This window comes from Myxocyprinus asiaticus, chromosome 9 (genome assembly GCF_019703515.2).
Source record: "Myxocyprinus asiaticus isolate MX2 ecotype Aquarium Trade chromosome 9, UBuf_Myxa_2, whole genome shotgun sequence".
In the NCBI taxonomy this organism is placed as follows: Eukaryota; Metazoa; Chordata; class Actinopteri; order Cypriniformes; family Catostomidae; genus Myxocyprinus; species Myxocyprinus asiaticus.
Window position 1 is genome coordinate 31,045,525 of NC_059352.1, and position 72,089 is coordinate 31,117,613.

The following is a 72,089-nucleotide window of genomic DNA, read 5'->3' on the forward strand; positions in this document are numbered from 1 at the left end:
AATACAGATTGAAAACATAACAGGCAACTGTGATTCTTTCTTAATGGGAAATACATCTCCCATCTTAGAATAGATCATTTTCTATTATATGAACAATTTTCACTGTCAGTGGAAATATAGTGCTGTAAAAAAGCAGGATGGGATTTGCAAGAAGAGTTTGACATGCACATCGGTATAGAGTATCATTGTTGTCATATACAATCTTAAGCCAGACAAACTGAAAGCTCAACCCAATATTCATTATCATATTGATTGAAATAATTCATCATAGTGTGGTTTTAGGTTTAGTGGTTGAAAAAGAGAGAGAGAGAAGGAGAGAAAGAGAGAGGCAGTGAAGAATTATCTAACAAAAGAACAGCATTGTACCGCAGGGACGTTTCTCTGTTCCAGTTCACTGATGGAGTTGATGAAGTTTAAATGAAGCAGACACAGGATAAAAGTGAGGGTATTGACCAGTGGGCGCTTGAAAAACCTGATACATGCGCAACAGCAAGATTTGCTAAATGCTCTAATCTTCAATCAAATCTAACATCAATACAGACAAAGTTTGGTAATGAGAGATTCAATGAAGCATGAAGGAGAGAGAATTAATTCTCCTCGCCTAAACTGGGTTCAACTTTGAAGCTTTGCTCCTTGGGACAGACAGTTATCTAAATGCTAAATAAGAAACGTATTGTACTTTTCACAGTATGCTAATCATTTGTTCATTTCATCTCCATTATTTGTTCTCCCGTAGATTGAGTTGTTGATCTAGTGATTAGAACAACCTTGGGCAGCGTCTGGGAGTGGGCAGAATACTTAACAGTCGATTCAACAAGGCTCATGAGCAAGTATAACAGCAGCTTCTAATTTAAAATCTCAGTATTGTTGTGGCAGACTGACTCCAATTATAAATGTGACAAATTACAGTTTTTATGTCCATCAACCCCCATAATATAGTTCAATGTGAAAGGAAATATTCCAGTGCAACAAACAAATTACATTTTTATTTTTATTATTATTATTCAATCATATTTGAGAATGAAAAAGTATATGTGCTACTAAATAATTTGTGTTAACACTTTAGATTATTGTTCCCTTTGTAAAGGGTTTATAAAGCAGTTCATTAATGATTAATAAGTAATTTACAAATGCATACTGTAAACCATTGATATGCAGTTATAACAACATGCATAAAAAGGGCCACTTTCATGCAATACCTGGCAAATAGTGAGCGATTTTACACGTTATAAATGCTTAATTACACTTATTCAACATTAATAACCAAAAATTATTACCCTAATCTAAAGTGGAGGCCTGATATAACACCCCCTAATGAGTCAATAAAACAGCATCACAACAATTTATTGTGATAATGAGTGTAACAGCAAAACATGAATTGTCCAAATACTGTAAGTGACATACATACTGTATACTCACAATAAAACCTACATGCATATTCCATATCGTTTGTTTGTTTGTTTGTTTGTTTGTTTGTTTGTTTGTTTGTTTGTTTGTTTGTTTTTGTGGGCAGGGGAATGGAGATGGGCTGCAAAAAGGAGAGAGAGAGGGAAAAGAACAGAAGAAAGCTAGACCTAATGGTGACTAACAAGGTTCCCTTTGTTAAGGGTTTATAAAGCAGTTCAGTAATGACTAATAAGTATTTTAAAAACGCATTATACTCTAATCCATTGCTATGCCATTATAACAACATGTATAAGGCAAATTTCATGCAATACCTGGCAAAAAGTTTGCTATTTTGCACATGTCATAAATACTTAATAACACATATTCAACATTAATAACCAATAAAAATGCACCTTAATGTAAAGTAGACCTGTGAATAATTTTTTAAGGAGTTGTAGCCAACATTATGTTTAATGGTCATCAGGCTTTATTGGTCTATGCATTTATAACATGGAAGTTAAATTGCTCACTATTTGCAAAGTACTGCATGAATGCCCCCCCATTTTATTCATGTTGTAATAACAGCATATCAATGGTGCATTATATTATAATGCATTTGTAAATGACTTATAAGTAATTAATGTATAAATCTGTAACAAAGGGAACATTAATGTAAAGTGTTACCATGTTTTTTGAAAACACTTGACAATAATGATGTGTAATAAAAAGTATAGCATTTAAAATATACGATGTTCATTAGTATTGCTAAGTACATACATTTTTTATTACACTGTAACAAGAACAATGTGATGAAAATTATTTTATAATGCAGATTAGGGTTTTGATCTCACACAATAACATATTTTACATATAATTTTATTAAAGATTGGAACCGTATGACATTATTGGATGATATAGTCTATTATTCATGTGTGTTTTGAATACAAGAAATGTTGCTGAACTTCGGCAGGACTGAGCAATGATCACAGCTCAGGTTGTGGAAGCATTTGAGCCTGGAGGTGACAGACACATAACAGGTGACAACTCCCTGGACAAGCTGTGATATCTACACACACAGTGTCAGCTACATGACCTTTTTATGGCACCGAAGGACCATGGAGAGAGGGCAAATCATTAAACACAACAATGTCATCTCTCTTTCATCATGTCACATTAGAGAAGTTTAATGTGTTTTCTAGTGATTGCCTACCACCTGCATGCTACCCTCTACACCAGCAGGTGAAATAGGGCAACACTTTCCAGGCACACATACACAGATATGCACCACCATATTTTCAGTTGAATAAGCATTGCCATGACATATGTCTGCCCAATGTAGCCTAGAAGCATTTTTGCCCCGACTCCAACTATAATCGAATAATAATTAACCTAATAGTTGCCTATTTCTTTCAAATTAAAGTTTTTTCAAAGGTGTCTGTGCACATATCATAAATTGGCCTGCTATAATAATTTACATTTTAAAAAGCAATAATATAAACATTGTAATTAGTAGCTGTTCAAAAAAAAAAAAAAAAAAAAAGAAATAGACTATGAAGTGTAGGCCTACATGTTGATTCGTATTACTCGGTACTTATGTGAGTACACTGTAATATAAACGCTAATGTAAAATCTGACCATGTTTAGTATTTATTTTGCATTTATTTCTAAAAGGCAATGATGCATTTTGTCAAACTGGTTTTGCTGCTCTGTTTGCGTTGGTAAGTGCGATGGGACCTGGAATCTGCAAGTAAAGAGTGTCTGTCAAACCCCCATCTAATCTGCATGTTTGTTTCTTAAACAGGGCGTGTTAGTTTCTTTCTTCAGCCCGGGAGATGTGCGCTAAAACAAACTGCTCTCTCAAAGCTCTGCGCGCCTTTGTACTGCTGCGTTTGTCTTTCTACTGTCACTTATTCCCTCTCTGTTTCTGTCATTTGCTCTATATATTCACGTGTCGTCTGACACATTTCTCAACAGTGGTATACGGTTGGGTCGCAATTAGATATATATCAACAAAGCAAAAGGCAAAAGAATGCATTGCTTACGGTGAAGATATTCCACGTTTAAATGGTAAAGGAATAAACATGCGGCAGAATGACGCGCGCATGAACAAGTTTGTGTTTGTTTGTTTGTTTGTTTGTTTGTTTGTTTTTGCTTGTGTTTTATGCACTGAAAGAACAGACATGTCAGTGCCGTAAATACAACATTATTTCGGTTTCTGTCTGAAGCGAGGCTTGCTCAAATTAGACAGCACCATTCCAAGGTTAGAGGGAATTACATAAATGTAAAAGTCAGGACTCAATGCGTGCGTTTAGGCTACACACACCACAGTATTATTCCCTCTAGCTATATTGTATGACTTTGTATCGGCTAATAATTTATAAAATATGATCTCGCAATAACATTGTGTTTAACCCTGTAGTAAATGTAGGCTAGACCAAGCCTACAGTATTTTTTACATGTAGGCCACAGTAGGCCTTCTTATTAGGGACAGCTGCACAGCATGTGAGCTTTCTAGCATAAAAATACACATGATATTTAACTGCTTAATTATTGATTGTTATAGGACCCCCATAGGCCTAAAATCTATAAAGTAGAAACATATTTAAACGTTCTTAGTCTCGATAAATGAGTTCAAATGATGCTGCTCAGAAACTTGACAAAAAATAAATAAAAATAAATAAATAAAATAAAAATCAATTACTAAAATCTTAAAATGTGAATATTGTCAAATGTCGTTTGAATATTGCCTCTGTTGTTACAGTGTCGACTGATTTATGCAACAAAAACCGTAACCGATTAATAGTTTTGTTAGCATTCAGGTTTATTTATGGACATCACAACCATTGATTACAGTATCTTTATTGTATATATATATTGTGATCAGTGGTTGTGATGTCCATAAATAAACCTGAATGCTGACAAAACAATTAACTGTTGTAATTAATTGTTCATTGTTACGGTTTTTGTTGCATAAATCAGCCGTCACTGTAAGTAAATAATAAACAGGCCTAGCCTAAGTAAATCTATATTATTAAAGGGTTTTTTTTTTTTTTTTTTACAACAGCTTATGAGTGGTCAGACAGGTTAAAAAGGCAGTTAGATGATGACTCTGAAACGTTTAATGTTGGTTCAACAAAGCATCTGTGGCACTTAATTGCCGTGCAGCGTCTCCTTGTGGTCAATATCTGAACTGCATGGCCATTGCAGTATATGTACATTTGAAGAAAAAAAAAATAAGTATTGCAAACAGAGGCTTCAAGCCAAATACAGCACGCAATATGATTTGATTGGCCCAATTCCCTCTACATTCTCATTGGTCTGAAACGATCAATTAACACTCGAAAACGGAGCTGGGAAGACCAAATTGGCGCCGCATTTTATTACAGAAGAGAGAGAAATCTTGCATTTTGATTCGGCTGTTATTTCCCCCAATGTGTGAGAAAAGCATAACATGTTTTCTCATCATGAGATTAGAGACATTACAACCAATACATACCGAGAAATCTGTAATGAGACTCAGCAGCCCATGAATTAAGTAGTCTAGAGTTTAATTAATTTATTGTAACATAGTAAGATAAGCAACATAGCCTACTCATTAATCTGAGATAAATGACACACGCATGTTCTATGTTGCTCTACATAACGCAGGGGGAATATGTATTTATTTAATTTTTAAAAGGTTACTGTATGTGCTGTCAGACCATATTATAAAACATCGGACTAAACGGATAGCCTAATAAAAAAAAGCCGCCGTATGTTTCCCGCCTGAAGTTTAATGCCCGGGATACCCGCCTGACTCGTCACTTTTGGCTCATATTCTTAATTTCTTCCCGAATCCAACTAAAATGTCTTTCATTTTGTGGCTTGTCAAGCATCCAATTTAGTGTGGTAAGAAAAGCAGGTCATGGTGAGCCTGGAGGTATAAGAGCCAGCTGCTCAGTGACCATTCATACCTACAGCTCTGCTATCTCTGGCATTCATTCATTCTACAGAGAGTCCATCAGCACTTTCAAACACAACTATTGTTTATATTATTATTATTATTATTATTATTATTATTATTATTATTATTTAGCATGACACCAACGAACTGACACATGCGGCTGAAATTGCACCAAATTGCTCCAAGAGACCAATAATAATAGCTACTACTACAACTAGCCTACTGGCCTAATATTACTACTACTACTACTACTACTACTACTAATAATAATAATAATAATAATAATAATAATAATAATAATAATATGGTGCCTCATCTAATTGATCGTTATTTTGTATGGACGTTTGTAAACTCATAAGTAATAGGCCCTAAACTTTTCATCGCAAGCCTGTGTTTATGATTCATATTTAGTCTAATGTGACATTTAGACTGAATTATAACAGTCCGTTTTAATTAAATTAGCCATAAAATTGGCTATAATTGAAATGATAAACAATGTAAAAATGTATTTTTGACACCTAATTTTTAATCATAATTATTTACAAAAATAACACTCCAGACCGCCCATTCATAAGAAACCATTCTAAAACAGCCAGCTGTAATTATGTCGTCATAATTGTGTGTAATGACGTGTCTTTAGGGCAGTTGATTTTTAGGACCTGCTGTCAGCTGCTGAACTGAACCGAACCAGCCGAGCGTGCACAGCGACATGACTCGCTATTGTTCGGGGCTTGTCAACATATTAACCTGAATTCCCTGCAGTCATCCACTATACCGAATTAGTGCACTAGACAAGGAAAGGGAATTCAGGGAAAAGGGATGGCGGACTAATTGAAAAACAATTGGCGGGAAAGCGCATTAATTAATAGGCTCTGTACCGCATGTCAGATGATGCCCCGAGAGCTTGAAGCCTTTGGAAAAACCGTCCATTAGAAATAATTTAGAGCGAATGGGCGAGCTAATTTCTCATTAACCTTTGTTATAAGACCTAGTTCCACATACAGTAATTGGAAACGAGTAGCAATTTCACCTCCATTTTACAAGAATAAATGGTGTTTAAAATCATGGTAGTCCTACATGAAATACACATATAAACACGGAGACAGTGTGGAACAGATTTGCTGCTCAACAAAAGCTGACTGTGATGAACCTCAGACAAGCCATACAGATCTAACTGAATGTGACAAGGGCTAAAGCATATTTTTGGAGCACGAAAATGGTGCATCCCAAACAGGTTTCATCCTTGTCAAAATGTATTGATTTTTTTCTGGTGTTGTGGAGTGGTTGATGTCTCTCTTACTCTGTAGGAGTAAAGAGGTTTGGTTTAATGTAAAGAGGTTTGGTTGGTCAGCAGGATAGGTTTGATTAAAGTTGGTTCAAATGGAGGCCTGATACTAACACCCTTAATGAGTCTGTAAAACATCATCACCACACTTTAGTGTAATAGTGAGTATAACAGCAAAACATGAATTATCAAAATGTTTAAATAGTACACATTAAGTGACAAACATACTGTATACCCACAATAAAACCTACATGCATATTCCATTTTGGTTTTTTATTTATTTATTCATTTATTTTAATTTTTTTGGAGGGAATTGGAGATGGGCAGCAAAAAGGAGAGAGAGGGAACAGAACAGAACATAGCTAGAGCTAGTGGTGACTACCAAGGTGATGAATTTCTCTTGGCCACAATCAGAGCACCTGGGTTTTCCTTTGGTGTATCCAGAGGTAAATAATTGATGTAAGGATAAAAGCGTTAGTGAGGAGAAGTGAGACATTCAGACAAGGGGGTGAAAACCCGGCCAGAGCCCCCTCTCCCATACCCCCCTCCACCCAAGCCTGGCCCCTCGCCGTTTGGTGGCCCCTCACACCGCCCTCTCGGACGAGCGCTTGAAGTGCAAATCTGTGTTCTGACTTGTTCCTGGTTGCTGTCAGCATGTTTTCCTCTTGTCAGTGGCGATTGACTGGGGGCTCGTCTCACCCTTGTGCCGGGACTGTAACGGGATCATTGACAGGCCAGTGACACTGCCCAACCAGATAATGGAAAGCTATTGATTTTTTTGTTCACACACTCCCTCTCTCTCTTTTTCACAGAGGAAGTGTGGGCTCTTTCACTTTAGGAATGACCGAAAGCAAAAGCAAGGCCACAGTCGACAACAGCAAGGCTCGGTCACTGGTCCCGATCTCTGGGTCGCTCCTGCCACTTCAGAGGAGGGAAAAAATCAAGACAAGTGCCAGTCTTTGGAGAAAAGGATGAGGAAAAAAGTTTCCATCAGTCAATCAGTCAACAGTTTTCTTGGTGTTTGTGTCAGGTGCACCTGAGACTGATCAGGAGATAAATGTTACGTGAGATAAACCCTCCCTATCCTTCCTGCAGTCCCTAGTTTGCCTTTGTTACAACTGCTCCTATGAAATATTAAGAATGTGCTTTTCCGCCAGAGGGCATTTTTAATCACCACCTAAGTTTACACCATTAATATGAAATAGCATAGCAAGCTATCTTTTCCTTATACATCCTGGAAGTTCGATTTAACAAATAAAATTTGGTGATTAATGGAAAGCTTTCTTTCTTGTTTTCCAAAGCCAACTCATTATCCCTCTTGATTCAGATAAAATGTGTGCTCTCTTGCACACAGAGAGGGGATGACACTTGTATACTGTTTTAATGGAGGAATCTCCAGAGAGCAGGCCTCTTTGATTCACTGCCTAATGATACGCGTGCTCTGGTCTGTCAGCAGCACAGCATTTTGGCAGATGGCTTGTGTGGATCTTACACATTTCTTTATGTTCCCGCCTCCCCCCTCATCCATCCCATTCATAAAGCTGCCAATGGTATAATGGAAAAACTCAATTCTGGTCATGGTTAGCTCAATCTCATTATAATCCCTCGTTTTTTATTCATTCAGCCCTTTGGGACACTGTCTGCCCACCATGCAGCTTCCAGCCACAGTGAAGTGTATTTTGATTCGGCCACGGGAGCCTAATGAAGTCACAGAGAGATACAATTATTTCCCAAAGCAGGGGCATTAATGTACTCCAAATTCCCACTGGAGAAACGTGATGACAATTGGTTAGTACAGCTTTGATCACCAGTCTAAGTCCTGCCCGGGACAAACTGTGAGGTTGACCTGCCCCCCCCCCCCCAGACACTTACTGATGGACATGAAAACAGGTCTCGGTCAAGCCGCCTTCTCTGATATTATTAGAGTTGTTCCAGTCTACACAAAGAAGCAGTTGACATTGTGGACAGTGTGGCTTGTCCAAAGCACAGAGCCTTTGTCAACAAAGTTGCAGTGCAGGAAAAATCAGAAAGTAAGTAAAAAAAAAATGAAAAAAGTATTACAACAGAAGATACCAAGGTTTAAATCACAATTACATTTTAATTGGCTATTAATTACTTAACAGAGGCATAAATACAACGTGTTAACGCATGCTCTGCTCATTAACATGTCGTACACCTTAATTGATCGGTATGTGCTCGCACATTGTCATCACCAACTAATGGTATATAGTTAGATGGTGACTACAGAAAGCCTGTCCAGGGCACGGATGACTGTTTCTCCATTGGTCTGTACCTATAGCCTTATTTACAATCAAATGCTAATCTTAAAGACTGTATATTGCATATTAGAAAGAAATCATTGCCATAGAAAGAATTGTAAAGATGCCCTTAGGTATCCTAAAGCATGCCAATTTGTTAATATAACAGTATTGTTATTATACCTTTTTGTTATATACCTTACATTTTAGCATCATAAATTCTAATCTTCAGTAACCAAACATTTAGACTGAGTGTGATTTGCACACATGAGCAAAAATAGGGTTTAGCATTTTACAGCATTAAAGAACAATGACCTTTGTTTGATATTCTATAGATACAAATAATTTAGGACATTAGTATTTCATCCCGACAGTATTGCCCATTATATTTCTAAACAACTAGAAAGCTTTGAAAAATATTCACTGGTATATTCATAAATTTCACAGTTCGTTTGTTTAATGATGGCATAAAAAATATACTTCGCATGTAACACATTTTGGGATCTTATACCCATATACCCAAATATAAATTTTTTCTCAATGTGTTAAAGGATGCATACGTGTTGATAAGGACTCTTAACCAGAAATTAAGCACTACTTATAGATATAATGTAGATATAATATATTGATATAATCTCTTAAAAATAGGTTATACATGTTTTTGTCAGTGTAAATAAATACTGCAATACAAAATTACAGTAGCTGTCCTACTGTAGTTGATCATTCTTAATTAGTTGAATTGTCTGACTACTACAATTTGGATTGTTTTTAAATTCTAGTTGCTGGATTTAAGAGTTGCAAATTACAGCAGCTGAAAACTGCAGTTTACAGTGATAGACTGCCTAATGCGCACATCCAAGATATAAATATAGCCAAACTATAAATCGATGTTGCAAACAGCATGCCCTTATAGATAACAAAAGATTGATACAATAAATTGGGAAAGAAATAAAGGAGCAAAATTAATAATATGCAATATAAGAAAACCTTTCATTTATATATATGTAATTCTATTCAGTTCTCATATAGATGTTCATACAGCAGAATATATATGTATTAGTTTATAGGTGTACAGTGAGCGTAGATGGTATACGTGGCTTAGGAGACCCCCTCAGGCAGACTGAGAGGCAGGTGAGTATCCAGGAGCAGGAGCTCGGGGGAAGATGGGGTACACAGCTCTTTACATAGAGCTGATACCTCCACCATACTTGCACCCATGCCAGGGATACTCGTGTGCATAAGATGCCTCTGTAAGTGCTTGATCCAGTCTTCCTGAACTGACTGAGGACCCTGGAAGGTCAGATCACAGAACCTAGAGAAGGGTAGAAAGAAAGAAAGAAATGAAAAAAGGAAAAAGAAACAAAGAAATGAGTGCTCATGGCAGTGTTAGGAGTGAGTGTGGTAATGAAGTTCTGGAGTGGTGTAAAGTACCTGCAGGTCATTCTGTAGATCACTTCAGAGGCAGGGTGTGAAAATGAAAACACCTTGCTTTTTGGCCCTGGTCTTGATCTAGGCCTCTTCTGTTTACAGTCATATGCTGTAAAACAAACAATGTAATTACAGTTAATGATAAGCTAAGTGGGAAGATGATTAGATGTGAAGAGTGAGCAGGGATGAGACCCTACTTGTTCCTTCTAATAAGGCAATCCTCTTCCGTCGTGCATACGCTCGAAGATGATTGGACAGGCTGACAGCACTCTGGAACGTTGTGTTGCAGTGACTGCAGATCTTCTTATTAAGAACAAATTTCTCTGGATCACACACACACACAAAATAGTTTTGAGGTAATGAATTTAAATAACAGTTAGGTGACCTCTGTTTGCTTGGAGCATTTTTTCTTTCATTACTGCACTCCACTCATGACCACTCTAAGAATAGCAAATGCATCATTACTGTTGTGTGTGTGTGTGTGTGTGTGTGTGTGTGTAATTTAGAAAAGGAACACAGCAGCTTGAAGAATAAAACTGTGATTCCCTAAGTGTCATCACCACCCACTCCATCTGTTTTCATATCATAAAGACTGGCTGTGCACTCTGTTTTTGAGGACAAGTAGTTATATGTGCTCTGTAAAAGAGTGCAGAGCACAAGGTTTGGTGGTTGGTTGGTTTGTTTGTTTTCTAATTTGAAACTCTTCATCTGCTCCCACTGTAATTCCAGAAGAAATGTGTCCAGTTTATGCTAATTTACAGCTGTTGTATAAATCTTGACAATGAAGAGCTCTGGAGATAATCACACATGTTTTGTGATATAAAAAATGTCATTCATAATCAGGGTTTTCCTTATGCAATAAATACAAAAAGAATGCAATAAATACAAACAAGTTGTATTCCAGTCAATCTGGGTAAAAGAAAAATATAGGACATAGAATACAGAAACTAAATCTCTTGTTCAAAATGCCTACAAATTGCTCCATAAACAATGCCTTGTAAAAAAAAAAAAAAAAAAAAAAAAGTATTCAGTCCATTATTCAACCATTTAAAATGTGAATGTCCCCGAACCCCTTTACAGTTGCTCTGCTCTAAAAAAGCACATATCCTTTCTTTTCTTAGTGGCCGCATTGCAAACTTCCCGCTATAGTTGCAGATGCCTCACCTCAGCAGTACTTAAAACCAGTCCTGATTAAATTAATCCGGTTGAACAATCAAATCAAATTACACATCATTCTACATGCAGTTAAAATGGACAACCTGTAAAATAAAAGTGATTTCAAACCTTCATTAATGTTTTGTATTAATGCAATGAGAGTTTTTATTTGGGCAGACATGAAACAAAGGTGTGCAAATACAGCTGATGTGTTTTCAGTGGTACATAAAAGAATGTTATGCTTTTTACATTTGAATTTCAAAGCCACTTCTGATGACATTCATTCTTTTTGTACCTGGTACAATATTTCAATGAGTGGCAAACTTTTCCCCTGCACTCTCTAAATCTAGCGTTCCCTCTCTCTTTCAATGGCATCAACTGGCAACTTCAAGGTTACAGGAAGAGAACTTTGTCTTAAGCATGAGACGTCTGTCATACATATTTAATATGGCGTGTATGACTGAAATTGGGTGTTTTAAAGTGCACTGTAAATAATGAAGGTGGTAGAAACAAGGTGGAAACATATGAGAGCGTCTGTGAAACAAGGCTGTGCAGTCATGCTACAATGTATTGATCATCTCTTCCCATGCTTACTGTAAATATCTCAAATCAATGCTATGGCACTTAACAAACTACTTCATTATTTGCACTTCAAAGGGCTATAACTATTTTAAAAGACTAATAAAAAAACACCATGATACAAGAAATAAGAACGTTCAATGCTGGATTGTGACCCAGATATCTGAAACCTCACCTGTCTGTCACTCATATATTCTTTGATTCAACATCACCCGAAACAAGACAGATCACACACTTAGCTGTCAGTGAACAAGCAAAAGCTTCTTTTCATGGAGGGTTTGTGTTTTCATAAAAATTGTTCAACATCACAATGGTGCTTCCAAGGACTCTGTGTCCATTCACAATAGATGAGAATACAAAAATGAAAGGCCAATTAAGAACCTTATTATTCTACAACCACAAAACTTGCTTCTGTAATCAAACAAATAAGGCATTATTATCTTAAAAGTTAATGGGAATTTCTGGGTCATTAGTGGCACCAAAAAGAATTGCCAAAAATACGCTTCGATACACGTTACCCAAACACTTTGCCCATCTGGCATTTTTCGAAAAAATAAATAAATAAATAAACAGTTGATCACACTCCAAACTCCTGACAATGGCTGAGCCAAAAGTTGATGTAACGGACTGCTCAAACAAACAGAGCTATGTTGAAAGTGGCACAGAGCTACATTACACTTTCCCGAGAAATCAACCAATGACTGGTTTACGTATAGTTGTCTCCACAGATTAAACTGGGATAAGAAAGCTATTTTAACATTTACAACAAATTACACACTTCGCCTTTAAGAAAAATACAGTTATATAATTTATGTAATACCTGTTTCATTAGAAAGGCATTCATCAAATGATTCATCAAACCCAGCTCCCTTGGGAGAAACACTGTACTGTAAAATTAAAAACTAATTATTCAGTCATAAGTCAAACCATTCTACAACCCTTAAGGGACTCCAGGTAAATCCTGTCACTGAACTTGGTCTTGTTCAGCTTGAATGAGTTTGACAACTGGGGGTCTAATTATTAACCTGAATACCTCCACGTCTAAGCGATGCTCACACAAATTGAAGTTGTTGGTGAGATAACGTAATTATGCATGAAATGTTTCATCATTAATGGTTGAGGGCCATTTCTTCTTGGAGAGGTTCAATGAGTCTCATGTCTTCAAATATGAATTGAAATTATCTGATATCATAAAATATCTGAAATCTGAATTGAGTTTCACAGGCTGACATAAAACAAACTTACCTGTACATATTCATATTCATTTATTTTTGCTGGGTAATAGCACATGACTCATGAATGGGTGACAGTGTGTGGCTCCTGACCTTGGCTCCAGGTAGGATCCAGCTTCACAGATGGTGTCCTGGGTATACTGCCACTAGTGGAAGAGATGGCCGAAGGTTTCATGGCTTCCTCTGAGTGACCACAGACCTCCATTTCCTGCTCCAGTTTCCTATTTTCCAACAGGTCCTCTAAAGTGCTAGATGGGACTGTCTCAGTCTTCTGCCTCTCCTTGTCAAGTGATGGTCTAATCACAGTCCATTGCCCTGCGTCTTGTGTGCCGGTGGTATGATGGATCTTCATGGGAATCCCGGTGGACATAAGGAACAGCCCATCACTGTTTGCAAATTTTTGAGAGACAAAAGGTTTGGAGAAGTGTCGTCTGGCACCAAGCACCCTCATAATGTTTCTGTATTCTGTCTCATCCTGAAGAAGTTCTGTCAAAATGCAGAGAGGTGACTTGCTAGCGCCCGAAATAGGCTTTCCAATCCGCTTCAGATGACCCCGCACATGATTGGAGAGGCCAGTCTTAGTGTCAAACCAGCCCAGACACAGCGGACAGGTGTGTTCGGTTTTAGACTCTGGCTTATCTGCCATGATGAAAGCAAATAATTACCATACTTAAATCAATGTGTTACAGGTAGAAATGTTTTTGCACATCCATAAATATAGGTTATGCATGTGAGATATTATCTAAAATCACAATGAATTACTATTTCACAATGCAAAGGTGAACAATAATCACCTTTTCTGATTCTGCGATTCACTGAAGGGATTTTCCTCCGTATGCGAGGTCGACAATCCTGAGATGCCACCTGCTCAGGTGACACCATGTGACGAGCATCATAACTTAGCCCCACTCTATGTAGGTGTCCTCTGATGTGGTTGGACAAGCCTACCCCAGACTCAAACACAGCTGGGCAGTAGGGACAGCACTTACTGCCCACAAAAGACAAAGGGGAGGCCACATACTCTGCATAGGGATCACTTTGGTGATAAACACCAGGATCAGTGATATCCTCACTGATTGTATTCTCGATACATTCCTCCTTCACTATAAATGTACATATTTCATCACTGTCCACCTCTATGTTGTTGTCCAGATTGGACTGATTGGTGTAGTCGGGAATGTTGTTCTTGAAAGGGGATGTCCGTCCACAGTAGAAATAATCATGGTGGGTATTGCTATGTGACCAACCCGGGGACTCTTTGGCATAGTCGTTGAAATCCTGAGCACCATCATTGTCATTTCCTTCCTGTGGTTTAGTAAATTCCCATTGTGGAGACTTAGGTTTACATTTTGGAAAACTCACATGAGGAATATTAACATGGGTGTTGCGATATGGGATTGACATTTTTCGTTTCGAGGGTATTTTATGCCTCAAAGTTTGCAGTGCTAAAGTACCGCTGTTTGAAGGATCTTTGGGACAGCTCTCAGTGCCAGGGTTCAGACAGGCTGTTTTACTGACGATCTCTGTTTTTGTTGTAAGATGCACGTCAAAGCTGGAAAGATATTTTGTACTCTTTTCTGAGACAGCGCTTTCATATCCTTGATTGTCTTCTTCGACATACGGGAGACCTGTTGTCACGTCTATTTTCTCTGTAGGCAGAGGGGATAATTTGCTTGGCTTGTCACTTCTCCGTGAGAATGGTGACAGCTTGTTTGCTGTGCTGCCAGGGCTCCATTTGATCAGCGAGGAGCTGAAACCGTCACAGTTTTTTTGTGATTCTTTGCTTCTCACATTAAGGTCAGCTGAGCCATTGGGCCTAAAGGGCAGCTCACTTCTCTCCCTAACAGACCATTTCTCTGTGCTTTGAATCTTTGGCATCAATGAGTCCATGATTTTGGGTTGGTCTGCTACTCTGTCAAACTCATAATTTGGTTGCCCATGGATGAGCTCCATATGTTTTCTGAAATCATTGTTGTTCTTACTTCTAAATGTGCAAATTTGACATACAAAAGAGTCACCAGTTTTGACATATGTTTCGTGGTGAGCTGTGCACTCACTTGCCTTTAGCTCTATTTCATTCATAGTCATGTGATCACATTCTTCCCAGCTATAAGAGTGCTTCTCTTTCTCATTAGTTTCACAATGATGGACAAAAGTTTTAGGGCATTTCGTTCCAAAAATGCACTGGGGACACTGAAGACAGTCTCTTCTTCCCTTGACATCTATCTTACTGAAACCTTTAATCTCTTCCATCAGCTTCTCCCTCCGCACCTGGTGGATTATCATGTGCTTTTGCAGAGAGGTTAGGTCTCGGAATGAACGCCCACACTCCCTACATATAAAGGGTCGGGGAACGTGTTCTTGTCTCAACTTATTATTCCTATCTAAATGATACATCATATGCCTATGCAAATTCATCTTCTCCTTGAAATTAAAATTGCACTTTGAGCATGAGTAGAAGGACAGCTCACTGCCTGTTTTTGTCTCTGTCTTTAACCGTGCCAATTTTTCACCCATGTAGGTGTTTGTTTCTATGTCGCTGCTGCCTTCATCACATTTCTCTTCCTTCTCTCTTCGAATTAGCTCCTTCATGGCAGCTGCCTTATTGCAGAATTTCTCCAGGCGCAAGCCAGCATATGCTTTCAAACTTTCCAGCTCTTTCCTGAAGACATGTTCTTTGTTAATGGACGAATCAAAATCCGAGTCCTCATCAGTTAGAGAATTCTGTGATGCGTAATCAAAGCCATCATAAACTGGTCCTCCAGTGGCAGCTCTCTTCACGGTATGAGTTTTCCGCATCCTTCGTCTTTGGTCGGCAGGTGGAGTTCCCTCAATCTCCACCTTTGTTCTTACCCCACCACCTGCTACACTGCTTTTCAACAGTAACTGCATGAACTTCTCCTGCAGGCCCCAGTTCAGACCATCACAGTCATCAGAGGAACTTTCTGACAACTCCGAATCAAAATCCCATAAGCACCCTGCTTTGGTTCCCTTTCTAGCCAACATTCGGCTGATTGGCTTGTTATCCAAGCCTTCCCTCACCAGCACATCTAAGGGGGCCTCACCATCGCTGTTGTTTGATTCAGATGAGACCCGTGTGGGCCGCACTTTTAGGGCGCATCCTTCTGCTTTCTGCCGGGTGTCTGATTGAAGCTCACTGGGAGGTGGTAACACCTCCGGGCTGGTGTCTGTCCCAGGCAGAGGGGACATGTCTTTGTTGTGGACACAGGACTCCTCTGAGGTACAGTGTGAAGCAGCTCCATTAACAAGTGCTCCTGAAGGCAATGAGTCGTTTGTGCTGGAGGCAGCAGGAACACTACCACAGACAAATGGGTTCGGCTGGACTCCATTTAAAGGGTTTTGGTGAATGTCCAAGGGCAGGGGCTCTGGTGGATCCAAACTGTTATTGTTGTTGCTGTTGTTGGGAGATGTGGCTGTCAGCTCTTGAGAGTCATTAGAAGAATATTCTACCTCTTTGTCTTCCTCTGCACTCTCTTTTACTGCCGCCATAACAGGGACAACACAGTCTGTAAAAGAGATACAAGAGATATCAGTTTCACTTCAGCATACTAGTTATATAAAACCAAAAAATTCAAACCGCTAACATATGATATGATGGGGTCATAATCTAACGTTCAGTTTTAGATTCTTAGAGGGATAGTTCATGCTGTCATTGTTTACTCATCCCCACTTTTTCCATGGAACACAGAAGGAGAGGTTAAGCAGAATGATAGCCTTAGTCACCATTCATTTTAATTGGATGGAAAAAAGATGCAATGAAAGTGAACAGTGACTGAGACTCATAACTCCTCCACAAAATCTCCTTTTGTATTCCATGGAAGAAAGAAATTCATTTATCAACATGAGGGTGAGTAAATGATGTTCTTTCTTTTTTCTTTTTTTTTTTTTTGGTGAATCACTTTAATTCCCCAGCCAACGAATTAGGCTTAAAACATATTTACTAATGGTGGCCTAAAGGAGATGGCCATGATTTTTTAGCCACATTATGAGTCTGAAACACCCACTGTCACCACTTCTTTTCACAACACACCCCACCGTTAGCCCTCGAAGTCCTGGTGAGGAAGCTTAATTAGGTGAAAGCACCTCTGGGATATAACCTTCCTGTTTCTCCCACTAAAGTTCTCAGCCACCTGCTAAAATTGACCAATTTCCATGGGAACAAAGCATGCCACCAATAAGATCAAAGCATTCTATCTTATCACTCTCTGATGGTGCCAAAGCACATCCCAGCACGAGACTGTTGTTGCCTCAAACCTGACAAATTGGCACACTGCACACACACACATACACAAATAGACAGACACACAGAGAGACAGACTCACACACACAGGTAGAATTACAGAACGCTCATGTTCACAAATAACCGGTGAAATATACCTCAGATGTCATCAACTGATCTAATTATATTTGATGGTTTTCACAGCCCAGGACTAGAAAACCTGTGGGACAACAGGAGTGTGTTTAAAGGGTATGTTAAAGGGGCCCAGGCTTGCTGTTGTCCTGCTAGGCCACAGTGTATGCTCTTAGAATTTGACATTCAGCACTAGCTGCTCTCAACAGGAAGCTGCGTTGCTAACGAAGTGTTAAATTCAGTGTTAATGAGTGGCTTCACTGTTACCACCTCCTAGGTAAACCTTCCGAGCTCCATATTCTCTCCATCTGTTGGGGTGTGAGGGGCTTTCAGAGGAAGAACAGACGCTCTGCATTTAAAAACGAACTTCGCTGCAAACCCCTAAACAGCAGGGTGGCAAAGCTTCAGAATATGATTTCAGCTTTAAATTTATAGGCCTCATTAGCTGCCAGTTTCCACACTGATCTGTTCCATACACAACAAACAGGGTTCAACTGCAATACGTCTTTTAAAAATTAATTTGCCTCTATTTACTTCATTTAGTCAATGTTAAAAGGCTGCCTTTGCCTTGCTGGAAGCTATTTACAAGGATTATGAGCTTAAATACATGTACACTATGCGCAGAGATCAATCTGAAGCGATTAGCTCTTTTTCCCAATCTCGCTCAATCTCGGTTTCTTCCCTCCTTCAAATGTGCTCAGATGTTTGAATTCGCAAACAATAATGAATCAGAGGAGGTCCCCCTGTGATCAGTCTAAATTAACTGCACAAGTAAAAGAGCACTTAACACTTAGACGACACGCATATGTCACTGAATCCTCTCTCTCTCTCTTTCTCTCCCAGCCACTATTCTTTCCATCAGCACTTGTTCTAACACTCGAGTTGCACCTCATCTTGAGGTTACTGTAGAAAAAATAAGAGGTGATAATTGCATATTATCATTACACATTATTCTGGAATCCCAGAAGGTAAACTTTTCTTTGATATATATTAATCATAGGAGAATTCAAACTACTTGTTCCACTTTTGTGTCTAAACTTTTTTATTTTTGTTCCTCCTACTAGAATCAAATGTTAGTGAAAAAAGGTGAAAAGATGGAAGTGTATGCTCCAAAAGTACAATTATATGGTGTGCTATAAACTCAAAGCACCATAAATACATTCACAAGATACATTCACAGGCAGGTAGAACTCATATTAATCTAAATCTTAAAAATAACTTCTTAAAGTAGGGTGAAGGCATGAACCAACCTTGCTTTCTTCCTCAGCAAATTATTTTTATTCTTTAGTTCTAACACATGCAGGCTGAGAAACAAATATGGTAACACTTTACAATAAGGTTCCATTTGTTAACATTAGTTAGCAACATAAGTTAACATGAAGAAATTAATCTTGGTTAATGTTAATTTTAACATACATTTTTTAAATCAAAAGTTGTACATGTTAACATTAGTTAATGCACTATGAACTAACATGAACTAACAGTGAACAATTATATTTTTATTACCTAACATTACCAAAGATTAAAGAATGCTGTAAAAAAATACTGTATATTGTTTACTGTAAGTTCATGATACCTAATGCATTAACTAATGTTACTGAATAGAGCCTTATTGTAAAGTGTTACCACAAAATGTTTTTATCCAAACACTAGAAAAAGTTGTGAAAAATCTCATCAAACTCTTCATCTGAAGTGGAGAACCATAAAAACAATTGTACAGACCAAGTGGAACAAGTCATTCAAAGCAGTTAACTGTCTATGTGAATCGGCAACATGCCCAGCTCCATTTCACCTTATCCATTCCTCTCTCTTTCCTTCTTTCACCTGTCCTTTCCTTCCCTATCCTCTCTTCCTCTGTCACAGGAAAAAAAAAATATAAACAAAGATGGGAGACCGTGGCCCCTCAAGTACATAGCAGAGAATCTTCCTCGGTTAATGGGAGTTATTGATTTGTTTGACACACTGTGAATTTTATGAAGCCACTTCTCAAGTGTGAGAGACTAACAAAGCACAGCTGTAAGCAAACAAACAGGTAGCTATTCAGCCTGACACCTCACAGAGACTGAGGAGAGCCTGTCTTTCTCTTCTTCTCTCGCCACGTTGAGGATGAGCATTGAGTCCAGGAAAATCTCTCTGGATTTCACAGCTGACAGGACAAGAGATGCTTTGGGGAGTGTTTGTTAGGGAACACTAATGATTTTATGAAATTCTTATTACAGGCCTATTTTGAATAATAATGAGTTTTGTCATTTCTATGTGAATAACCAACACTGTCACAGTGAAGTAAGAAAATAAGCTGTTTATTTCAGGTAGTTGGGAAGCGTCAGTATTTTAAAGCCTGGCCTAAAGGTGCACTCAGTATTTTTTGTTTGTTTGTCATCTGGACTTACACCGACACTTAAGAGTGTGGATGAAGTATCCTTCAAAGGATACAGATTTCAGTTACCAATGCCATTGTAGAAATTCACTATTCACAGTTAGCCATGATTAATTTAATTCACAAGTGAAAGTGTCCAACAACAGGTCGGGTACTGAGATTAAGGGAATAGTATTAGACTGGTGATCTCAACATGGCAGCCCCCATGAGGGGACCCTCTCCATGTAGATTTAAATAGCTTTTGTAAAGTTACTGATTTGAATGGAGTCTTCATCTCATCATGATTTTATACATATGTTTTAAAAAAATATTATGTATTTCTTTAAAAATAAAACTTGTTTTTGAGAAGAAAAAAATACTGAGTGCACCTTTAAATGGCTGTTTTCAAATTTGCAAACTGGGTTAGGACAACACAGTCTCATAACAATAATTTGTACAATATGGTGAAATCGTGAGATATTGTATGGCATAGCTCATACGAAAAGGCACAACGTTTATTCCCATAAGTCTCTCTTCCACCATCGGGCCGAACGGTTCTGAGCATGGTGAGGAATGGTTACAGTAGCTTTTCCACCTGGGCACGATTCGGCACGGCATGATTAGAAACCGTTCTCGGCCTGGAATTCTCAGCCCAGTTAGACAACCGTGCTCAACTATGCTGGTGGAATGCCTGTAGTGACATCACGACTCACGACTGGTCACTTCTCATTTGCCAAGGTTACTAATTCTTTCTCTGTAGCTGGCCAAGTGCACTATTTGGGCAAAGTAAACACACTTCTCACGTGGTCCTTAAACTCTTGCTTTACCAAGGTAACAACTGAAGCATTTCTTGTGTACATTCGAAGTCTGTTTTCAGCACCACAGTGGAAAAAAAATCCATAACCGTGCTGGCTGGCTTGGATCGGCACAGAACAGAATGGTTTCGCAACAAGAACAGTTCGGCCAGATGGTGGAAAAGAGGCTATAGAGACCAACCATTCAACAAACACAATTTCAAATCGATACAATACACGCAATACGCAATACATTAAACTTTAGTTTGCCTCCTGTACAACACTTTATTTTAAGAAAGGAAACATCTGTGAAAAAATCTGGTTACTCAATCAATATTTATGTATGCAATACAAATTACTTATGTACACTCACTGAGCACTATATTAGGAACATACGTACACCTACTTATTTATGCAATTATCTAATCAGCCAATCCTGTGGCAGAAGTGCAATGCATAAAATTATACAGATATGTTAGGAGCTTCAGTTAATTTTCACATCAACCATCAGAATGGGGAAAAATGTGATCTCAGTGATTTCGACCATGGCATGATTTTTGATGCCAGATGGGCTGGTTTGAGTATTTCTGTAACTGCTGATCTCCTGGGATTTTCACGCACAACAGTCTCTAGAGTTTATTCATAATGGTTGAAGACTGGAAAAATGTGGCCTTGTCTGATTTCTGCTGAGGCACACAGATGGTAGGGTCAGAATTTGGCGGCAACAGCATGAATCCATGGACCCAACCTGCCTTGTGTCAACAGTCCAGGCTGGTGGTTGTGGTGTAATGGTGTGGGAAATGTTTTCTTAGCACACTTGTGGCCTGTTAATACCAATCAATCAATGCTGGAATGCCACAGCCTTTTTGAGTATTGCTGCTGACCATGTGCATCCCTTCATGGCCACAATTTTCCATCTTCTAATGGCTACTTCCAGCATGATAATGCACCATGTCACAAAGTCATCTCAAACTGGTTTCATGAACATGACAATAAGTTAACTGTTCTTCAGTGGCCTTCCCAGTCACTGGATCTGAATCCGATGACTGGTTTGGGATGTGGTAGAACGGGAGATTCGCAGCAGGAATGTGCAGCTGACAAACTGAATGATGTAATCATATCAACATGGACCAGAATCTCAAAGGTATGTTTCCAACATCTTGTGGAATCCATACTATGAAGAATTGAGGCTGTTTTGAGAGGCCCTCCCCAGTTTTAAGTATAGTGTTACTAATAAAGTGCTCAGTGGGTGTATGTCGATAACCTATAATACGCTTCTCTCATCTCTTTTCACACCCTAAGTTTTCTTTCATTTGTGGTATATAAAATGTATTTTCCAATAAAAATCATGGTTAGGTTTAGGGTTTGGTTATGGGTTTACTTTATGGGTAGGTTTATGTTTGGGTTAGGGGTTAATCTTATGAAAATTCGTAATAACATTGTTCGTTGGTATGTACTGTATATTTTTCTCTACAGGAGTAAAAGACATACATTTTTGTAAAAGCCAGATCAATTTCTTATGATTTTGCCATCTCGTACTATTATTACAACTCAGTCATGAGAATGAGTTGGTAGGATTAGGTCCCAGCTAACAAGTTCACAATTTAATCATCACATAGTTAGAGACAGACCACTTTGAAGTCCGCAACAAAGCATGACAAAGTGAACAGGGTACATTTCATGCAATCTGGATGAATGATTTTTAATAGCATATCAGTAGCAAATTAGTAAAATGCAAACTAGCGGACCTCATCTTTTCTTATCCACGCTGGTGAGTGAATATCCCCCTTCGCAAATATTATATTAATGTATTGTATACTAATAACACAAGTCCTGTAAAATCCAAACGAGCAGAGTGTCTCAACCATTCTACTCACCTCTCCACAAGGTATTCTACAATTTAACATTCTGCTTTTTACTGCTGGTTCCATCAAAAGAATTTATCTTTTTCAAAAACGTTAAAGTCAGATATAGAACATTCTAAGCTTGACCTATGTAGTAGCATGTTTACATCAGTGTTCATTGTATATACACTTGGTAGCCGTCAGAATATGCTCTGAAATTCTGTTCTTTCAGCTCTGGAAATGAATATTTGTTATCACACATTCAAGCCCCTGAAATATGTCCAAGTCTTGACTCTTTTTCTTACACTTGCTTCTCCTTTTTGAAACAAAACTAAGATACATGAGTGGCAAGATTCCAATTTCTTTTGAACACTGAGTGGAAATTGAGAGCTCAGAAATAAATCTGCTTTAATACACAATCTCCACAGAGCTACCTTAAAGATCTCTCCTTCTGTGTCTAACAAACCACTGCTTAACCAGAAGCCAAGGTTGACATCTCTAATGTCTTGGTTGCCACATCACTGCAAAAGTTGCATTTTCCCGGGTTAGCCACTCACAGCTAAGGTGATGCAACGTTACAGATCCGTTTACTAGCCCAGATTGAAAACAGACCACATAAATTTGGCTCTGGATTCTAAAACAAAAGAGCACATCCTTCCTCAACCTAAATTAACAGAATGTCAACACAAACTCAAACTCTCCTCTTCATCTGCCAATCACACAGCTCTCCTCAGCCCTTTCCTAAAATAGAGGGAGAGTGAGAGAGTGAGTGAAACGGCTGCTCTTCGTGATGGTAGATTTAGGATTTGGGAGGGGAGGGGGTCACTGGGCATGATAAAAGGGGACAGGGAGTGAGTGACAGTTGGGTTAAGACAGAAGTCATGTTCAATAGTAGGTAAGGAACATCAAAAGGCGAGTTCACAGGAAACCTATGCAACCTTATCTAGACGAAGGATTTTCTGTTGTGTGAAGTAGATTAGTGATGCCAGAGCTGCTGACATGGCCTCATTTGCCGCCCTGTAGTGTTAGAGGAGGATTAAACCATATAAACTTTGAAGCTTTAAACAATACCATTCAAAATTAGATGGATTAAGGGAGAGATGTCTGATGGGGATTTCCCGTGGCTTTGTCAGTTTAAAACTTCTCTCTTTTAAAAATAGGAGAGAGAAGCTGAGCAGGTCTGGGGTTTCTATTTTAATGAGGGCTCTCTTTTCGTGAGCTGGGCAATAGATGCAGAGTAGCACAGGTCGACAGGCCCTTAACCAGTAGACTCTCTCACATTAAAGAATGATGCAAAGAGTTTGTCACTTAAACAAAAAGGGGGCGGAAGTTTTCTGGCAGTTGCATCATTCTGGTAGTTTTATGAAGCGTCGGCTCTTTTCTTGATGAAAAATAAACATTGATTGTTGTGTGCTGTTTCATGCAAATATGAAAGAGAGATGCAATGAAAAATACATCCTATTAGGTCATGAGTTGAAAGTGTTTTTTGCCTTGTTGAAGAGGGTGGATTTTTCTTTATGTGAAATGTGATGATTACTGGAGAGCTGATTTAAAAACGGGGGGCTGCACAGCCGCGTATCTGCTGCTGTGATCGAGGGCAGACTCAGATGCATCTGTCTTGCTTGAGTAGTGTGAATGAAAAAAGCTAACTTTGTCACTGCCGCTTTGCTGACGACACGTGACCAATCAGATGAAAGCGAGTCAATGTCAACGCTAGTCTACAAGCTGAGGACGGGATCGGGTCTAAGCGAGCAGACATCAATACGCTTAAATTTAAAGAAATGTCAAGCACTGTGGGTTTCAGGATAAAACAAATTTTATTACTTTTTTTAAAATGTAATGTGCAGCACAATCAACATAGACATAAGCAACATAATAAAAGTGAGGGAAGTGGAAAAGGGCAAATGCCACCAAAGTGACAAAAATATCCAGATATTTAAAAATGTGGGGGTAAACAATGCACATTTGATACATTTCATAATATTCTTTTCTAGGCCTATCTATCCATTTGTTTAGTGCCTCTGCAGACACCATAGTGACCTTTAGCTGTCAGATATCTGTGGTCACAGGGAAAAAATCAGCACTGAAAACCTTGCACATGAATAAAATGCACGAAAACTCCAAAACATGAAACATTAAATAATCTTGCAATTAACAGTGTAGAACAGTCGAGAACTGTATAATCTAACAAAGGAACTGGACATTTCTTTTTTATGCAGTATTTACATATATATTTGTATTTGACGTTGATTATAAAGTTAATTAATAATCAACTGATTTAACTGAAGTATTGATGTGTTGTGATGTTGTGTACTTTAATATGGTAGAACAAATTCTAACAAAATCCTTGTGAATGTAAAAAAATTACTCTAACTATAAATGAAAGTTATCACTAAATAAAAAGTTACTTTTTGATACTGATGGATATACACTATTATAAATTATGCTATTTCTTTTAACACATTTACAATGATCCCTTGTTTAACCGAAACGTAATTTAAAAGAACACAGTGCTAATGAAAAAACTACCCGTTCTTAACTGCACAAAGCCAAGCTTGCAATTTTCAGTCCATTTCCCCCTTGAATGGCCTCCCTCAGGATATTAAAAAATCATCACATTTTTATCAGTCCCTGCTGCTTGTCAATGGCATCAATAAAAGCTGAATAAGTGGGCGGAGCTGCATCCAGACCAGTCATTAACACTAGAGCCCCACTCAATCAGAGCAACTCCAAAACATATCAAAGTGGAGGCAGCGTGCAGGAGAAGAGGGAGGGGGTGTGCTCGGTAGCCTGATAGAGGCCCCATGGAGAGATGTAAATAACCTCCCAAGAGACTCTCAGCAGGCTGAAATGAAGATGCTAGCTGGGAGGCGATGGGAAGCTAATGAGTTGAACAGTAAATGTACACAAAAGAGAGAAGGAGAGCCACTCCCTCTTTATGCCAATCAATGCGCTTTTAACAGTAAGAGGGTGCTGATGCCACTTTTCTTCCAGCACCGTCTGGGTGTACGTGCCATGCAGCAGTAAAGTCAGGGGGGATAAAACAAGTCACAGATCAAAATGCAGCTGACCAAACCAAAAAAGAACAAAATGCCCCTTTTGATAAAGTGATGAATCGGGTGATCTCACTACTTAAGAGATGCAGATCTATGTTTTCTATAGCATCAGGGATTCTGTACTGTAGCTAGACCTGGCTCTAGCAATGCCAAGGTCATGGGTTTTATTCCTCAAACCCAAAGTCATTTAGGATAAATCATCTGCTAAATGTATATAAATAAATGCAAATGCAAACCATACAAACAGAAACAGCATGCTGTAAACATATGCATTTCTTAAATGTGCTGCCAAAGGCAATGTAGCAGGTATATTGGAAATAGTTTTTAAAGGCTCACATTAGCTTTCACCAGAGAAACATTAATTGGAGTGAATATCAGGTGCACTTTGACTGTTCAGCATATTACCATTTCCACTATACACATAATTTTATTACTGAATCATACATTTTTGTGCCATATTTATGAAATTATTTTAAGTGATTCTCAGAAAAACATCAGTTTAATCATATGTAAAAGTAATGTAGGGAGATTTTAATTCTCACTATCAGCCACATATAACTTTCTGCCACAGACATTATCGGTCCAATCTGCAGTGTCCAATGGTGCCACTTAGCAGCACAAAATTAACAGAATGTGAAATAATGAACATCTTTCACATAATTACTTTAATTCTTGATTGCATGCAATCCAATATAATTAATCAAGTGTTGGGTAAATTAATTTAAGAAACCATTTGGCTGTATTGCATGATGCGCAGGAAGCTGAGGGATCCTATTCAAACAAACCTGTATTTCCTACTGGTCACTTCCACTGATGACCAACAGATGGCTCTGACAACTAACCTGGGTCAGCCGTTACTATAACCAAATACAAAGAAAAGAATACATAAAGAAATACATAAAGAAAACAGGTTGAGAAAAAAGTTATCACTGACTTTGGAAAAAAATCAATACCCGAGGGGGAAAAATATAATGTCGATCAAGTTACCCAATTGGGGTAGGCATAATATTTATCCTGTAAAATAAGAGGCTGTGTGTATGTGTTTATTTGTGGGGAAAAAAGTAAAAGCTCCCTTTTCTTTTTCCTTTCAAAATTGCTTTTTCATTTTCAGGTATTTCAAGGTGTTTATATTAAATTAAGTGGTATTCTGCCTTGACTGGCATGCTCAAAATTTTGTTTCAGAACCTGCCTGTTATCAACATGTCAATAAGCAGAATAACAGTATATGTAATGGATGCACAGGTAAACCATTCACACAATCTCATCTAGTCTCTTAATACCACATATAATTCAGTGATCGCTTCTTGACAGAAATGCTCTATAATCACACATCACCCTGCAACCCCTTCTCAAAGCTCTAAAATATCACATCCAACTCTAGGAATAATTGGAAAATTTAATGAGTTCGGTGAACCACAACCTTGAAGGATTTCGCAAAAAAAAAAGGATTTTGGGGGCTTGACGGTTAATTCTTAGGCAAACTTTTCCCTTTACCCTTTCAATCAATATAAACAGTGGATTTGATTTTGGTTAATTGGTGCTCAGTAAGAGCAACCCTTCAGCGTCAATAGAACATTCTTACGGCCATGGTCCTATTGATTCTGGAATCTCTTGTAGGCGCTTACAAACAAGTCTGTTCCGATGGAATCTGTTTCTCTGAGTTCAAATTTAAACTGATTTAGGTTTAAATAAAGAAACTTGTGATAACTGGATAAGGGACCATATTAAATTGGTAAGTAATTTCACTCAAGTATGTTCAGTGTATTAATAATCATACATAAAAAATAAAAATATCAAGCTACATTGCAATGCATGTTCGAATTTTTAAATTGTTCAAAGAGGACAGTCATATTGTTCCAGAAATTTTATATTGACAAAACTATTATTGACATTTGAATTATAAAAAAAAAACAAAAAAAAAAAAAAAAAGAATATACATGGTTTAGCAGTTACTGAATCTTTAAAAAGAAGCATTCATATTTTTTTACAGTAATCACAGTTTAGTGCCCTGCAGAGCATTAGTGATCAAATCCTGGCCCCTAGCGGTGAAGCCATCAGCGTGAGATATGGAGCCTGAGGCTGCAGCAGTCTGTTTGTAGCATTTGGTGAGCTGAAAGATTTCACATGTGTAACTTCCCACATAAAGTCTTTAATGGGCGGAAGTGTTCTCATTTGCTTATCCAGGTGTGGATAAATGACTGCTGGGACCCCCGTGCCATATCTGTTTCAAAGTTGGTAGGATTACTCTAAGAGAGGGGCACACTTTCGACTTGGAACAAGACTAACCGGTGACAATCACACCTGTCAAATAATTTTGGAACACATCCCAAGACAAACTTCAGAGACAAAGATATCTTTTGAATGCAGAACGCAGACAGGTTAACATTTTTCTCGCTATCATCCCAATTCTGTTGGATCATTGTCCAATTACACAAAATTAGCTTGGCAGATTTGCTCACATAACATTATACCCAGATTCCCTTTTTTGGCCTTTTTCTGGGGGGCTGCTCAAGGAAGATGAAGGTTGCCAGGTTTCCAGGCTGACGGGGAGTATGCCTCTGACAAGTGTAACTGACAGCTCTGATTTAATTTGACTGCTGATCACACCCAGCTATAGCATCAGAGCAGTTCACACATCTGTGCCTCAGCTCAGGGTGTTGAGACATGCCACCAAATATCTGGAACATTACACACACTCCTGGTGCCGTGTACAGGCAGCCAGTGCGCTGTCACTCCAGCTTTCCAGCAACATTAGCAAAGACACAAATCTTACATTTATCATTTCCATCCTAATTCTGTTGGTATTAAATCACTCAAAAAAACTACATCTAATGTTCCAACATTGCCATTCATCATTGCAATTTGCTGCAATAGATATTAATTTTACATATGTAAGACAACAAATGGTTAGAGATAAATATCTTGTATATTTCTGGAAAATTGTTTCTACAAGTCTTCTCCAAAATATTGGCACCCTGTGGTTTTTGGTAAACCCACCTGCAATGTGAACATAGGTACACAGTGAATAATTACTAGAAATGCCACATCTAAATAAGTAAAACATCTGTTTGTTTGGTTCAATGTGACAGACAACATACATAAATAATTTCATAGGAGTGTATAAACAAGAGTGTGCATTAACCATATCCCATAAACAATTACCATAAGCCATTCTAGAGCCCCATAAAAGGTGAAATATATTGTAACTTCTTTTTTAACCTTTACATGAATACATTAATTCAGATAAATTTACTGACTCTGAAAATGAAATTATGCACAAAGAATGAATCTAGCAACGGCAAAGCCACTACATCAATCCCTTAAAATTCTCTACCAATAATATTAATTAAAACACAGGCCCTCAATCATTCAGGTTTAATTTGAAATAATAGAACACATTACATTTTAACATACTGATGAGTCTGGTGGCTGTAATGAGAGGTTATGCAGGAGGTTAAATGATATGGAGTAGGAAGCTAATAGTCAGTGCAAAGCGCAGAATAAGTAGGCCTCTCTCTCTCTCTCTCTGCCTCTTCCTCTAATAGATTTATGCAGGTCTCAATGTTCTGGCTAGATCAATAGCTTACTGAAATATCTCTCTGGCCCAGCTGCAGTAGTGCTGGCTTGCTTATTCAGGCCAGTGTACTTCCATTAAAACAGTCCCCTGTGTCTTCATTTAGAACACTACGAACTGGGAGACCAGCAAAAAACAAGGAGAATGGGACCGATTTTTAGCATTCTGCAAATTCCAGAAATGCGTCTCAGTGCAAATATTTGACCTTGCTGAGTGACACATAATCAATTTGTGTGAAACTGGCTCAGAGTATTTCATTTACTCCACCATGCTATGAGATCTATCTTCACAGGATTTGCTTATGTGTTTGTGAGAGCGTGGGGTTGTGTGTCTAAGCCCTGTTCCCAGTCTTGACCTTCCACAATTATCTTAATCTGATTTTTTCCCATGAATCTCTGATAAGACTCCTGTTTACATTATATTAGGGTGATTAAATGTAAATGATGGATGAAGGCAGGTCTCTGTATTATTGGAGATTATTTTAATAGACATGGGGAACAACTCAGAGAACTGAAATATTTTGAAGTCTGAGAAACTAACAGTGTTGACTAAGTTACTCAAAAAGTAATCCACTATAAATTAATAATTACTTCTACAAAATTGTAATCAGATTACTTCACTGATTACTACATTTTAAAAGAAATCACATTACTAATGACTTTACTTTTAAGTTACTATCTAAAACACTTCAGAGAAAAGTTTTTTTTCAAAATGATTTCAAATCCTTGTTCATTGTTGCAAGCAAGTCATACACTCAGCAGTAGGCCTGTCGCAATTATTAAATAACAATTAATCATCATAGCCCTAAAACAGACAATTAATCGTCATAATCGCAATTATTTGTTTGTCAATTAATTGTCAGCCAAATTTCATAATCATGACAACCCTACTCAGCAGCATAGGTTTCTCCCTTACAATGACTTATTAGAGGGCGTACGCCCTTCAGCTGTCACAGAAATGCAAAGAGACGTACATATTAGGGGTGTAAAAATATATCGTATCGTATTGTATCGTACGATACCACGCTCACAATTCAAAACCATATGTATCGTATAATACATAAACACATTATAGTGTAATTAAAACCAAGAAGCGCAAAACTGAGAGCTGTGAAACAGTCTCCTCCACGGAGAGGCGGAGCTGAGCGCTCACAGGACAACAGAGCAGCAGATCTACAGTATAGAGGCGAGAAGATCAAATGGCAAATGGCAAGTAGATTGTAGCGTTACAGCTTGTCAAACTTGCCAAACAACAGTGTCATGACCTGGCGCTACAGAACATCAAACATGACGTTTTATTTACGCCGATATCACAGTGCAAATCATTGTTTTTGCGATGCAGAAACAGCAGCAGCAAGTTTAACAGCCGCCTCTCCCAGCCAACATGGAGCAAGACATTGCCTAAGTAACAAAAACAAGCTTATTCAAAAATCTGACAACGCAAGAAACCCACAATTACATGAGACTTAATATTCTCTGGTTTTGATGTTGAAATGTAAACAGGTATAAGTACAACACTTGCACACATGTTATAAGACAGTAATAACACCGGTAAAGTTTACATGCAATGTGAAATCGGCAGAAGAGGCCAAAAATTTACCTGTGCCGATCAGTTTTTGCTCAAGCCGCTAAATAATATTGGATTATGTACATATATCATAAAACCAGAGGTCAGGTTCCTCTCAATTTTTATTTTTTTCACCACTAAATAACTGAAAGTTTTTTCTTGCTACAGTCACTTTAGCTTGCTCTCTGGGGGCTTTAAGACAATAAGGCATGATTTTCTATTAAGCTGATTTGAAACGATGTGTATTATGCCTATACCTCAACTTCTCAGAGTCTCCCGGTCCAATGTAATTTCTTAATTTAATGTAATTTAGTGATTGATTCATTGCGGCCTGCCTATCACCTTTATCTTACCCTTCTCCGACTGATTTTGATAAAATTGCATCACAGTCTACATCCGAGCATGCTTTGTGCAAAACTCAGTGGTGAGTTTAACAACAGTAAGCAAGGCATGCAACAGCATCAGCGTCATCAGAAGTGATCCATAGTCCAGTTTTGGACAGGAGCACACATGCTTAAAAGAATAGTTCACCCAAAAATTAAAATGTTCTCATAAGTTTCTCACCCTCATGTCACCCAAGATGTGTACGAGTTTCTTTCCTCTGTCTGAAGATTTTTAGAAGAATATTTCAGCTCTGTAGGTCCTCACAATGCAAGTGAATGAGTACCAAAATTTATATGCTCCAAAGCACATAAAGGCAGCATAAATTAATCCATAGGAGTCCAGTGGTTAAATCTTTATCTTCAGAAGTGATATGACAGGAGTAGGTGAGAAAAAGATCAATATTTAAGTCCTTTTTTACAATAAAGTTTCCTCGCTGCCCAAAAGGTGGCGATACGGACTAAGAATGCGAATCGACAAAAACAAAAGAAGAAGAATGTAAAAGTGAATGTGGAGATTTATAGTAAAAAATAACTTAGGGTGTGTTCACACTTGGCAGGTTTGGTTAGATTAAAACGAACTCTGGTGCGATTGCTGTTAGTGCAGTTCATTTGAACAAGTGTGAACGCTGCCATCCGAACCTTGGTGCGCACCAAACCAGCGGACCGAGACCGCCTGAATAGTGGGTCTCGGTCCGCTTCCAAATGAACTCTGGTGCTGTTCGATTGATATATGAACCCAACATGGACCAAAGACGTCTAAACGGACCAAAAACAGGAAGTAATTTGCCTAATACTGACCTCAAGCATACCTGGTTCTTCTCATCATTGGAGCTATGTTACCCATTACAGCTCGGTAGAGGCATCGAACCACCATCAGCCGTCCTTGCAGCATATCTTCGTTTGTGGAATTCCTGGCACTGTTTTGACTCCTTTACAAATTTTATTAGCTCTTCATTTGCTCTCAGCTGGTAAAAATACCACCATATATACATATATAAATCTACCGAGCGCATTTCGCCCAGCAGCCAGCAATGTTTTGTATGTTCGGCAAGTTCCGTCGCAATATATACATTATAAAATCTGTCCAATTATGTTGTGACTTTTTCCTGATGCCTTTTGTTTTGTAGCTTTAGGTTCGGTGCTAAAAATGCCAGTGTGAACGCTAAGTGAACCAGGACTAACTGTATCATTTTCTTTTTTGGTCCGGACCAAGAGAACCGAACTATAAGTGTGAACACACCCTTTTAAAGGAACATTCTGTGTTCAGTACAGGTTAAGCTCAATCGACAGCATTTGTGGCATGATGCTGAATACCACAAAAAAAAAAAAAAAAAAAAAAACATTCTACTCGTCCCTTCTTTTCTTTAAAAAAGCAAAAATCTGGGTTACATTGAGGCACTTACAATGGAAGTGAATGGGGCCAGTTTTTTTTTTGTGTTAAAAGACTCACTGTTTCAAAAGTTTAGCCAGAAGACGTAAACAATGTATGTTAAGATGATTTTAGTGTGATAAAATTGCTTAACAAAACCTAAAATCCTAAAACGACTGTAAAAACAACGATTTAAACAACCTTACAGCTCAAATAATACATGAGTTTTAACAGAAGAATTAATGTAAGTGCTTTTACAACATTTCTGGTTTTAAACCCTCCAAAAATTGGCCACCTTCACTTTTATTGTCCACATTCACTTCCATTGTAACCTCGATATTTGATTTTTTTTAAAGAAAAGGAGGGACGAGTAGAAATGATTTTTGGTGGTAATCAACATTATGCCACATATGCTGTCAACTGAGCTTATCTTGTATTGAACCCAGAACATTCCTTTAAATATTGATCTGTTTCTCACCCACACTTATTATATAACTTCTGAAGATATTGACTTAACCATTGGAGTTGTATGGATTAATTTTATGCTGCCTTTAGGCCTATGTCTTTTTGGAGCTTCAAAATTTTGGTACCTATTCACTGGCATTATGAGGACCTACACAGCTGAAATATTCTTCTTACAATCTTCGTTTGAGTTCAGCAGAAGACAGAAAGTCATAAATATCTGGGATGGCATGAGTGTGAGTAAATGGGTAAACTTTTCCTTTAAGCATTGTTCAGTTACACTGCTCTCCAAAACATGAAACAGCAACTTTTAGATGAGCACGTTTTATCACGTCTTTTTCAATCAATTGCATGGTATTTATGCAAATTGCTTAGCTGCTGGGTGCAGTCAAAACTACAGACTTAGAACAATACAGTTGAAGTCAGAAGTTTACATACACTTAGGCTGAAGTCATTAAAACTAATTTTTTACCACTGCACAGATTTCATATTAGAAAACTATAGTTTTGGCAAGTCATTTAGGACATCTGCTTTGTGCATGATGAGTAATTTTTCCAACAATTGTTTACACACAGATTGTTTCACTTTTAATTGACTATATCACAATTCCAGTGGGTCAGACATTTACATACACTAAGTTAACTCTGCCTTTAAGCAGCTTGGAAAATTCCAGAAAATTATGTCAAGCCTTTAGGCAATTAGCCAATTAGCTTCTGATAGGCTAATTAGCTAATTGGAGTCAATTAATTGTATCTGTGGATGCATTTTAAGGCCTACCTTCAAACTCAGTGCCTCTTTGCTTGACATCATAGGGAAATCAAAAGAAATCAGCCAAGACCTCTGAAAAAAAATTGTGGACCTCCAAAATTCTGGTTCATCCTTGGGTGCAATTTCCAAACGCCTGAAGTACCACGTTCATCTGTACAAACAATAGTACGCAAGTATAAACACCATGCCATCATACCACTCAGGAATGTCTCCACTCTGTCACCTAGAGATGAACGTAGTTTGGGGCAAATCAAAGTGCAAATCAATCCCAGAACAACAGCAAAGGACCTTGTGAAGATGCTGGAGGAATCAGGTAGACAAGTATCAATATCCACAATAAAACAAGTCTTATATTGACATAACCTGAAAGGCTGCTCAGCAAGGAAGAAGCCACTGCTTCAAAACTGCCATAAAAAAGCAAGACTACAGTTTGCAAGTGCACATGGGGACAAAGATCTTACATTTTGGAGAAATGTCCTCTGGTCTGATGAAACAAAAATTTAACTGTTTGGCCATAATGACCATCGTTATGTTTGGAGGAAAAAGGGTGAGGCTTGTAAGCTGAAGAACACCATCCCAACCATGAAGCATGGGGATGGCAGCATCATGTTGTGGGGGTGGCTTTGCTTCAGGAGGGATTGGTGCACTTAACAAAATAGATGGTATCATGAGGAAGGAAATGTATGTGAATATATTGAAGCAACATCTCGAGACATCAGCATGTGCGAGCAAGGAGGCCTACAAACATGACTCGGTTACACCAGTTCTGTCTGGAGGAATGGGCCAACTTATTGTGAGAAGCTTGTGGAAGGCTATGCAAAACTTTTGACCCAAGTTAAACAATTTAAAGGCAATGCTACAAAATACTAAAAAAGTGTATGTAAACTTCTGACCCACTGGGAATGTGATGAAAGAAATAAAAGCTGAAATAAACCATTCTCTCTACTATTATTCTGACATTTCACATTGTTAAAATAAAGTAGTGATCCTAACTGACCTAAGACAGGGAATGTTTTCTACAATTAAATGTCAGGAATTGTGAAAAACTATTTTAAATGTATTTGGCTAAGGTGTATGTAAACTTCTGACTTCAACTGTATATATACACTACCGGTCAAAAGTTTTGAAACACTTATTCTTTATTATAATTTTTTTCTTCACATTTTAGAATAATAGTAAAGTCATCAAAACTATGGAATAACATAATTGGAACTATGGGAATTATGTTGTGACTAAACAAAATCCAAAATATATAAAAACTGTGTTATATTTTAGCATTTTCAAAGTAGTCACCCTTTGCGTAGAATTTGCAGAGGTACTCTTGACATTTTCTTAACCAACTTCTTTAGGTATCACACTGGGATGCTTTTTAAACAGTATTGAAGGAGTTCCCATCTATCTTGGGCACTTATTGGCTGCTTTTCTTTATTTTATCAAATTAAATTTTAGTTTTGTAATTAAATAAATTAATATGGTGGCACAATTATATGTTTGTCTACAAAACTAATTTCAAACATTTAAGCATTTGCCTTCAGATCAAAAGATTTTTAAGATCATGAGAATCATTTCAGTCAAGTGTTTAAAAACTTTTGACCAGTAGTGTATGTGTATATATATATATATATATATATATATATATATATTCCGTCCAAGTGACGTAAAACACTCTATAAAAGAGCAGCTTGTGTGTACGCATTTTTAAAGATGTCGAATCACAAGTGTTCTTGTGAGCAACACATCGCTCTATCAGACCAACATGAGAGCTGCGTTCATTGCCTGTGCTGCGCCCACGCCGAAGCAGGTCTCATGGGGACAGACTGCCCTCACTGTGAATACATGAGTCTCAAGACGCTCCGCTCTAGGGTCGCCCTCATTCTGAGGGACGATTCCACCTCCCGCGCCCTCCCAACCACTTCCTCTGTGTTAAGTATTGGGAGACCACATGAGGAAGCACGGTGGAGCCTTGAGGTAGAGATGGAAGAACCTGAGAAGGATCTTGTGCCGGCGCAAGCCCACGAGCCCCTTGATCTTCCCACGCAGCGTCTTCACCAGTGCAGTATGCACGTGACGACCTCTGGCCCTCTATGAATGAGCACGGTGTTGTTGTATTCGGTGGGCCTGACGATGATAATAATGCCGTGTTCCTCGCAGCATCGGACAGGGGAGAATGTTCCATGGAAGATGTTGCAGCCCCTCCCCCCAGCGAGGGTGAGGAGCACGCACTGGCCATTGATACGAGTTACTCCACATCATTGCGTGGGCAGTCGAGGAGGTCACCTCCTGTCGAGCCAGAAAATTCTCATCTGAATGAATGATTCCTGCACACCGTCTGCCATCAAAAGTCTGTGGTTCGGAAAGCAGTGTTTTGTTCTTCCCTGAGGTTCATACGGAGCTTACTGAGACCTGGCGCGTGCCTTACTATGCGTGCACCCAGATCAGAGGGGCTGCCGTCCTCAGGCATTTTAGCATCTTTGTACTGTGACGCAAATAGCGCTGTCAGTCCCAGCGGGTAGAATCCCCCTGGAAGTATAGCGTTTATAGGAATCTAGAGCTCCTGCCTTTTCTATTATGTTTCGACTCGCCCTTCCCCGCTATATACGAGTCAGTTTTTATTGCAACACTTCCTTGCATTGCTCGAATAGCGTGCATAGCAACTGCTTGATGCATGCTTAAGTCTGAAAAAGCTCTTTTTTCCTCTCCAACCAAACTCACTTGCCATGATAACCGAGGGTGATTGGTGTCTACTGTTAGCTCGCTCAAGCCTTTACACTAATAGCGCTGTGCACGGATGCGTGATGCACTCTGAGTGAGAAGTTCCCGTCTGATAAGCAGCAGCTATCTGTGTCCATTCTCTGCACCCACTCACGCATTTTGCGATCACGTTGTGCGCTTCCGGGCATCTCAGAGAAAAATCAACCCACACTCCACACAAAATGCTCCTGTCTTATAAACGGCAGCTCCCTTTAACACACATGCGAAACTTGACACCCACCTGCACATTACGCGGTAGCGTGGCGTGCGTTACCGAGCATTTCTCAGTGTGTTAAAAAAACAGTAGTGTGCGGTTATACATTCCGGTTCATGACATGGCCACCTCGCTTCAACAGCATTCTATCCTCCATGTTACAGTGCAGGACACGCCCATTCTGCGCTCCAAGGTAGGAAATCTCCTTGTGAGAGACGCAATAGGGGTCGTTCCCCGTACAATGCACAGAGAGAATGTCACAGCCGTTATTTTCTCATCAAAATGCAGAAAGACGGTGGTCTCCGGCCTATCTGCATCTGTGACATTTGAATTGAGCCCTCTTTGGGTTCTGTTCATAATGATCACATACAAACAATTCTCTCTCTTATGTTTGCAAACCATACCTTAGTGTACTTATAAACTTTGGCTCAGGCCATTCTTGAGAATTTGCCTTGTTTCCCCATTTCACACACTGTGCACAACCGCTTCCCAATGGTGAGCGGTGCACTATCACAATTAGTGACAAATATAAAGCGGCCAATATCCCATTACGTGAACACGTGGCGGGTGCTCAAGAGCATGTCAGATTGGGTGCTAAAAATGTAGGAACACGGGTATTCGATCCAATTCGTACACAGACCGCCTCGCTTCAACAGAATTTTGTCCTCGACGGTTCCGTCATGAAACGTGCCTGTATTATGTTTAGAAATTCACAATCTCCTAGCAAAAGATGTGATTGAGATTGTTCCGAGCTGCCACACCTGCAAAGGGTTTTACATCTGCTACCTTTTCTTTCTGAAAAGACGGCGGGCTTCAGTCGATTTTAGATCTGAGACACTTGAACTGCGTGCTTGAAAAACGGGCATTGAAAATGTTAACTCAGAAACAGATCTTATAGCACATCCACCCACAGGGCTGGTTTGCATCAATAGATCTAAAGGACATGTACTTTCATATCAGAATTGTACTGCATCATAGGCTGTTCTTGAGATTCGCGTTCAAGGGGACTTCATATCAATTCAAAGTCCTTCCCTTCAGATTGTCTCTGGCCCTGTGCACGTTCACGAAATGTGTCGATGAAAGTTGAAGATGAATGTTATGCGCATTCTGAATTACCTTGACGATTGGCTATTACCGGCCCGATCAGAGGCTCTGCTATGTGAGAACAGAGACTTAATAGATCACCATCTGAACAGTCTAGGTCTCAATGTCAACTGGGCAAAAAGCACACTTTCTCCCAGCCAACACGAGCGAGCGTGTCCAGACCATTCATCAGTGTCTGTCTCAGTTCAAACTGGGGAAAGCATTTACACTAAAGTCTTTTTCAGAAAATGCTGGGTTTATGGCGGCAGCATCCGCCGTCATACCATTCAGTCTTTTACACGAGACCTCTCCAGTGCTGGCTCAAACACCACATACCACGTCACGTCTGGCACCGGGAGCACATGCATGTCACCGTGACTTGCTGCTGTCTGGCTACTCTAGCACCATGGGTCAGGTTTTCAGACGGAAAGTGGTGACCACGGATGCATCCAACACGGGTTGGGGCATGCTGTGCGATGGACGCCCGGCTTTCGGCACTTGGACGGGTGTGAAACGGGCGTGGCACATCAATTGCTTGGAAATGCTAGCCGTCTTCTTAGCTGTGAAGGCATTCTGATTCAGTCAGATAATATGTCAGTGGTGGCGTACATAAATCGCCAGGGTGGCACTCTATCGCTACCAATGATGAGCCTGGAGCAACGCCTCCTCATGTGGAGCACGCGCCTTCTCCTCTCCCTGTGCACGACATATGTTCCGGGCTGTCTGAACTGCGGAGTGGACATACTGTTGCGCCAGGGACCGATGGCTGGGAAATGGAGACTTCATCCTCGGATGGTTCTGAGGATATGGGAAATGTTCGACAAAGCGGAAGTCGACCTATTTGCCTCCACTGAGACAGCCCACTGCCATCTTTAGTACTCCATGTCCCAAGCCCCAGTGGGGGTTGATGCCTTTGCCCACTAGTGGCTGACTAAACGCAAATATGTGTTATGTGTTACATTCCTTCAAGAGCGGTTAGAAGCAGGTCTTACTCCATCAACGCTTAAGGTCTATGTAGAGACCATCTCGGCATTTCATGCCCCAGAGGCTCCTCTCCTCATCTATAGGCAGACATGATCTGATCATAAGGTTCCTTAGGGGAGTGAGGTGCTTAAACCCCCCTCGCCCTGCTACGGTTCCAACATGGGACTTAAATCTGGTGCTGAGGGCGCTCACAAGCCCCCCGTTCGAACCATTGGAATCCATTAAGTAGCATGTGCTCTCTCTAAAGACTGCACTGCTGTTGGCTCTGGCCTCAGTTAAATGGGTTGGTGATATACAGGCACTGTCGGTTGACAGTTCATGTCTGGAATTAGGTCCGGGGCTTTCGAAAGTCACCATCAAACCCAAAAAAGGCTACGCACCTAAGGTGCTTTCCACACCATTTAGGGTTCAGATAGTCCACCTACAAGCTTTCTCTTCTCCACCATCTATGTCAGATGAGGAGCATTTAGCGCATTAACATGTCCCGTGCAGGCATTACACACGTATGTGGAGTCCACCCACCAGTTTAGACTGTCTGATCAGCTCTTCGTTTGTTATGGAGGACACACAAAAGGCATATCCATTTCCAAACATAGGCTCTCTCTCTCTGGATCATTAATGTGAGCGCCCTTGCTTATGAATCACAGGTTGTGAGATGCCCTGTTGGCGTAATAGTGCATTCAATTAGAGCACTGGCCTCCTCATAGGCATGGACAAACGATGTATCCCTACAGGATAAATGCCTTGCAGCAGCATGGTCTTCACAGAACACATTCACGAGGTTTTTTAACCTAGATGTGGAGTCCATCGCTTTGCGAGTCTTCTCTGTCTAGAGAGCTTACTATTCCAGCACCCAGCGGGTGAGCCTGAGCTCCTTATTGCGGGCGGGCTACCTGTTTTTAGTTGAATACAGCTGCCTGCGTAGGTTGCTATATAATTTACTCCCACTAGAAGTCACAATCACTTCCAATAGAATAAAACCTCCCTTCCTACCTCTGGTTATGAAGGGGTTAAAATATTCTGTGTGTATTATGTGACTCATATAGATCCTCAGATTAAGATTAACTTCCCGTCTGGTTTTCGCCATGTGGGGTTATTCATTTTCATACACACTTGAAGACATATTATAAAAAATCACTGCCTGATGGGCCCGTGACCTCTTATACATATTCTTCTAAGTGATTTTTCCTTGTGCATCTTAGGGTATGACGCTACATTCCCCAAAGCGTTTCACTGCAAATGTCGAGTGAACTGAATTGATAGGGAATGTCTCCAGTTACACATGTAACCTTCGGTTCCCTGAGATGAAGGGAACGAGACATTGCAAAACTTGGCCGCACTACTACTTTAGAGTCCTCAGTTTTCTTAAACAAAAACCCTATGCTGTATGATTTTATCTTCAAAGCAAATCAAAGCCTATTTGGTAGTTGAGGGTGAGGTCTTGTTTGTTCTTCAGCCAGATCTTAAAAATGAATTGGGCATATGGCCAGACACTAAAAATATTAATGAAATACCCCAGATGATTTTAATGTAAATAAACGGATATTATTAAAAGTGTTTTGTTTTTATGTTATCATGTTACAATGAAAGTGTTAGCTAAGATAAATACAGAAAAAAGCTTGGCCCCCGTTGTGTTTTCATCTGGATAATCTGGCTCCCGCAAGAAAGAAGTTGAAGAGAACTGCCATATTGTATAAGCCCCCAAATGAATGATAATGATGGATAAAAAGCCTGTGTGTTAGCTGGGCCAGTTGAGGTTAAAGGGATAATTCACCCAAAAATTAAAATTCTTTCATCATTTGCTCACCCTCATGCCATCTCAGATGTGTATGACCTTCTTTTTTCTACAGAAAACAAACATTTTCAGAAGTATATTTCAACTGTGTTGGTCCATACCATGCAAGTGAATGGGTACCAACATTTGGAAGCTCCAAAATGACATAAAGGCAACATAAAAGTAATCCATATGACTCCAGTGGTTAAATTCATATTATCAGAGGCGATATGATAGGTGTGGGCGAGGAACGGATCAATATAGTCCTTTTTTTACTATCAATCTCCACTTTCACATTCTTCTTCTTTTGTTTTTGGTGAATTGCATTCTTCATACATATCGACACTTACTGGGCAGGGAGGAGAGTTTTTTTAAAAAAGTGCTTAAGTATTGATCTGATTCTCTCCCACACTTATCATATCAATAAGGTACTCCAGGGCCTCAGGGCTTACAGTTTTGCTGTGCATTAATGCAGCCCTGATCATATCACTTCTGGAGATATAGATTAAAACTCAAGTCTTATGGATTACTTTTATGCTGCATTTATGTGCATTTTGGAGCTTCAAAATGTTGGTACTCATTCATTTGCATTGTGAGGACCTACAGAGCAGAAATATTCTTTTAAAAATCTTAATTTGTTTAATGTTTTGCAGAAGAAAGAAAGTCATACACATCTGGGATGGCATGAAGGTGTGAAAATGATAAGAGAAGTTAATTTTTTTGGTGAACTAATCCTTTAAGGTCACACACACACACCGATGATTTTATTTCATTTAATAACACCACAATCTGTGTATTCAGTGAGTGCCTATAAAAAGTTCAGACACAGAAAACATTACAAAGCTTGATGCAAGAATCTTGTAAAGGGCCTATAGCACCCTTCAAGAATACATGATAGACTGTTTCTGCAAGAGAAAGCAGCAGACTTGGGAGTTGTTTGTTTGCAAGTGTGTGAGCGGTGAAAGCATGCTGCGGCGCCCAAACGCGTTGGTGCAAAGTTTTTCTACAATCAAGGTCGCGCGCTGAGCGCCTTCGTTTGCTTTCTTGACGTGTCAAATACGCGACTAGAGGCCGCGACACAAACTCAAAAGCAATGTACCCCGCTGACACGGGAAAACGGTTCGTCTCATCCGGTGACTGACACCACTTTGGATCGATTCTGACATCCGTCTTGTAAGAATGTAGATAAAGCTTCAGGTTCGGGGTAAAAAAAAAAATAAAAGAAAAAAAAAAAAAAACCTCGCAGGTGCGTTCAGATGGCAACAGAGCGTATAACTTTTACCAGTGCAATTCTATACATTAGAGCAATAGCCTATGACAACGGAGAGGTGAAATGTTAGTTGGCACCTTAGCTGTAACGATTCATGACTGGCACAGTGTTGACAGATCATAAGCTCTCGTGCCCATGCAAGGACTCAACTCAGTGTTTCCATCGCGCGCTCAGCTCTTAAAACAGTTAAACACATCCGGCGAGATGAGACATTTGTCATCTTTAAACCTACCTTACCGGAGTATGAAATTATTACAAGGGACAAGTTTGTCATGACACTTGCTAATAGTCCTTTTTTCGTCCTCCATCCGTTACATTGTCGCCATTTTGCCTAAAATTCTGCAGGTTGAACTATAACTCCAGGAGGGATGTCGAGTCTGTGCGTTCACAAATCACGTTATGCACTCAGATCAATAAAAATGTTTAAATCCCTTAAAAGAGAGAGTGAAAATGTAAGGGCGTGTAATTTCACGAAGAAACGGTGAATGATGTGTTTATAAAGAGTGGCGATGTTGACTCATAATGTAAGTCCCCCGCTTGGGATATGGATTATTCCACAGACAGAGGGTGAATTCTTCTAGGTGAAGTTCTGCTGGGGTTGTAAAAAAGACAGTAAAGATGGTGGGAAGGTGGACATACACACTTGCGATGTGGACAACAATTTAGGTTGAAATTATCATTATGTCAAAGTGATTATGAGCATTTTCCCCCCTGGAATTTGCGAAAAGACATTGGAAAAACTGCTCAGTTACAAATTTGTTAAGTTGTTCTATAAATGTCAGTGATCTATTTCTCACTTGTTTTTAATTAAATGATATTTCCTGTACTTTTGTAACTATGCAAATAGTGGCTTGCTGGTATAGTGAAGGTGTTGTTTAAAATGTGTGTGACTCGTGTGTGTGAAAATGGTTGCATCCAAAAGCTGAAAATTGTTGCCTTCAGAGAATGTATAGAGAGGTACAGTAGGAAGGCAACAAGGCACGTTCAGTCTCCGAATCCAATATTTGTGGCATATTATGTCTACTCAGGTGCCTTCATCTGGTCATATTTTTGAAGGCAGCATAGATCCAGCCTTTGCTGCCTTTGATATCCCACAATCCTGTGCATGTGGTGCACTGATTGGTTGAAATAAAAACATCTGATGGAGTGGGTGAAAGCAGTAATTATTTTATAAAAATTATTCTAATTGTTTTCAGTGTATAACTCAATTTCTAACAAAAATAAGCATTTTAGTTCCTAAATATTTTCATGGTTATGTTTACTTTAATTTGTTTAAGATCATTAGACATGAGGTTATGGTGCCTTGGAAGGCTGTCTAAAACAGTGTCCTTACAAGATGCCTTCATATGCAAATCGCTGCCTGTGAAGCCATTGATTGTTTGGGCACTGAGGTATCAAGGCACGCAGCCAACATCACACGAGCAAGAGTGCTGTTGTTCTGTATATTAGCCACAGGCCGTGTGTGATATTACTTTTTTACTGTACAACAGTTCAACAAAAAAGCCAAAGCATCAAGTACAACTCGCTCTCTGCACTGTACTCATACTCTGTTTTGAACAAGTGGCCTTTCCTTCGTAAACGAATCATTGCTTTTGAATTAATCTTTTAAGTGTACAAATCAGTCTTGTTCACTTCCATTGTTTTAGTGGTGAACGACTGCGTCTTTTAACAAATTTGTAGAGTCAATGATTGAATGACTCACTCATAACATAAAGATGCTCATTTGTTGCCAAGTACTGGTGTAAATATGCAGTCTCCAGAAATGGTCACAGAGTGATACAAATAGTGAAGCATCCCAGTGCTATTGGACTGTAGCCTATCAGCAGTACTCTTGGAATGCTGCTCGTCCAATCAAATAATTGAGGATTGGAACTAACTGTTACTAACTGTGTTATGAATCATCTATGATGTTCAAAGATGAAGATACTATAAAGTGTCTTTAAAGTAGTTTGGTTGTTTTGATGATTAAGTTAATACAGTAGAAGTACACTGTATTAAATTATTAATTCAGTGTATGAATACCACATATCACACATCTAAATTTTAAATGACAGAGAGTTTGATTGAAACCAAAGGCTTTCTTTCATTACATTGTCAGTGACTGGAATCCTGTTTTGTTCATTTGGAAAGTCTGTATTAGCCAACCCACTTGTCAGCGAGCAGTAATATGCACTGAATTAATTTACTTTGAAACACTTTTTTCTTTCATGTTTCTATAACAATCTTCTTTAAAAACTAATTTTAAGGAAAAAAGAAAGTCATACAGGTTTGGAATGACATGAGGGTGAGTGAATGATGACAGAATTTTCATTTGGGGTGAACTAACCCTTTAAGTTCTATCAACGGCATCTGTGGCATACTGTCGATTACTGCAGAAAATAATTGTAACATTGCTGCATCACATTAAGATTTTAACAACTTCTAGGCTTTTTAACATTCGAAATGACAGGTGCATTTGCCCTCTCCCTGAACATCCTCTGTAACCTCATTGAACTTCACCTTTTGCCATGAGCTAAATCGCTTATATAATAGCTTAGATCATGTAACACTTTGATTCTGTTTACTGATTCTGCAGAACACAAACTAAGATTTTTAGAAGAATATCTCAGCTCTGTTGGTCCTTTTAATTCAAGTGAATGGTGGCCAGAAATCTGAAGGTCCAAAAAGCAGATAAAAGCAGCATAAAATAATACATAAGACTCCAGTGGTTAAATCCATATCTTCAAAAGTGATATGAAAGGATTGGGTAAGAAACAGGTCAATATGTAAGTCCTTTTTTATTATAAATCTCCACTTTCACTTTCATATGTGAAAGTGGAACTAAACAGGCACCACATGTGACTTTCAGATGTGGAACGACATGAGGGTGAGTAAATTATGACCGAATTTTCATTTTTAGGGTGAACTATTTCTTTAAAAACAAATGGGGTAAATGCTGACCTTATTTTTGTGCAGAGAACATAAAACACAGGAATGTGAATCTGGAGAATGTAGTGTATATGATGAAATATCAAAATTAACATTATAGGCCTCTGTTTTCAGATCATGAAATAATTCTTTTAATGGCCTGCCAAGCATATGCTTAAAAGTTTGATTTTGGTCTGCTGGAACAAGAGCAGAAAATCTCTAATAATTTATTATGCTGTTTGTGCCTCACGTTAGTAGTTAGCGTTCCCTACCTTGGGGTACAATGAGCCATTTTTATACATTTTTACTGGCTCACTTTTTTCTTTTCTTGATCCTGTACGCTGCCGACTAAGCTTGAGCCTGGAGCGATGGTGTCGAAACATCACAGGAAGCTACATTATTATACCGCTGCCTGTTAACAGGCAGAAAAAGAGACAGTGCGCCCGTTTAAATCTGGGGGCATAAGAATGAATACAAAGGATTAGAGAGTTCATCATTTCACCAGAGGTGATTTGTCTTTAAAGCAGGGCAGAGCAGACAGCACACCGCATTTCATCTGTCCTGCTTTACAGACAGCTCTGAGACACTCGCACCTAAACACAGCAATGAAAGACATTTTTCACTCGCTTTGCCCATCAATTCGAGGTCACTCTTCTGTGCTCATCTGACCTTAAGGGGTATTCTAGAGAATTTCAATGCATGGGCACTCATTAATACAATTCTACTGGGATTTTGACTGATCCTTATTTACAAAATCTCCCAAACAAGAGATCTTGTGTACCTGCTGTTCTAAAACAGAATATCCCTTGGATTTTAAATATTGCTTTGTGGGGGCATATTGTTTCATATTATCTTATGACTGTATAGAGCTTAATTTAGAAGTAAGCTTTGAAATATTTAGGCCTATATCATTTGGAATGAATGGATTTAAATACAGTATGTGTATATACAATATATATATATATATATATATATATATATATATATATATATATATATATATATACAGTTTAAACAATATGTTCTATACTTTGTACACAAAGTAAACATTTATTGTATTACAAATTATTTAAACTGCATTAACTGTAACTCATTACAACTTCAGTTTGATGGAAAAACAAATATAAATTAATATGGATTCAGGATGAAGGCTACTCTTTGCAGAAGATGACAAGCCACAAGGTGGCAGAATGTCTCAATGTGTGGACTAGTGAGCTTTCAGACAACATTCATTGAAATTCTAATAAATTATACATTTACAGCCTAATGGGGCATTTGTCTTTCTTGTGTGTTTAAGCAATGATTCAGTAGATGTAACATTTTGCAATATCTTTCAAGTTTTTGAGGAATACTATTAAAGCACAGGAAATTATTCTTGTCATACATGCCATGTATCAAATAGTCTCATTTAAAATGCAGTATTCATTATTTATAGTTATTTCACTTTATGATATTGCAAAAATATTCTACCATAAAAAATAAAATGAACAGTAATCTTATTCCTTTTTCTTAATTTTTTTTTTTTTTTTTTTTTGGTACATTACATACCTTTGAAGCCAACTACTTTAGTCAGTCTGTGGTATGTTTTGATTGTTACAATGTTATTGTATTACATTACAGAGCAGAAAACATTAAATCCACTTAAATTACAAGGGTTTGTTGTTGTAGTGTTGACATTTTAAGTCTTGCTTCCTAGTTTAAAAGTGTTTTCTGGAAGTTTTGAAACTGCAAACTTTCTCTGCCAGAGGCTTCGTCTACCTCTTTTAACTGAGTATTGCATGTTATATCACCACTGTAGTTATATTCTTTGTGCTGCTCTTTGTGAATGTTATTAGCAACGCAACTATGGCAAAATAGAGAGTTTAAGGTTTTCACGCCAGTTCAATTACTCATGGCAGAGAGGTAGTGATGTCTTCCCATATAGCTTTGTAGTTGATCTTTCTGAAAACAAGTTTTAAGAATGATGGGTTTGAAATAGATTACAAAGCCAATGCTGTTTTTGAGTACAAGGCTTCGACTTTGATGTTGCCTTTGTTGGTGAGGCTGAATATCAGAAATGGAGAGACCTTGGGCAAGAAGCGAAGACTGATTAGTTTTGCACACTGGAGATATGGGCAGCAATGGATGTTTCTGTAATATTTGTTTTCATTCCACTGAATATCTGAGGAAGAAGAAAAAGAGAAAAGCTTTACATATAACTGATTCTTTTTCTCATCAAAAGACCAGAAAATCTTGTGTGCTCATTATTGCAATAAGCTACACTGCGCCTCCACAGATCATTCTAGAAAGAGAACTGTCAATGAGCCACTGTTGTTTTCCACTTAATGTATTATTACTAAAGGATAAAAGACAGTGGTGGGTTTTTGCCAAGGCTACAGGAATACTGTCAAATACATTTTTTTAAAAAGACCTCTGGCTGAAATGTTTGTATTTTGGGGGGCCCGTCCAATAAATTGAGTCCTTTGGTAGATGGCTGTGTTTTAAGCTGTTAGACTGGAGATTTGCTCTGTCTGTTCATCTCCATTCTTTGACAATTAGAGGCAGCATTGTTGAGAAACAACACTGATTGTTTGTTTTTTGTTTTTCAGAAAGAAACATAATTAAAGCAAGTGTCTATGTATCTTACATAAGTCTGTGCAGATGTGTGTTATTTGCTCTGAGATTTGGATAACTACAGGGAATCAGAGTTGAATCAACACTGCCTTAGGAATACATGATGATGTATGAGATGCTCTTTTTTTATGTCACCCCATCTGGTTTATGTTTTACCATTCTTTGTAATGTGTCTCTCTTCATACCATAAGCATGCTGTTTCAAAATAAATGAAAAAGCCAAATTGGGAGAAATGCAATAACTAAATTTATTTATTTATTTTTTCCCATCCTATCCTTTTGATCCCTGTAACTGGCAAATGAAGAAAATTTTAAAAGAAAAAGAAAAAGAAAAGTCAATTGAAAATCAATGCAAGGAAAATTATACATACTGTAAATCGCAAGTATTAAATGTAAATGTAATGTTTTACACTACTTAAAAAAAAAGGGGGGTAAGACTTCACAACAATGTTCCATTTGTTAACATTAGTTAACAACATTAGTTAACACGGACTAACAATGAACAATACTTTTACAGCATTTATTACATTTATATTAGTTAATGTTTATTTCAACATATACTGTATTAATACATTTTTAAAAACAAAAGTTGTGTTTGTTAACATTAGTTAATGCACTATGAACTAACAATGAACAAATGTATTTTTATTAACTAACATTAACAAAGATTAATAAATGCTGTAAACAATATATTTGTAATTGTTCATGATACCTAATGCATTAACTAATGTTAAAGAATGGAACCTTATTGTAAAGTGTTACCAAAAAAAAAAATTATATTATAGTAACTACAGTAATTACTTTGTTGTCAGATTACACCCAACACTGGTGATGACATCAAAATACACAAAATACACCATATATTTATTGTATTTTACACTTTTTAACTACTAAATATATATAGTCAACTGAAGTGTTGAAACACCAGTAACAGATGTTTGAAATTGATTCCAAAATTTGAGAAGGTAATGGGTCAGTTTTAAGAAGGGGCCTTAGAATTTGCACTGCAGCATTTTGATTTATCTGTTTGTGGGTTTCTTTGGAAGATCGAACAGGAGAGCATTACACTAGCAATCTGCTTGCAAAGAAAAGCATGAATGTATCAATCTTTCAGTCTGATCAAGTTAGACAGTAATCCTTTGGCTATATTTCTGATATAGAAGGCAGTTTTAGTTACATATGAACCTAAAATGTAAAGCTGGGTCCAATACAACAAGGTCTGTGCATCATCATCATCATCATAGCAATGAAAATTGATCCTGTGCTTTCTGATAACATTCCCAAGAAGTAGCATACAAAGGCCAAAAAAGTGGTGTTGGTGTAGTGTTCTTCTAGGAAATGTCTGAAGCAGACAGAGATTCTTGAGTAGTTATCTCATTGTGCAGAAGAATAGCAGTTTGTATTTCGGCGTACTATTCGCCCCCAAACCTGTCTCCCTTCTCTGGCATTGTAAATGGTAGCATCCAGCCAAGCAACATCCTGTACAACCAGCTGCAAACGTGCATGTGCACATCATTTGGGAGAATACGGCAAATAACTGGAATGCAGACTTTGGCATAGGGAACACACACACACACACGCACACTCAGACACACACTTCTGTAACAGACAAGCTGTTGCACTGACAAAAGCATAAAACACGGGGAGTCATTGTCCTCAAACTAACTAACATAAATATTCGCAGGACTGGTTGCTGTAGCTCAAGCATGGAACTTGCAATACTATGGCCATGGATTTGATTTCCGCAGAACACACATACTGATAAAATGTATAAAAAGAAAAAAAGAATAGTAAATGCAATGTAAGTTACTTTGGATAAAAGTTTCTGCCAAATGCATAAATGTAAGTGTAATAAACTGAAAAATACAGTACATACGGCAGATAGTGTTACCACTAGAGGGCGCTGCAGCAAATAAAATCAGCTTGACTCAGTATGAAGCAGACAAAAGCTGACAAATCATGACAAAAACAGGCTCTAAGGTTACACAGCTATATTATATAATAAGACATTATTAAAATTAGATATAATGTATCAGTTAAACACTGATAAATATTTTACTAGTAAACACCTGACGTGACATGTCTTTACACTTTCTAAATGATTGTTGTAAATTACTTCAGTAATTTGTAATTTCAGCTCTTAATGTACTGGTATGTAAACAGCAATTTTACTGCAGCAGTTTTGTGAAACATAAAGCTGAGCATGACACATATGATCAAGGTGCTGTTAACTTGTATTTATCTCTGTATCTTGGAGATAACTGAATCAATGAAAAGCAGATTCCATAGTGTGTAGATGACTGATTATAAATCGGAACCTGTTGTTTATGTGTGTCTAAGCATGCTGTAAAACTTTGGAAAGATGCTGGTGTCTGAAAGTATGATGAGTTTTATCTCAACACCTCACCTTCTCAGGGGAATGGAGTTTAACTGGGTTACATTATCTCCCTTAAATATATTGGCCTTGAGAGAACAACAAATGTGCTCATACTATGTCCTCCATGTCTCCTCACACACACACACACACACACACACACACACACACACACACACACACACACAGGGCCGTAGCTAGTGGGGTGAAAAGTGGTAATGATTCTAGGGGCCCAAAGGTCCAGGAGGCCCCACAACAAATTCAAAACTGTACTTTTTGAATAGTTAAGGGGCACAGAGCAATATACAGTCAGGGGGCCCAGAATTCCTTACTATGGCCCTACACACACACACACACACACATGCAGCCTGGACATTGTCCAGCTGTGGTGGTGTAAACAGGAACTCACCAGAGAAGGGGAATCAGACACCATGAAACGTCATTAGTGCTCAAACTCTCCCTTCCACCACAATTACATCCTTCTAAGGAAGAGAGACACAGTGGATGAAGGACATGAAAAAATACAGAAAGAAGGAAGGAAGGAAGACAGGTCTTCTGTGAATAAGGCCACAAAGTCCCTGCTGCAATGCCTGTGCTGAATGTTATAGTGATATAATGCAGGTCTGTCGCTCATAGAGTGGGCCTGATTTACTCTATCAGGTCATGAGCAGAAAGACATTTTACACTGCTCTCTCTCTCTCTCTCTCTCTCTCTCTCTCTCTCACACACACACACACGCACACACACACACCAAACATTCAGTTTTAACATTTAGGATTGTGCCATTATCACTGAGCCTAATCCAATAAGCAAATAACCATGAAAAAATAAGCAATGCAAGCAAAAGTCTGAGTATTGTGGCTAGATGCCACCAATATCAAATCTCCCTTTAAAAAAAATAATAATACATAAAATAAAAATTTCAGTCCATTTTTAAGATGTTATATTTCAATTGTATGATAAATTCCCATTAAACTAATCTGATTAATCTTTTAAAAATTATATATACATATATATATATATACATATATATATATATATATATATATATATATATATATATATATATATATATATATATATATATAGCTTAAATATCAAGTATGTACATTTTTATTAAAATTACACAGTTCAGTTTGATGAAAATTTGTACAATACTGGCAAATGGCATCTAGCCACAATATTTACACTTTTGCTAGCTTTGCTTATTTTCTTAAACATATATAAAACAAGTTTTATATAAATAAATAAAATTACATAAGTATATTTAAATAATAATAATAATAATAATAATAATAATAATAATAATAATAATAATATACACACACACACACACACAAAATACACATATAAAATAAAGTATATGTGCCAATCAGAAAATCTCTTTGGCAGCACTGCTCTACTAGCACCATCTAAAAACACAAATACTCATTGAAGATGGACAGCTGGACACACTGTAGTCCTCCCCTCACACTCTGAAGAGATGACAGGATGTTAACATGTATATATAAAAGCACAGATTTACTCTTTCAGTTTTCAAGACCATTATTTAAGGTGTCAAGTAGTTTTGTATACATCTGTAATCCTTGAATTGCATATGACTTTCCAGATTTGTTACATATTGTTATATATTGAGTAAGTAATTGGACTGAGCTGTTGATCCTGACACAGAAAGACATATATCTCAGAGTCAACAGATTCTTGATGTGCGGGTAATCATTCCTATATTAGCGAAGAAAGATGCCCTCTAGTGTTTATTTAGGTAGAGAACATTTATTCATTTCAGTCTCTGAGAGTTGACCACAACAGACTGCCACACAAAGAGTACATTCGAAATAATAACCTACCCTATCCTATTTCTGCATTATATACTGTAGTATGTATACTGTGCAATATATATATATTCCAGGCAATTTTTTGAATGCCTGGAATATCTAGATGACCTACTACGGTATTTGCCAAACTGTGAAGTACAGATCAGAGCACACTGCTGTACATTATTCTAGCATAATACTGTTGAAAAACTTTGCATCACACTATTTTCCAAAATAATAGATAGTATATACTGTGCAGTATTCAGTAAGTAAGCTACTCTTCCAATTTGAACATAGCCGAACACACACACAAACTCAAGTTGTTTTCTTCAAGAAGGTCCAGAATGGCTTGCAGACTGTAGTGGTAGGAATCTGCACACAGGATGAGTTATGCCTGCTCTGCATCACGCCAAGGACTAGAGCCTGACTGATTCTCAACGTCCCTGGCTAGAGGATCCTCAAGGGAGCCCCTTCCTCATTGCACAGAACGTTCCGTCATCTCTGTCTATCCTCCTCCTCTGTCTGCGTGCATCTGTCTGCTGGCACAAGAGAGCACGTCCTGCTACAAACCCGCACACACTTTTGAACGTTCTTCCATTTCTCCTACTCTTTCCTCGTATACTCTTCACCCCATTCTGCTTTCCTCTCTGTTTCCCTCATCTTTACTCCTCTTTTCCAAATACAGACAGTTTTCTGGTTGTTGTCCTAGGACACCTGTGTTTTTTTCTTCTATCCTGCTGTGAGTAGCAGGTGGGACTGCAGCAAATACATCTCAGATAAAAGCAAGCAAATGTACTGTATAGTCTACATATCACAAGATCAAATACTGTACATTACACCTTTTTGTCAGTGAAAAAAAAATTACCAGCAATGTAACTTTTTCAATATTGGTGTCTTTTTCTTTGCATTTATGATAAAATGTAATTTATTTGTCATTTTACATTTACATTTTACATTGACCTATTTTTTTACTACTTTAAACCTGAAAGCAATGCAGATACATTTGTTTAACGTTCACAACAGGAACCTTGTGTCACACCACCTGAATTTGGTTCTAACAGTTCTAAAATCACATTATTCAGTCTGATAGGGTAGAATATAGATCATATAACAGAAAGAAAATTGTTTCCCATGCATTTAATTGTCTATTTTGTTGTTTTTACTGTAGACTTTGACCTGTATATAAAGCTTGTGAAATTAACTTTGAGCCATTAGGTGATACTGATTACAGTATATAACATTTCCCATTCTGTCTGTCTCTCGGACTCTCTCGGTCTCTCTCTCTCTCTCGGTCTCTCTCTCTCTCTCTCTCTCTCTCTGTCTCCCTCTCTTTCATCTATCATCCTTTTTTTCTCCTTCTGCTATTTTAACTTCTTAAACCAAAATCTAAATCAAAATCTTTATAACTACAGTTTTGACCAACATAAAATATGTATCATTTGAAAGCTTTGAAGCTCTACTTTACAATGCATGTAGGCATTATGACCAAAACTGAACAACTGCTTTGAAATTTGCAGACAAATGAGTGTTCCGTTTTGATAATTTATGAAAAATGTTGCACTGTACATATGATTGAAATCAGTCAAAACATCAAACTCATCAAATAGCCAAGTGTCATATGTTGTTGGAAAGCTCTCAAAGAGTACAATACAACCACCCTATTTGTTTAACTCACAGACAAAAATATAGTGTTGCTCATTTGTCAAGTTTTTGCTCATAACTTCACGAAAAATAAACAGAACATAAAATATCACATACCATTACTTAGAGGTGATTAACTGTCAAACGAGCCCACACACAAGGTAATCGGATGCATAAGTCATTAGATAACTGACATGAAGCACAATGTGCACAGTGCACACAGCATCTGGCTATCTGGCATCTTGCAATCTGGCTGAAAACACTCCAGCTTTCCAGATATCTTAAATGGAAATGTTGTAGCATCATGGAACGCTAAACCAAATGGATTGGGTTCAGATCAGTGCAAAAAGTCATCCATATTTGGGCAAAGAGACATGTGATTGGTGACTGTTACATGTGGCCACCAGGAGATGGCACCAAGTACACGACACAGAGTCAATAACGACTCAAACGCACTCATTCTGTGAAATCTCATTACTAAAATCATGTCTGCATGCTATGCAAACCTTTAGTCATTGTTGTGTTTGTATGTGTTATTAGTTTGTATGTACAATTATTATATTTTATTTGTTTGGAGAGGCTTTTGGACACTTAGAGATGCTTTTGTACACTAGGATATATTATTTTTTTAATGCTATAACTTTTGATTGCTTTGTTGAATCAACACAAAATTTTATCGGAGCTTCCATTATTACACTCAGAGATATATCATTTCAAATAAAACAGGAAAAAAATGTGATTTTTGTGTGATTTTTCAGCAGTTTCTTGGGCTGAGAGTCTCAGAATGTATCATAATATATATCATTACAATTTTTGAAAAGTTTTCTTTAAAATGATAACAAACACTTGACCCTCCTTGTTTTTACTTAAACAGGAAATCTTTAAAAACAGTCTCAGAGGGGGCCTGGGTAGCTCAGCGAGTAAAGATGCTGACTACCACACCTGGAGTCACAAGTTTGAATCCAGAGCATGCTGAGTGACTCAAGTCAGGCTTCCTAAGCAACTAATTGGCCCAGTTGCTAGGATTGGTAGAGTTATATTGGGGTAACCTCCTTGTGGTCACTATAATGTGGTTCTTGCTCTTGTGGGGCACATGGTGAGTTGTTTGTGGATGGCACAGAGAATAGCATGAAGCCTCTCTGCAGTAATGTGCTCAACAAGCCACGTGATAAGATGCCTGTATTGATGGTCACAGAGGCAACTGAGATTCATCCTCCGCCAACCAGATTGAGGTGAGTCATTACACCACCACAAGGACCTAGAGTGCATTGGGAATTGGGCATGCCAAATTGGGGAGAAAAGGGGAGAAATATCAATAACAACAACAACAACAACAACAAAAAAACAGCCTCAGAGCTTAAAGGGTTAAAGACAAACAGATTTATAAGAACTCTCTCTTTTATAAAGAATGACCTGCTGTACAGGCTTTTGCTTACAGGTTCAGTTTGGTCTAGTCTCTCCAAATGGCCAAATTCAAGAGGGCTGATGACATTTACTGTGGCATTTGAGGAGAGCAGATGAAGGTGGTCTGGTCAGGCAAATTTCTATGCTTTAATTAACATACTCTATGAGTAATTAACATTACAATGCAAAAAGTGATAGCAGTCTCATGTGAGGTTATACTTCATCTAAAACTGTGTTTCTAATTCTTGTATAATTATTAAACATGCTGTATGCATGTACCTTGTGCTAATTTGATTGACTACATGGCGTATTTGTACTAATTTTTCATACCACAGGTTCTGCAAAAAGTGACAGCTATAAAAAAGAAAGAAAAGTAAGAAATGGTAAAAAACTTCAGTGGTGATTAGTTATAATGGAGCACCTAAAACATATTTTCTGTTATACCTTTATACATTTTAACCTAAAATCTTCATGTCCATGTTATTTGTCAACTACCCATATACTCAGGTAAAATATTTTCTCCCAAACTTTGAACGATGTGGCAGACCTTTCAACCTACGCCAACACACCTTCTGTACAAATGAATATTCCATGTATCCCACTATTCAACTATACATAAGCAGCCTTGAAATTCACCCTGATTACGTGCTAACACACATTTAACATATGCATTCAGCCACATGGTACTCCAACAATTTGCACCAAAACTTTTTACAGTCATTTTCACACATTTTTCAATTCATCAATGGAAAATCACTTAAAAACAATCACCAGAAAAGTACGTTTTGAATGACTGTTATCACCTTTCAGTCCTCTGAAGCTCTCACAGTGGAGGGTAATTGTCTTTGAAGGGAAAAGGGCATAGGGATGATCACTTCTGAATAGAACACACACACGGGACGTGGATGCGAGGAAAGTTGCTGGAGTTTATTAATATGTTTAAAGCAGGCGTTTTTTGGGATGTACAGCATGAGTATGTGTTCATTACTCTTTATACACTTTCAAAACATTGATATATTATGATTTTTTACCTGTTTGTTTCTCATTCATCGGCTCTAGCCTTGTCATAAGTGTTGCTTGTGCTATGTTTATTTGTGGGCTGGTTATGTAATAACGTGGTCAGTTAGATCATCGTTCAGTTCTCAAGTCAGAGGAAAAGCAGTTGGACCCTGAATTGAGATTGTTTCTTAGTTTCCCCAGCTGAACACAGCTCTAGCATGAGAAGCAGCAGGAGTGTGTGTATGTAAACTGGTTTATGTGGTTTACATGAACAAAATGTCAGGTTACTCACCAGCATTACAAGGACATTTGAGTTTATAAGGATATCTCAGCATCCCCGTAATTCCGAGGCCATATATGTTGTTTTCTGACTTAAATAAGGCCCCACATGAAGTTTATAAAATTTCCAAAAAGTGTCCTCAGATACCATGATGACTGCTCAATTCCACTGTTTCAATCCAACTGTAGTTCAACTCTTGAACAAACTACTCTTATGGGCCGGACACATGTTGTGTCTTGGAGCTGTCAGTTTTTGTTATAATAGTTATCTCGATCTGAGATTAACAAAATGATGGAATCTATCGCGTGGGTGATCTAAATATAGTTCTACATAGAGATCTGTGTATAAAGCCATGTAATTTTCAGTCCGTGAGCAAACTAAATGCAGATTGTACCAGAAAACTACTGTATAGGAAAAGTGTTGAAAGAACAGATTCTCTGTTCTGATCTCACACTTTTAGGCCAACCCTCGACCTTTCTGACAACTAACAATATCCCCCAAAGTCACATATGCGTATTACGCATGCATACAATAAGTTCACAAATTCACTGGTTCAGGTACAGTAGTCCTGGAGCGTATTAAAGTAAACAGATTTGCCATGCTGTTCAGAACGGAGGGGCACAAACACAGGACTGGGCTTGAGCTCTAAGATCCTACTCTGGACAGTTTGACTAAAGCAAGGAATAGAAAGAGAATTTTGAAATAATAATTGAAATAGGCATTGTTATGTAATAAAAAGATGGAAATGGGGAGGTGGACGGATGCCAAAAGACTTGCCATAGAAGTGAGGGAAGCAGCCACTTTTATATTTTTTATATGTTTGGCAGGACTAGATGAACAACCTCCTCCCAAACTTATGCTTGGATCTTCATTTATTTGTGTGAAAAAGTTTCTAGTTATTATCCTCCTGAGACCCGAGCATGACTGCTGTGTGCATTTTCCATTTTCCTTTTTGATTTGCAACTAGTAGCACATAATAAACATGCAAAAAATGAGCATGGCGTTTCCCGATAAATTACTAAAATTTAAAAAATGGCATATCTGATGAATTTAGAGACTCTTTTCTGTTGACTCAAACAGGTTTCTGTGTAAAAATGTAATTAGGTTTCTTACCAGATTTAGTTTGTTATTTTGTCACAAGACTTACATGAAAAGTTCAACCCTTTACTGACAGCACAGAACCTCCTGAACTGAGATCAATCAGTTTAAATGAATTTAAATTATGCGCTGTGTATAGCAAAGGGTCACACAAAGATAAGAGACACTAAGTCATAATTCTGAGAAAGTTTCTCATTATTGTGAGATACTAAGTAATAATTATGACATACTAAGTGATTAAGTGATATATAAGTGATATATTATATGAAATGTAAGATTAATGACTAAAAGTTTTTGAAGTCCATCCTGAATTAACTGCGTCTTTTGTTATTTGGCTGATGAAGGCTTTAATTGGGAATTAATTTATTGTCTATGTATTCCATTTTCTCTTGGATCTTCATTTATTAGTATGAAATAGTTTCTTGTTATTATGAGAAACTAAGTCACTATTCTGAGATACTAAGTCATTATTATGAGAAAGTTTCTCATTATTATGAGAAAGTTTCTCATTATTATGAGATACCAAGTCATTATTCTGATATACTATGTCACAATTATGAGATACTAAGTCATTATCATGATACATTGTCTCATTATAATGAGATACTAACTCATTATAATGACTTAATATCTCATTATTATGACTTACAGAATACATCTTTTTTGCAGCTGTGGTGGAAACTGGCTTCCATACAAAGCAGTATCTCCACTAATAAGCATAATAAGTAGGCTGATATGATAATAATGTGAATTTGCTTTTTGAAGAAGCTGATTCAGACTCTCAGATTATAAACTCAGTTAACTAGTGAGAAAGGCACAGAGTTGGGTTGGTCAAGCACCATAAGCTGTGTAACATTCGCTGTGGTCATATTTACATACTTTTACATAAGCTGCCCCAAATCACGGCAAGTGTAACATATCCTCCCTGCTAATCAGTGATGTCAAACTATAAGCCTTATATAAGATCTAAAAATATATCATTTTTGATTGTCAGTAGGATAGATTGCAAATTTTTTGTACAAATTACAGAGTTTCAGCCCTAGATTGTAAATAGAAAAACAAAAGGGCCCTATGGTACTGGCTGCTGAAGGGGATGGCGGAGTGGGTCCAGTGCCACCATCCGGCATCACTGGAGGAGGTGGTCCAGTTGGCTGAGGACCATATAGGTGGCGTATCTGGGAGACTCTCTCTCTCCAAACCAAACACTCTCTCTCTCCCTCTCCTCTCCTCTCCTTCACCTAAACCTGTTCCTGTTCCACGGAAACGGGGAATTCCTGTCCCAAAACCAGTTCCCTGGTCCCATGGGCCGTTCATCCTGCTGTCTTCTCCTAATCCTCTCCGCTCTCCCCCATAGGCTGGTGAATCCGCTGCCACGGGTGTGGGCATGAAGTCAGGACCGGTCTGCTGGAGCTGCAGGGAACCTGGGCATTTCCAGGACTGATGCCCTACGATGGAGGTGGACACATTGGTCCGAGTCCCCCACGCACCACAGTCCGCCCCGATCAAGCAGGACCATACCAGATACCTGTGAGTTTAAAAGGGGGTACATATCAAGCCTTGGTGGATTCATGTTGTAGTCAAACCTCCATTCACCAATGCTTTATTCAGTCCGAGGCTTTGGATAAAAGCTGGTGGGTGCAGGTAAGGTGTATGCACGGGGATATTCCTGATTACCCATTAGTGACGGTCATCATTCAATTTCGGGAACAAAAGCATAGTGTCGAGGCTGCTGTTATTTCCAGCCTCACCCATCCACTAATCTTGGGTATGAATTGGCCAGCATTTAATGATTTATTGAGGGGAATTTGTGTGGATGGGTCCTGTAACAAAGTGTCTCGGTGTGTGGTTTGAGATTCACTGGCCGGGGAGGCAGAGCCGGGGCTGTCTATGTTAGCTCCGCATCAGGGTGATGTAAGGGAGGGGGAAGTGCCAGCTTTCCCAGCCCTTAGAGGATTCCCTGCAGGGGAATTCCCTCTGGAGCAGATGCAAGACGAGACCCTTAGGCACGCCTTTGATCAAGTGAAAGTAATTGATGGTCAATGCCTCCAGCCAGACATTGCACCTGCATATCCGTATCTTGCAATCATTAAGGTTCGGTTGTATCGAGTGATGCAGGATGCTCAGACAAAAGAGGATACAACCCAGTTGTTAGTACCGAAGAGCCATAGGGAAATGTTATTCCAGATGGCTCATTATAATCCGATGGTGGGTCACTTAGGGCAGGAAAAAACACTGAACCATCTAATGGCCCGTTTCTATTGGCCGGGCATTCACGGGGATGTTCGCAGATGGTGTGCGGCATGCCATGAATGTCAGCTGGTGAATCCATCGGCCACCCCAAGAGTGCCATTGCATCCCCTTCCATTGATCGAGGTCCCCTTCCAACAAATTGGTATGGACCTCGTCGGGCAATTAGAGCAGATCGCATGCGGGCATCATTTGGTTCTGGTGGACTACGCAATGCGATATCCAGAAGCAGTGCCTCTGTGCAACATCTCAGTATGTAGTGTTGCGGAGGCACTCTTCAGAATAATCTCTCAAATGGGGATTCCGAAAGAAATCCTCACTGATCAAGGTACGACATTTATGTCACGCATACTACATGAACTGTACGACTAGCATTTATCACCCCTAAATGGATGGCTTGGTCGAACGATTTAATCAGACATTAAAAATTATGATTTGTAAGTTCGTGCACGAAAACGCTCAAAACTGGGACAAGTGGCTCGAGCCCCTATTATTTGCAGTTCGAGAGGTCCCACAAGCCTCCACGGGGTTCTCCCCATTTACACTGGGAGATAAAGTTCTTGTATTACTCCCCACATCGAGCCCTAAATTACTCACCTAGTGGCAATGGCCCTTTGAGGTCACATGGCGAGTTGGGGAAATCGATTGAGGTTAAGCGAACGGATAGAGGTGGAGCACATCAGATTTACCAACTCAATCTCCTAAAACCATGGAGAGAGGTGATCCCCGTAACTTTGGTGACAGTGGTTCCGGAGATGGAGGAGCTCGGACCAGAGGTGAACCTAAAAGCCACCGATCGAGTCACCCCGGTCACTTGCAGAGACCACCTCTCACCATCACATGTCATGTAGTTTGCCAGGTTGCAAGGAGAATTCTCCAACATATTCTCGCCTCTTCCCAGTCGTACAACTCTCATTGAGCACCATATCAAGATGATCCCAGGGGTAGTGGTATGTAGTTGTTCCTACTGATTACCCAAACACAAAAAAAAAGTGGTTCGGGAAGAATTAAAGGCCATGCTGGATATGGGGGTTATAGAAGAATCCCACAGTGACTAGGTCAGGCCAGTGGTGTTGGTTCCGAAGAGTGCCGGCACGGTCTGGTTCTGTGTGGATTATAGAAAAGTCAGTACGGTGTCTAAGTTTGATGCATACCCGATGCCCCGGATTGATGAACTGCTCGATCGGTTGAGCGTGGCTCGCTTTTATTCGACACTGGATTTAACCAAGGGATATTGGCAGATCCCCTTAACTCCCATGTTCCATTAAAAAACTGCATTTTCCACACCGTTTGGCTTACACCAATTTGTCACCCTTCTTTTTGGTTTGTTCAGGGCCTCGGCCACGTTTCAGTGGCTCATTGACAGGATCCTCAGATCGCACACCGCTTACGCCGTTGATCTGGATGACATCATTATTTACAGTAAAGATTGGCAGTGGCACCTGCAGCATCTGAGGCCTGTCCAGAAGTCGTTGAGACAGGCGGGACTCACGGCAAACCCTAAGAAGTGTGCAATTGGATGGGTGGAAGTATGGTATCTGGGCTTCCACTTGGGTCATGGACAGGTGCGGCCCCAAATTGATAAGACCGCAGTGATTGCAGCCTGCCCGAGACCTAAGACCAAAAAGGAGGTGAGATAGTTCCTGGGGCTGGCTGACTATTATCAGAGGTTTGTGCCTAATTATTCGACCATCACCAGCCCATTGACTGATTTAACTAAAAAGGGGGCACCAGATCCGGTCCAGTGGACAAGTGAAAGCTGCACTTTGCGGTGGGCCGTTATTGCATTCTCCTGACTTCACTCTCCCTTTTATCTTGCAGACGGACACATCGGACAGGGGGTTGGGAGCGGTCCTGTCCCAGATGGTGGAGGAGGAGGAACGCCCTGTGCTGTACATTAGTCGCAAGCTCTCAATGAGAGAGACTAAGTACAGCACAATCGAGAAGGAGTGTTTGGCCATCAAGTGGGTGGTCCTCACCCTCCGGGATTATATGTTGGGACAAGCTTTCACCCTCTGTTGAAATGGTTCCATCACATGATAGCTCTCCAGCAGTTTAAGTTTGAGGTGGTCCACAGGCCGGGGGTGCAGATGGTTAGATGGCTGTTGCGGATTTCCTCTCCAGGAATGGGGGGGTGGGGGGTGGGGGGGGGGTGGAGTAAGTGACAGGCCGGATGGCTCCCCATCATCTGCGCTTCCAGCGAGAGTGTGTGTTGGAGAGCATCCTGCTATAAAGCATAACATTTGTGCATACAAATCAAAGATTCACGTTGGATTGTTACCCGGCTCCCGCTTCGTCCTTGAGAGAACCAAAGAAACTTGTCACAGCCCCATTCTTCCAAGGTTTGGCTAACGCTGCTTTAATTTTTCACCCTTTAGAGCCTCTATCTCTAGGTCCTCCACTTTAATCAGGCTTGTGAATAAACAAAACCAAATCAAAATTAAATTTCCAGAACAGTCTCTCACCCAAAGCACTGATTAAAACAGCCGTAAACTTGTCCAAGAACAATGATCTTTGCTTTGGAGCTACACAAGAATTTTCAACTGTTACACATTGTGGAAAAATTGTTTGCCCAACATTTGTTTTTTCTTTTAACAAAGCCGTTTCCATAATTATGCATTAATTACGTTTAATACAAACTTAATGTCATTCCAACAGATGTCAAATGATCAGTGTGCTGAAAGAGACCATTAGGAATGAGTTTGTGCTTTGTGTGTTTAACATCTTGACTTACTGATTGCAATTTTGTTGCCACTCTTTAATTTTTATCACATTCCATACACCTTTTATAGGCTGCCATATTATAGTCTGAAGAGTCAGGGCTTAAACAGCTGAAAATGTGGTTAGTAGCCTCAATCTAAGTGCAGGCCTTGTAATTATTACTGTCTTTATGGTAATTGTTTCCCCTTGTTTTTCTGATTGTTTAAATATCCTGATGGAGAACACATGGGTTACAGCTCCAGATATTTAAAAGTGGCTCAGGTATCCCATTAAACAGCAGAGAAGAGCAAGGAATATGAACTCATTGGGATTTATATTGTCATAAAATGTACCAGACATCTCAAACAGACCTAAAATATATTTTGTCTGTCTCCACTGTTGCAATGTTTACCAGTCATAACAATCAACCTGAGCATTTTTGGGTCTAATTAGAACTAGTACACATAATTCATCACAAACAATTTCATGCCTTTTCCAACCAGACATTATGCATAAACATCAGAGCTTCCAAAAAGATGCTTTGAATTTTGTTTTTTCTTTTTTTGTTTTTTTTTTGTTTTTGTCTCAAATTCTTTAATAATAGGCCTCAATAAAACAAAGTTTGAGTGGTTTAAAATATACATTTTAGCCCATATATCATAGTCCACTCTAGCAATACACCCGCAAAAAATGGGTACAACAGGTACCTGGTGAGTGTAGCCAACCTGCTGAATATAGGAGGATTAACTGGTTTCTGGTTAGGAGCATTCCCCTGAGTGTGTACAACTCCTGTTTTGAAAATATCTCCACTTGAACATTGCAACAAAAATATCCAGATGTGCAACACAGCTGCTGAAAGCATTACTTATCAAAATCCTGGTGTGTTTGTCTCACTGTGAGGCATTCATGCTAGTGTACGCCACCTGTGTAGGCCACGATATACCATGTCAATACGAGCCCTTGATTAAGAGTTCCAATGACGTGTTAGTAGACCAATAAATCCCATTCATTACTGGAAGTGTGTAGGGAAAAACTATTTTTTTGTATTTTCATGGACACACATATAAAATATTTTCATTGTTGGAGGTTTTCTTCTCAAATAGGTTCTGTTTTTCAGCTGACAGAATTTTAACCCCTGAAGTCCTCATTCATATCCATCACAGATGGCAGATAAATTACAAATTTAGAGGTAAATTTGACACATTCATGTGTTTTTCAGAGTGAATACCAGAGTGGTATTTCGTACAGCTGTGCTCTACTATAGGATACGCTACCACAACAGTATATCAGCATGAGGGAAAATGGTTACAGATGGTAACATAAACAACAAAGTCACTTTGAATAAATGGTACTGGATTTAACCTTGTGTTACTATTACTCTTGCCATATTTGGGGAAGAGCCACTCTTAGTTTGCACTTCAGATGAAGACCAATGAGGGGTTAGAGGGGGACTGTTTACATTTGGAGTAATCAAAACGATATGATTTTTTCTGAAAATCATTGTGGAATTGTTAAGAGATCATTTATATCATAGTCCAACCTTTTGGCAGGTTCAAGAGCAGATACAAATGTCTCTGTACAGCAGCCAATCCACAGACAAAAACTGGCCTTCAGGTTTGGGTTGCTTCTAAGCTGTTTATGCAATCCACACATGGTAATGTCTCTAAAACTTTATTGATTGTCCAGAAGAGATCTGCTCTTCCTGACAGCATAAACTGATTAACAACCGCCAACCCCATTTCTCCTTTCTTTTTTCATGAAGGTGTAGATGAGATTAACAGAGCAGCTGACCTGTAGTAGTGGGGTGTAAAGTGCAATTACAGGAATACTGGTGACTTGTTTGAGCAAGATGAGTCTGATTCAAGATCACTGAATAACTGAGGCAAAAGAGTGAACACATAGAATGCAGAGCACAAGTTACTTTAAATGAGATTCACAGCCATTGTTTTCACTAAGTTTTGTGTGATTAAATGAGTAAACCTGGCTTTGACCTTAACTTCCAAACCAACTAAATAAATACTGAACCTATGTTTTGAAATGTGAAAGCTTTATTCAAAGAGAGAATCGGGGAAAGAAAATATTTAAACACCTGAAGATAGAGAATCTGGAATGTAATAAATGGTTTACAGATCCCAGCACAATAGGCAGTAACTGTAAGTTACAATACTTAATATCAGTCTCACTGTTCCAGTAGGAAAGATCTTTTATATCTCAATGGTTTGTGATAGACAGCAATGAAATTAAATGGAGAGCAATGGAGACTTTTGCTTCTTTTCTCTTATTTTTTCTCAGAAGAAATCTGAAAAGCAGGAGATATCAGATTTTTGATTGTAGACTTTGGTATCTTGGCAAAGGTGCACACAATTTGTGATTATGTTGAGAACTGTTCTAAAATACACAGATGAGACAAAACATTATGACCACCTTCCTAATATGCTGTTGGTCCTCCACGTGCCGTCAGAACAGTGCCGACCTGCCGAGGCATGGGCTCTACAAGACCCCTGAATGTGTCCTGTGGTGTCTGGCACAAGACATTAGTAGCAGATCCTTCAAGTCCTGTAAGCTGCAAGGTGGAGCTGCCGTGGATCAGACTTGTTGGTCCAGCACATACCACAGATGCTCAGTCGGATTGTGATCTGGGGAATTGGGAGGCCAGGGCAACACCATGAACTCTTCATTATGTTCCTCAAACCATTCCCATACAATGTGTGCAGTTTGGCAGGGTGCATTATCCTGCTGAAAGAGGCCACTGCCATCAGGGAATACCATTGCCATGAAGGTGTGCACCTGGTCTGCAATGATGTTTAGGTAGGTGACACATGTCAAATTGACGTCCACACGAATGGCCGGACCCAGGGATTCCCAGCAAAACATTGCACAGAGCATAACACTCCCTCCACTGGCTTGTCATCTTCCCACAGTGCATCCTGGTGCCATCACATCCCCAGGTAAATGGCGCTCACGTACACAGCCATCCATGTAAGGTAAAAAGAAAATGGGACTCATCAGACCAGGTGATCTTCTTCCACTGCTCTAAGGTCCAGTTCTGATGCTCGCGTGCCCATTGTAGGTGCTTTTGACAGTGAACAGGGGTCATCATGGGCACACTGACCAGTCTGCGGCTACGCAGCCCCATACGCAGCAAGGTGCGATGCACTCTATGTGTTGTGACACATTCCTCCAGTAACCATCATCAACATTTTCTGTGACTTATGCCACAGTAGACCTTCTGTCGGTTCGGACCAGACAAGATAAGCCCTATTCTTTGCCCTCGCGCATCGATAAGCCTTGGGCACCCAACACCCTGTCACCGGTTTGTGGTTTGTCCCTTGTCTGACCACTATCATAAGGTACTCACCACTGCTGACCGGGAGCACCCAACAAGCCTTGCTGTTTCACAGATGCTCTTGACCCAGTCTTCTAGCCATAACAATTTGACCCTTGTCAAAGTCGCCCAGGTCTTTACTCCTGCCCATTTCTCCTGCATTCAACACGCTGATACGAGAACTGATTGTTCGCTTACCATCTAATCTACCCAGACCTTGACATGTGGCCTTGTTAGGAGATGATCAATGTTATTCGCTTCACCTGTGAGTGGTCATAATATTTTGGTTCATCAGTGTGTATATATACTGTATATATATATATATATATATATATATATATATATATATATATATATATATATATATATATATATACTGTATATATATATATATATATATATATATATATATATATATATATATATATATATATATTGTATTTTAGCTTGAGAGCCCCTGGTCACTTTATGCTTTCATTGTATGAAATCTCCTTGTATTGTATGAAATCTCACCTAAATGTTTAGTCTTATCAGTGTATGTCTCAACATTATTACACATCGTGCTCACCTTTGCCAAAATACCAAAGTCGGCAATCAGAAATAAAAAATATACATACACATTAATTTTATACCTGTGTATACTCTCACTGTATTGTCTTATTTGCTTCTATTCTTATTTTTCCTAAGGAATTTTATGAGAAACATCTGAAACTATGTTGATATTTAAATGAAACATAAATGAGAACTCAATTTGGTCTCCTGAACTTCAAAAGAGCAATCTGTGAGCAGTACTTTCTTCTGGGTTTCTATTCTTTGTTTACTATTCATCATATTTTCATGTTACTATCTGAAAACACATCTTAAGAGAAGAGAGAGTGGGTGAAAGAGATTGAGGCACTGAGAGAGAAACTGTTGTCAAGACGGACTGAAACACGACAGACTGGATGTAGGGTCCAGTTATTCTGTTATTCACAGAGCAGGAAATGACTGAGGGCTCCTCAGGGAAACCTTAAGGTAACAAGTCCGAAGAATCCAGCCATTATACCAGCAAGTGCCAACAGCACTGCCCTTCTCACAAATACCATCTGCTGGCAAAACACATTGAAAATAGTGCCAGTGCCCTTCTCACAAACACCAGCTGCTGGCAAAGGCAAATTAGGAGCAGTTTATGCAGGCAAATTATTTTCAAGACTGTTCCCTCTCTCTCATCACATGTTTAAATCACAAGTTAGTCTGAATGAATATTTTCTTCAAAAGTCATGTTCACCTGAAGAGGTATCCATAGCAACAGTATATTGTATATTCCTCAAGTACCGGTCCGCAGTATTGCACAAAACATTAAAACTTATAGTAGCCTACTATCAGAATATATCACTTTATTATTAACTTATTATTCGTGCTGTCAATTGTTTAAATATTTTAATCAAATTAATTACATGATACACTAAAAAAATACTTTTAGTTTTTTTAATTTTATTTTTAATTAATTTGAAGAATTTTTTTTAATGAAATTTAAATGCATAAATCTTAAAAAAGACAAAATATTTTTTGGAGTGTATGCGATTAGTAATTGAATTAATCACAATTAATCGCATATATAAATATTTGGAAATAAAAAGGCCCTCAACTAACAATAATTCAATACACTATATAATGATAAAATATTTATAGTCTATTTAAATAATTACACATTTATTATAAATATAATAATTCAGATTGCATTACATTATTGTGGCAGATGAGTATTGATACAAAAAGTGGCTTTAGAAGGCAATATGTTGTTCATTTCCATATTATTGAACATAATCCTATCATTGGTAAATAGTCCACATCAATCCATTTTGCAATTGAATTTGTCAATCTGTCCAAGATTGATTTATTATAAGGGCTTTTCTAAGGACATGTCAATTTACATTGACGCTTTTGGAGCATCTGGTTGCTGTGTCAAGTTAAACGTAGTTTAAAACTTAGAAAAACACATGTAGAGATTCCTATTTTCGGAATTGCACTCCATCCAGCAGTGGTTGAATGCATGTGTCCACATCTTGTACTGCCATGTCAAGCAAGCCTGAAGGACAAAGTATACTTTGGTTTTCCATGTTGCTGATTGGAACACGCACAGTGTGCATGATGCAATTTCGTCATCGGCACAGTCTGCGCGGACTGTCTGAGCACGGCCCAGACGTTTGACACGTGGACAGTGCTTGTCTGTGCACATTCGTATCCACAATATTCTGGAGTCCCATGATGCTTTGTGAGCGGAACTTCCGGTTAAGTGTAAACAATTGTTATGTACTAACACAGCATTAAAAATGACAGAAACTTGAGAACAAATGATCACAGAATGATAACGAGGCGATATTGTTCTTCCCCACCTATCTGTTAATGAATATGGATTTCAGGATGATGGCCAAATATTGCAAATAGAAGCATTTAATTTATTTTGTTTAGTCTTTATCCATCAATTGAAGAACCTGAGCAGACTAACCTGAAAAGCTATGAAGCCTATTAGTGCCTTCACTGCTGTAAAGTTGGAGATGTTTTGAGAACTGTAGATAATTATGCTTATTTTAAAATATATACTGAGTCTAGTCAGAACCTGAAGAGTTTGTTGTACCGAGATTATTTACTTACTGCAGATACAGAAGAGGTCCAGACAGCAGGATGCTCGTGTATTACAGGGCTCAGGCGATAATACTGTCATGCTGCCATTTTTTGGATAAAATACAACTATTTTGTGGGAGATGAATGTGTAGTAACTCAATCTAGCTTTATAATTGTTAATTTACATACAATATCCATATCTAAATGCTATAACATGAAATGTTTTAGTGTTGACTGAGCAACTGATCTTGTTGATAGATTGAATTTATTGTTCTTGTGTAGGAAATAATGATGTTTTAGCAGCCACACAATAAACTGTACTGTACAAAAAGAACTACATGCAATACAAATAAGCATATTTATTTGGACATACATTATACACATTGTACACAAAAGTTCAGTGTTCTCTGTAAAGCAACTATAAAACAGTATGTATTATTAAAAGCACTAGCTGTACAAATAAATTGAATTGATACTGAATTCATGTTTTCCAAATCACCTTTTTCCCTTAAGGGAACATGCACATTCTGCAAAGACACTCAAACGAAAGTGAATTGCAGGCAAGAAAAAGGTAGGGTAGAGGAAAATCAGAATACAGTTAATTTCAAACGTGATAAAACATCTCACTACTGTACATGTCTCATCTAATAAGTATGGTCTTTCACTGTAGAATTTATCCATTTAGCATCACAGCATGAAAAGAGCTGAAAACATTGTCACTGCTCACAGACGGTTCAGGTAAAACACTGTTCCATTTTATACTCAGTAATAATACCATTCCAAAACATGTGAAGCATTCACAAAAAAAAGTTGCTAAATAGAAATGAACAAACTCTCGAAATTTCTAATGAATTTTCAGCACATGTACACACACCTGTATGCACAATAGTGGTATTGTTAATGTAATTCATTGCGCTCAATTTCTGGACGTCTATAGTAGCCCGACTGTAATGATGGATAATATAAGTAATCCCCCACTGTTGACGTGAAAAGAGCATACAAACAAATTATTCCAAGCTTTTTCAAACAGATGTTCCTAAGTCAATCCTTCTGTAGGCAGCCGATGGAAGAAGCAGCATCTGAGACAGGAGCGCTGTGCTTTGCGAGTGGTTTCTGGTCATAAAATTGCTGTTTTAGAATTTTTTTTTAGTTTCGCTTGATTTTTAGGATAACCATTAACTGCACACATTGTCCGGGAAATTTTAGACATTTTACAACATTTAAAAAGCAAGAATCTATGACATTCTATGAGCGGTACACTGGTGAGGAGACAGGAGGTATTTTTTATTTTTTTATGGATGTCTATGGGGGAGTTGCTTCAGTGTGCTGAATAAACTGCTTTTGTGAGGAAATAGCTAATTATTTAATGAATTTACCACCTGTCCACTAATCTTCATGAAACATGTTTTACAATCCTTTTGGAATGAACTATGCATGGAGTTTACTACAATAAAATTGCTGTTTTATAAGAGAGGACACAGACAATTTTGCGACAGGTAGGTGTCAGATTATGGCTCTTCCCATTCATTTGTATGGTATCCACAAACGGTGACTTACTGTCGTAACACGCTAGTTGACCATTACACATTACACTGGGCATTTTCCAAATGGCATTTTTGCACTCTTGAAGGGCACTTTGAGAAGGGGATGGCACTCGAAGAGTCATTCCAAACAAAAGACTGTACATTTTTTCACAAAGGGCCCTTTCACAAAAATTTTAGTGAAGGCTACATTCAAACTGTAATGCCATGCTCCCTTCAGAGTGCCCACTTCAAGAGCTCTGCCTTTCGTAGTGAGTATGGCCAAAGTCTTTCTAGCAAGTCAGTCCACTGGCGGCCATTTTTGGAACGCTCCCGGGAGGCTATTTCCAGTGCAGATCCTATCTACTTCAATAGGGGAACACCGAAATCTCAAAAACGGTTGGTCAAGATTACGATCAAAGAACATATTTCAAATCAGCAATAAAATCTGACAAAGCTGGTATCATAAATTGTGCTTCTTTACCTCAGATTACGAAAAAAAAATAAAAAAAGCAATTTTCTCTGCTCGTATAGCTAATGCGTATGCACGTTCTCGAGATGATTGACAGGCGATTGACAGGCTTGGTTGGGCGTTCCAGTTTCTCTCATTCATTTAAATAGAAATTGCCCATCTCTGCTAAATAGTCTCTGATATGGCACAGGGATGATCACTTTCGATTGGAATTTGCCCATTCTCTCCTATGATAAAAACGCCGAGGTTGTTATCTTAGTATAGAAGATCTCTGCCCAAGCCTTTAGTGTGGTCTGTTGTCTGTACAGATGCGCATTGCCTAAACAGCTATAATGTTGCTTACTGCCCCCTACTGAAAACAGCTGGTACTTATGACAGAATCTGATTAATTGTGTTAATTTTTTTAACCTGTTATTTTTTTATCAAATTAATTACACTGAATTAACACGTCATTAAATTGTCAGCCCTACTTAATATTGATTATTATTTTCTTTCTAATAGTATATTGCAAAAATGACTTTTGGGTTGAGCAAGATGGCCCTCAACAGATACACCACAAAATTACTTGACCCTGGGGCCTGGGTAGCTCAGTGAGTATTGATGCTGACTACCACACCTGGAGTCGCGAGTTCGAATCCAGAGCATGCTGAGTGACTCCAGCCTGGTCTCCTAATCAACCAAATTGGCCCGGTTGCTAGGGAGGGTAGAGTCACATGGGGTAACCTCCTCATGGTCACTATAATGGGTGGTTCTCACTCTCGGTGGGGCACGTCCGCGGTAACGCGCTGAACAAGCCACGTGATAAGATGCGTTGATTGACGGTCTCAGACGTGAAGGAAACTGAGATTCGTCCTCCGCCACCCGGATTGAGGCGAGTCACTACGCCACCACGAGGACTTAGAGCACAATGGGAATTGGGCATTCAAAATTGAAAAAAAAAAAAAAAAAAAGACAAAAAAAAAAAAAAGCTGATCCTACCTGTAACAATGCGCTGCTGGCACTGGCAATGATGAAGACGATGAAGATGTGAAAAAGATGAACCCAAGTGCAATTTATTTACATACGTGAAATCCAACGTGAAGTGGCACAAAACAAAATATATACACTAACGCATGGCATGGCATGGCATGGCATGGCATGGCATGGCATGGCATGGCATGGCATGGCATGGCGATGAACCAACCTACATCAACATTCAATACTTGACAAAGGACAATGGAAAGCATGAGGGAATAAATACATGGATATGGGAGAACAAACCAATGAACAAACAGAACTCTAAACAAGATAACAAGACAATCAACCAATAAAAACAAGACACATGAACATGGAGGGAAAACATGAAATCACATGACAAGGGAACACATGACATGAAACAGGAACTAGACTTTTCAAAATAAAAGACATAAAAAACATGAATCAACAAAATACAATAAGACAATACCTAATTATTGTATAATTTGCACATTGCCCTGAACTTACTGTAGATCAAATGTTATAATTCAAAGGAAGCCTGGAGTACTTTAATAAGGCAGATTTCAGACCTCAAAGTATTATATGGATCGTAAATTTTCAAATTCATATGTAAGAAAGTGGGATGTCTCATTTTGAAAATGACCCATTCCCTGGTAGAAGTATGAAGACAGTAAACACCAGTGTAATGATATCCTGTTATGTGTGAAGGATGATGGAATTGCACAGGAAGCCGTAAAACCAGAAAACAGGGCACAGGAAAGACTCACAGGCTTCTGTGAGTCCATTCGATGAGGCTGAGCAGTCATCAACAAAGCCGCCTCTTCTTCTCCACATGGACCATCAATCAAACACCACGCACTGACAACTGAGAGCTTGCTCAGAAAACCAAACATGCACTGCATCCTGACCGCCTTCAACATTTCTCACATATTTATCTTTGAACGGTACATGACCTCTGCTCCAAGCAAATACACAAAATAACTGACCCCAAACTCCACCAATGACCTACTCTTCTACAGTCGTGGGACAAAAAATCCTCCACTACCTACAAAGAGCAATGTAGCAGAGGGTTTCAGGTAAAACCAAACCCCATTTAGGACCTATCTGGTGCAATTCTGTTTAAAAAAAAATGCTCAGTAAGCCCTAACTGAGGCAGGATAATTACAGTGAAGAAAGAATTATAGCTTTGGTCTGTCAAACTAGATTGTGGATCAGTATGTGACAAGAAGAA

General features: G+C 38.7%; 1 protein-coding gene across 4 annotated transcripts; it reads right to left on the bottom strand.

Moving 5' to 3' along the window:
* Positions 1-8,692: 8,692 nt before the first annotated feature.
* znf644b (zinc finger protein 644b) lies at positions 8,693-42,224 on the bottom strand. Of its 4 annotated transcripts, none has more exons than XM_051707485.1 (6): positions 42,119-42,224; positions 14,061-16,793; positions 13,360-13,905; positions 10,498-10,623; positions 10,304-10,409; positions 8,693-10,184 (listed from the first exon to the last, which is right to left on the bottom strand). In XM_051707485.1, exons 2-6 carry the CDS (start codon positions 16,774-16,776, stop codon positions 9,971-9,973), a joined length of 3,708 nt encoding a protein of 1,235 aa, XP_051563445.1. In that variant the 5' UTR covers positions 16,777-16,793; positions 42,119-42,224; the 3' UTR covers positions 8,693-9,970. The 4 variants fall into 4 exon arrangements, with proteins under 4 accessions (XP_051563445.1, XP_051563444.1, XP_051563446.1 ...); XM_051707484.1 differs by having other exon boundaries at positions 42,124-42,212; XM_051707486.1 differs by lacking the exon at positions 42,119-42,224 and adding an exon at positions 26,474-26,545.
* Positions 42,225-72,089: the final 29,865 nt, after the last annotated feature.

Excerpts from the sequence above, each read along its gene's own strand:
- znf644b (XM_051707484.1), bottom strand. The coding sequence starts at position 42,160 with ATGACAAACTTGTCCCTTGTAATAATTTCATACTCCG. Across the intron at positions 13,906-14,060 it reads GAATCGCAGAATCAGAAAAG|ATAAGCCAGAGTCTAAAACC; the intron begins GTGATTATTGTT and ends TCATCATGGCAG. Across the intron at positions 10,624-13,359 it reads GGATCCTACCTGGAGCCAAG|AGAAATTTGTTCTTAATAAG; the intron begins GTCAGGAGCCAC and ends TGTGTGATCCAG.